The 72089-nt window shown below is 33.9% G+C and overlaps 2 protein-coding genes and 2 long non-coding RNA genes across 6 annotated transcripts in view; 3 read left to right on the top strand and 1 right to left on the bottom strand.

Moving 5' to 3' along the window:
• Positions 1-27100: 27100 nt before the first annotated feature.
• LOC131631313 (uncharacterized) lies at positions 27101-27655 on the bottom strand. The gene has a single exon (XM_058902108.1). It carries the CDS (start codon positions 27653-27655, stop codon positions 27101-27103), a length of 555 nt encoding a protein of 184 aa, XP_058758091.1.
• An 18867-nt stretch (positions 27656-46522) lies between these two features.
• LOC131631309 (uncharacterized) lies at positions 46523-48583 on the top strand. Its single transcript, XR_009292647.1, has 2 exons — positions 46523-47733; positions 48417-48583. It is a non-coding gene; the product is annotated as an uncharacterized LOC131631309 (long non-coding RNA).
• Positions 48584-52476: 3893 nt separating this feature from the next.
• Positions 52477-58119, top strand: LOC131631314 (uncharacterized). 3 transcript variants are annotated; one of them, XR_009292652.1, is made up of 8 exons: positions 52477-52845; positions 53010-53083; positions 53176-53302; positions 53497-53979; positions 54974-55022; positions 56161-56222; positions 57434-57686; positions 58016-58119. It is a non-coding gene; the product is annotated as an uncharacterized LOC131631314 (long non-coding RNA). The 3 variants fall into 3 exon arrangements; XR_009292653.1 differs by adding an exon at positions 55105-55175 and having other exon boundaries at positions 57434-58118; XR_009292651.1 differs by having other exon boundaries at positions 57434-58118.
• A 10622-nt stretch (positions 58120-68741) lies between these two features.
• The window catches only part of LOC131631315 (vacuolar protein sorting-associated protein 35A-like), a 9832-nt gene continuing 6484 nt past the window's right edge, over positions 68742-72089 (top strand). The window contains exons 1-8 of the mRNA XM_058902109.1: positions 68742-69035; positions 69173-69269; positions 69394-69517; positions 69690-69875; positions 70325-70412; positions 70611-70667; positions 70778-70867; positions 70970-71092. Of these exons, the coding sequence (XP_058758092.1) occupies positions 68943-69035; positions 69173-69269; positions 69394-69517; positions 69690-69875; positions 70325-70412; positions 70611-70667; positions 70778-70867; positions 70970-71092 (858 nt within the window). The 5' untranslated portion in view covers positions 68742-68942. The remainder of the gene's footprint in view (positions 69036-69172; positions 69270-69393; positions 69518-69689; positions 69876-70324; positions 70413-70610; positions 70668-70777; positions 70868-70969; positions 71093-72089) is intronic.

Here is a 72089-nt window from a genome sequence, read left to right on the forward strand (position 1 = left end):
TCTGAGGAGATAATCGTGTCTTCATCGTTCGTGATGATAGAATTAGATCTGAGGAGATAATCGTGTCTTCATCGTTCGTGATGATAGAATTAGATTCTCTTGTCGTGTCAGCACCGTTCGTAGTGACTGAATTAGACTGGGAAGGCCAGTGATCGTGTCCACACCGTTCGTGATGATAGACTTAGACCTCTGAAATTTGATCGTGTCAGTACCGTTCGTAGTATCTGAATTAGATCTTCTGTCGTGTCAGTACCGTTCGTAGTAGCTGAATTAGACTGAGAAGGTCAGTGACCGTGTCTACACCGTTCGTGATGATAGAATTAGATCTCTGAGAGTTGACCGTGTCAGTACCGTTCGTAGTAACCGAATTAGATCTTTTGTCGTGTCAGTACTGTTCGTAGTAGCTGAATTAGACTTTGAAAGTGATCGTGTCATTACCGTTCGTGGTAAATGAATTAGATCTTTGAGCGTTGATCGTGTCAGTACCATTCGTAGTAGCTGAATTAGATCTTGGAAAGTTGGAGATTTCGTTCATTTGTCGGTACCTGTATTCTGAAAAAGGTAAGGTTAATCTTTATGCAATGTCATGATGCATGGGTTATGTAATGAATCCCTCAAAATAAATGAGAGCTTTTGCATGTTATGTATGAGTTCATTACGAGGTAATGTATGCAGTGTATGAACATGTTTATGACATATGATATGTGAATATGATTTATGTTGTCTTTGATTAAGAAAGTAGATCTTTATGTCCTTGTAATTGTACTGTCTGATCTTGTCTTGAAGATGCTCAGCTGGGAATTTATGATTTCTGCTTGGAGATGATCAGTGACTTGATGTTCCCTGATTGGTGATAAAGATATTGATAAATCATGTTGGAGGAGAGCGACAGTGTTGAAGATGTAAACTCTGTTGGGCAGTCATGTCTCTATCGGGAGCGTTTGAAGATATCTTCTTAATGATTACTCTGTGGGGATATGATCTTGTGAACCCGGCTTTGTGGGGAGACATGGGTGAAAGTTGCCCCCAGTATTATAGTAACTACTACTTGATTTAGGACACGTCACTTAAAATGTCAAACTGGACTTGTATAGATTTGCCCCCAGTTAGCAGGAACTTTGGAAAGATTCGCCTTGCGAGGCCTTTATAAGATGTGCACTTTAGGAGACATGCCCCTAGTAATCATATGCCCAATATGCCCAATATGATGTCCTATGTTGGTTGAGAAGTAGCTTCAGATTTTCTTGGATGCGTGCCCCTGATTATTTTGGCATCCTTGAGAGGTTCTCGGAATCTTGACTTGATTGCCCCAGATTGTTTGGGCAAATAGTTTGAAACCCACCTGAGGTGTATGCTTTTGATTGTTTGGCTTTTGAGAGATTCTTATAATCTTGACTGGATTGCCCCAGATTGATTGGGCGAAGCATGCCATGCCCCTTGTATACGTAGGATACATTGCTTCTTGGCGTAATCTTGTCTGTCGGGATAACTTTCAGTCATTAGTTGTACCCTGTGCAAGTTCTTTCTGATGCTAACATTCGAAATTATGTAGCAGAATATGTCTAATAATGAATTCATGAGATGCAATGCATACGTCTGTCTTGAATTTTTGAAAAACCTTTAAAACATGAGATGCAAAAACACGACACTTGTAAAAAAAATGATATTTGTAATAATGTTTGTAAGAATGAAATACCGACTCCTCATTTTTGGTAAACCTTAAGGAGTCAGGATACCCTCTTTTTTTTGGTGACAGTATGCTTTCGAACTAACCATGCTTCAATTAGGACTTTCAAGGGTTGTAACGTGGCTTGGTTCACGGTTTAAGAAACAAAGGATAATGGCTCAAAATTTGATTGTACCCACCCCTCTTCGTGATGATCTTCATTCCTAAGCTCAGTTAATTTCAACTTATGCATTCAGGTTCCAAGAGACTTTTAGATTTGTACCTTTGATGATGATGATGGTTCACCAGTAAAGAGAACCTTTGAGATGACAGCCACTTCTTCCTTTTGGTAGTCACCATATTGTGTTGTTCAGGGATTTATTGACTTCTCTGTTTTCATCTTTTTGATATCCCTAGCTTTTGCCTGAACTGTTTATTTTTGAGATTACAGTCAGCGGGATGCCTTGATTTTTGCCTAAGTCTTCTTTTTGATTTTTGACTTAGCAGGCTTTTCTTTGTATATATGTTTTTTCCATTTTTTTTTTGAAAGATATTGACTGCCTTGTTTGATGATTGATGAACCGTCGTTGTCTTTTGATTGACATTTCCGACACTTCTTTGATGTGTGCGGCTGAGCGTTTGTGATTGAAACCTTTGTTGAAAGATGTACTGAGTGATTCTCTTAAAATAGAATGCACAGCCAAAATAACTGAGTACTACCCTGCCCCAGGTTAAAAATGCGGGTGTTTCGTACAAAAAGAAACTTCTACTCCTTAGGCTCAAAGGGGTTGACGAGGGATTACCATCCTTATATCTCCACTGTTTAGGAATTGAAACAATGCCTGTACATCGTCAGCATAGTCCGTTCAAAAGCATATTGTATGAGGTTGTGGTATCATTTTCGTCATCCTCCCTCAAAAGGTATACAACTTTAGCAGGAGTTGAGTATCACAAAAACATATGCAGAATAAAGACATAATTTAAAATGAGTGATAACGAAATAATTTATTCAAGACAAATATATGCAATGCACTGATGATGATTATTAAAACAAATAATGTCTATCATAATTTGAATGTTTAAACAAACAGAATAGAAATTGCAAATGAAAGTAAATTTAATGATCTAAAGTTCATCCACTATGACATTAATCATTCTTGTCGTGATTGTGCCTGGGAGCAGGGATCACTATAGGAGTCTAGGGATGAGGGAATTCAATTTCACCAGCATCGATCATGTCTTGAATCTTGTTCTTCAATGGCCAACAATCATTTGTATCATGTCCAGGGCTATTGGAGTGGTATGCGCACCTCGCATTGGGCTTATAGCTGGGAGCGGAAGTGTTGGGCTTTACAGGAGGACCCCTCACAGTGATCAAGTTTGCTTTCACCAAATGTTGTAATGCCTGAGCCAGTGACATGTTGATCTTCGTGAACTGACGCCTAGGTGCCCCTGACTTGCATCTTTGTTGTGGAACTGGTGTAGAGATCAGAATTGTCCCTACAGATTGGTTGGGTTCATTGTGACCTTTCTGATTGTTCCCAGCATTAGCCACATGAGATTCCTCGGGTGAATTGAAATCAATCATCTTATCATCAATGAGGTCTTGGATTTTATTCTTCAGTAGCCAACAATCGTTAGTGTCATGTCCGATGCTGTCGGAGTGGTAAGCACATCTTGCATTAGGATTATACTGATGAGACGAAATGTTAGGATTCCGAGGAGGATCCCTCAAAGTCATTAGCCCTTTCCTCAGCATCTGTTGCAACGCTTCAGCCGAAGTCATGTTGATCTTTGTGAATTGTCTTTTAGGCGCGTTATGCTTATGTTGTGGTTGTGATGCTGATGTGGAGATTAGAGCTTCCCCAACTTGTTGTTTACACAGGGTATTAGCCATGTAAGGCCCCCCAGTTGAATTGAAGTCAATGATCTTGTTGTCAATTAAGTCTTGGATCTTATGCTTCAATGGTCCACAATCCTCTGTGTCATGGCCAGGGCTATTCGAATGATAAGCACATCTCGCATGGTACTTATACCCAGGAGCAGGATTTGTAGGGATTGAATATGAAGGTAATAAGGTTATCAAGTTCTGGTTGAGCAGTTGTTGCAGAACTTGAGACATCGGCATGTGCAACGGAGTGAATGATCGCTTAGGTTTGGATTTCCATTTATCTTGCACACCTTGCTCCCTTTGTTGGTCCTTCTCCTTCTCGGATAGAAGTGCCTTTAATTCTTCTTGCCCCTTGGCTAAGTGAAAGATTATTTTCTGGAACTGGTTATTCTGAGCCTGAAGATTTTTGACAGATTGTTCGAGATTCATCTTTCTTACTGAAATAAACAGCAACAAAGATGAGGCATTTGATTTTATGAAACCTGTGATGCGATGTTTATGAATGATATGATTATGCATATGCAATGTTTTCAAGGACCTTAAAATTTAAATTCACTTTAAACAAGAAAGAAAGAACAAGCTTTGTTAATAATAATAATAATAATTAGATTGTACTTTAGTTTATGGTTCTTTGCCATTTTGGCTTACAAAAGTAAATGTGTAAACAACTAGGAATAATAATAACAATAAACTAGAATTTCTTCAAGCTTCCCATGGACGCTTCTTCTTTGATTCGATAAAGTTGTTGACGTTCTGTTCTGCTTGAAGTAGCCTTGTGAGTTCTAACACTTGTTTCTCTTTGGCGCGGAATTGAGCCTCAAAAGTATCCCTTTCTTCTTTCAATTGAACCCATGACTTTTGTAATTCTTCTAGATCAGTGGGCATGTCTGGATGGAGAACAACCAAAGGAACCTTTTCTTCACATTCAGGTTCAACAATCACAGGTCTAACATAAGGATATGGCATGACAAAACGTTGAGCGCGAGTGCGTACCCATCTAAGATAAGGTTCCGAGGGAAGGGAGTTCTTTTGCCCCCAACTTTTGCTATCCACCCTGTATACCTTGTTCCAAGCGCGTATGAACTCTTGGCGTTGATTACGAACATCTTCTTCATAATTGAAAACAACCCCTTCAATGAGCAAGTGATGAGGACCATCCCTTCGAGCATAACCAAATTGTCGTAAAGCTAATGAAGGATTGTAGGTGATTCCTCCTCTAATGCCAAGGAGAGGCACATTAGGGAATTTCCCACAATGATCGATGATAGTGACGTACTCTTGAGACATAACATGCCAACGGATATCTGAGTGAGAAAGTGACATGATTCTTCGAGACCATTGCATCTTTTGATCGTTTCTGACTACTGAGCGTGGAAGGTGCGAAATAAACCACCTAGCCAGCAGGGGTGTGCAACACATAAGAGTCCCTCGCTTCTTCATGACACGAGAGTGAAGGGAATGTAGAATGTCTCCAAGTAGCGTAGGCACGGGGTTGTGAGTCAGAAAAATCTTGATTGCATGCACATCAATGAATTGATCAGGATTAGGAAACAAAACCAAACTATATATTAATAAAGCCAAAACATCTTCAAAAGCATGGTAGCTCATGGCCTTCAGAAATTGTCGAGCTTTTCCAAATAAGAATTTGGCTGAGAGACCTTCTACTCCATTCTTGGTGTCCCAGTTGGAGGCGATGTCTGATCTCTTTAGGTGAAGTGCAGCAGCAATAGTCTCGAGTTTCGGAGTGCTTTCCAATCCAGTAAAGGGCAGATGCTTAGATATAGGTACACCAAGTAAGTTTGAGAACTCCTCCAAAGTAGGTACCAACTGATAATCCGGAAAAGTGAAGCAATGATGTTCGGGATCAAAGAATTGGCATAAGACTCTCATCATATCTTCTTCAAATTGAGAGGTGACCAGTCGAAGAAGATAACCATGTCTTTCAGCAAACTTAGAGTCTCCAGGGACTTCTAAGGCGAGCTCCTTAAGCTCAGAAGGTATCCCTACAAAGTTGAGTCGTACATAATCTCTGGTAGAGAAAGCCATGTCCTACAAAACAGTGTAAATATAAATTTCTCGGTCCTTGAAATTTGTTAGTGGTTATGATATGTCATGATGTTATGATGTTATGATGCCAAGTAGATAACAAACACAAACAAGTCACACAATTGCCTTAAGGGTAAGCTTGCATGAAGTTCATAGGTATATACCCTTCTTCCTTTCGTTTAGTTGGTTCAACCTGTCCTAAAAAGTAACCAGGTTCTATGGTGCTCATATCCCTGATCTTTCTCGTGGGCATTGTCTCAACATAGCACTCAATCGGCCAGCCAAAAACATCCCTTGAGTCTTATCTCAATGAGTGTAGCATCGAGTATCAACCGACTTTAGTCAGGAATCCAAAGCCAGCCATCTCGCTACTTCTTATAAGCCAGAGTCAAGTTCGACTAAGGTTCTAAGGGCGAATTAGTGCTCATGACACCACGCGGTAGCCAAATGTCTCCTCGATCAAATTCAAGGGCCATCAGGACAAACCAAAGTGTCACACTAACGGTGGCCACCAGTTCAACCATAACGATACATGTCGTACAGTCTCCCTGATCTCATGCCACATACCTAAGGTACTCAGATCCGGGTTAGGATCTTTCACACAACAGAATACCCAAAACAGCCCTGCAAAGATAAAGCAAGCAAAACAAACAATAGAAAACATTTAAGTGAATCCTAAACTTTTAAGGTAACCCCTCTTAATCGAAATAAATCCCCAGCAGAGTCGCCAGTTCTGTAATACGGTGAACTGACTTTTTATCAATCGAAATGTCGCGGTAAGCAAGAGTCGCCACCGACTTTTATTTTATCCAAACAAATTCGGAAAGGCAAAAAGAAACAGAAAAAAAACCTTTTTTAAAGAAATCTAAGTTCGGGGGGTAATTTATGCAAAGGGAAGGTGTAAGGCACCCTTTGCATCCATGGTTTTCCATGGGCTCTTAATTGCTTTGCTTGCTCGTTTGTTTAGAAAAAGTAGATGAAAGAGATAGGGACTTTAGCTTGTGAATAAGCGTTGCCCTTTTGAAAAATTATGAGAAAGAATATAATAAAAAAGGTTTGAGCATTGCAAGGCAATTAGGGGCAATTACCTTAAACTCAGATGATAGGTCTCTTTTTGCCTTTCAGAATGAAAGGGTCTATCCTTGCCATAAGAGGGCAGGAAGCCTTTCGTTTGGAGGTTGAAGGGTCATCGAAGCATCCTTTGCCATAAGACTGTCCCATGCCATAGAAGGGCAGGTAGTCTAAGGCAAGGATCAGAATAAGCCATTTCGTAGGCAGCCAGAAGATACCTCAGCCTTTTCGTAGGCAACATCCGAGGGTCTAGGTCATTTGTGTATCGAAGGCAGCATCATTAGGGTCGTGACCTTTTTATCGAGGCAACATGGCTGAGGTATCCTCGAATTCGAGGGACGTGGCTTATTCTGCAAAACACAAAAGGCAACAGGCAACAAGGCAACAGGCAACAAGGCAACAGAGAGGGTTACCCAAAAGCGTGCGTGTGTGCACCAATCACGTGATTATGTTCAGTTATGTTATCTTATAAAATTACGTGATGCTAATTCAATTAACAAGTTGCACTCCCTATAATTACTAACCACACAATAATATAACAATAATAATGGGGAAGGGAAATTGTAACCAGCGGAGGAGAGGGGAATTGAAACCAGCGGGATATAAAAATAAAAGGCAAAAGGTTTAACACAAGTAATAATTTGTGAATAGGGTTTAGGGTTACCAATACTCGTAGCTTTGGCAGTTGACAAACCCTGAAAATTGGAAAAGAAAGAATAAACAGAGGGGTGAGCGCATTATCGGTTCGGAGGCAAATGAGGTTAACCTTAATAAAATAAAAGATAAATAAATTAATAATGAATGATAAATAATACTTAGCTTTGATTTGGATCTGATCTGATATGGTTGGTTAGAGTCGGAGGAAACTTCGGGGTAACCCTGGAAAGACAAGGCAGAAAGAGAGGGAGTGAATGTATGCACAGTTCAGAAATATAAGGACAAACCCTAAAATTGAAAAGGAAACAGAATAGACATCGAATAAATAAAACACTTAGCTTTTGTATTTTGATCGGGCGTGTTATCGGAGTGAACCATGTTGATAACCCTGAAAAGGCACAAAAGAAATATTCAGTGTATTATCAATCCTGGTTAAGATTCAAATGGAATATAATGGTAAATCGATTTAATTAATTATTGGTCTTGCGACCCAATTAATTAAATCGAGGCAAAAGACTAAATTGAGTAAAAAATAATTTTTTTGGAATTTTTTGGAATTAAAATAAAATAATTGTTATTTTTTAGTGCTTTAAAGATAAATTAAATAAATTAAATGAATATATAAATAACTACATTTATAAATAAATAAATAAGTATGTAAAATAAATAAAAAAAGTTCTTAAAACAAATAAATAATTTACTATTATTAATAAGAGGAAAAAAAAAAGATATTGAAATTAATATATATAAGTATAAATAAAAATCAAAACTAGGTTATGTAATTAAAAATAAAAAAAAATTAAAGAATTCTTAGCTTTTGATTCTGTGTGTCTCACGCGCGTAGTCTATGGTGAGGTCGCGGCTCTGCGCGCGTAGGATCCACCTGGGCAATGATCTGATGGCGGAGGAAGGAGCGGACATCATACGCGTGTGACCATGCGATGCACCGAATCAAAAAGATGGAAAGAAACAAAAACGCGCGCTCCAGGTTTTGAATCTGGCCAATAGCAACGCGCCACGCCTTCATCCCCTTCCTTGGAAATTTGCAGAAAAGATTATACAGCGCTTTTTCTTGAAGCGCTATAATATGCCTTCACGCTTTTACACCTGTTAAAACGAACAGCATCCAAAACACAACAAAAATATTTCGCGATCACACCATTGTGATCGTCCAGATGCGACGAGTCCACTGGTGATTAAGATTAACCCCAATTTTTCTTAAAATAAGAAACCCTAATTCGGAAACTTAAACCCTAATAATGGTAGAACTCATATAACAGGGTAATAACATAATTAAATTTCCAGGATTGATCAGAGAGTCAATACAAACATGAATATATCATTAAAATCCAGTTATGATGCGTGTATCAATAGGATCGAAGTGGTTTGAGAAGTGCACAAACCGTGACGATATGGCGGTGATTCAAGTGCTTCTGGCTATGGAAACCAATGTGTTCACGTCCAGAAAACTTCAAGGAATAGAATCGAATCCTTCTCTTGGCTTGAATCGAGCTCGTACCTGAAAATTGAAGTTGCACTTTTCTTGGATTTTCTTGGCTCGGGTTTGATGCTCTTTGGCTGCAGAAAATTGTTCCCCTAGCATTTGGCTCTGCTCAGTACTTATAAGAGACTAATTTTAGGTCAATAAAACCAAAAGAAATCTTGTTGAATCTTTGATTTGCAATTTTGGAAAATATGATTGAAATATGTTTCTAAATATGATTCAAATCCCATCTTTTTCTACCAATTAACCCTTGCACGAATTTTGTATGATTATTGGATATTATTGGTGATTGAATTGATTGAAAAATATAATTGAACCAAATCTTTTCAAATTTCTTTGATTTATTTGATTTAAATCATATTTTAATAAATAAAAAACCAATAAAAAATCAAATAATCATCAAAATTTCGTGGCATTGGTTTTGGATCTTCTAGATGACTTGGGAAGCAAGATTGAATCAAAAGATTTTGGGCCCACTTGCAAAAAATCCAAATTCTTCCACATTTTTCCCTCCAAAATAGCCCAACTTTGACAAAGCCTATCTCTCTCATTTTTTGAGGTATGGAAGTGTTATAAGACTTTTTAGAAACCTTAGAGAGTCCTCTAACCATTGTCTTTGGTCTCACATGAAAATCTTTTTCCATTCTTATTTTATGTCCTTTTGAAAAACATGTCTTTTTGTTGACTTTTGAAAAGGACCTATAATGTATGAAGCCATATCTCTTAAACCATTGACCTATGGGCTTTGATTCTTGGACCATTAGATAGAGGAATGAATTCCCTTCAAAATGAGCTTTGGTGGGAATTTTTCTGATGAAGTATGAATATTTGGTGAATTTTCAAAGTTTGGTTGACTTTTTCAGTTCGTGCCCAAAATAGCAACTCTTGACTTTTGACTTCTCTGATCTTTCCTTGCATCATCATGATCAACCCTTGATCAAATGATGATTTTAGGGTTATGAGAATGTTGTTGACCAAATATCTTGAGCTTTGACTGTATAATGACTGTTTTGCCCTTGGGAGTCGACTGTTGACCTAATCAGGATTTGAGGGACTAAATTTGCTCTGTTTGACTTGAAACTTTATATGGAGATACTTTGGGATGTTAGTGACCCTATGGAACCACCTTGAGCCATTGATTCAATGATTTTCCTCTGAATTATTCAATCCCTAGTTTAGAACTTCTGTGTGGGAGACTGTGTTTTGGAGCTTTGTCTTTTGATTTGGTTTTGTGTATGAAAAATAGCATGGGCAAATTTTGGGGTATGACAACACGCCTTACCAAAAACAAGTCGATAAGGAGACATCCCAATGGGTGTCTTGAAAGCTGTCCTTTGAGCCCAAAGTGCGTCTTCTAGACGGCGGCTCCAGTCTTTCCTGTTTGGCTGCACCATTTTCTCTAAAACCTGTTTGATCTCCCTGTTGGAGATCTCAGCTTGCCCATTAGTCTGTGGGTGATATGCAGTAGAGACTCTGTGTACAACTCCATACTTTCGGAGTAAGGCTTCCATGGTGCGGTTACAGAAATGAGTGCCTTGGTCACTTATGATAGCTCGCGGTATTCCAAACCTGCAAAAGATATTAGACCTGACAAACTCTGCAACAACTTTAGAATCATTAGTCCTAGTGGGGATAGCTTCCACCCACTTTGAAACATAGTCAACAGCAAGCAAAATGTAAAGGAAACCAAATGATACAGGAAAGGGACCAATGAAATCGATCCCCCATACATCAAATACCTCACAGAAAAGCATAGGATGTTGAGGCATTTCACTCTTGCGAGTGATGTTGGTACCTGCTATCTGGCACTCTTTACAAGTGCGATAAATCTCAAAAGCGTCCTTAAAAATAGTTGGCCAATAGAAGCCTGAATCAAGGACCTTTCTTGCAGTCCTTTGAGGACCGAAATGTCCGCCGACTTGAGATGCATGAGAAAATTTTAAAATAGATTCAATCTCATTATCGGGGACACATCTCCTGATTACCTGATCACTACCAAACTTCCATAGATATGGATCATCCCAAACATAATATTTGGCATCACTTTTGAGTTTGTGAACCTGTGATCTAGATGCACCTGTATGAAAAACACCAGCAACAAGAAAATTAACAATGTCAGCAAACCAAGGCGTAATCCCATGCAAAAGAAACAACTGCTCATCAGGAAAATCATCCTTAATAGGAAAAGGATCTTCATCTCTCTCTATCCTGCTCAAGTGGTCACCCACTAAGTTCTCAGCTCCACTTTTGTCTTTAATCTCAACATTAAACTCTTGGAGCAGCAACATCCACCGAATCAATCTCGGTTTTGCATCCGGCTTCTTCAGCAAGTACTTTAAAGCTGCATGGTCAGTAAAAACAACAACCTTGGAACCTAGCAAATAAGATCTGAATTTGTCAAGAGCAAAAACAATAGCTAGCAGTTCTTTTTCAGTGGTAGTGTAATTAGACTGTGCAGAATCTAAAGTCCTAGAAGCATAGTAAATAACATGGGCAGCCTTGTCAACCCTTTGTGCAAGGACAGCCCCAACAGCATAATTCGAAGCATCACACATAAGCTCAAAAGGAAGTGTCCAGTCAGGGGGCTGAATGATGGGAGCGGAGGTCAATGCTTTCTTCAAGAAGTCAAACGCTTGTTTGCATTTGTCATCAAACTCGAAAGTGACGTCATTCTTCAACAAGTTCGACAGCGGAAGAGCTATCTTGCTGAAATCCTTGATGAAACGCCTGTAAAAACCTGCATGACCAAGAAAAGAACGAATCTCGCGAATGCAAGAAGGGTAAGGCATTGTAGAAATCACATCAATCTTAGCAGGGTCAACAGAAATTCCTTTTTCAGAAATAATGTGACCAAGAACAATTCCCTGCTCAACCATAAAATGACACTTTTCATAATTCAACACAAGGTTAGTCTCGATGCATCTTTCTAAAATCAAGTTTAAACTGTTCAAGCATGCATCAAAAGAAGAACCATAAACAGTAAAGTCATCCATAAACACTTCCATGCAATTTTCAATAAAATCAGAGAAAATACTCATCATGCATCGTTGGAAAGTGCCAGGAGCATTGCAAAGGCCAAAAGGCATCTTTCTGTAAGCAAATGTACCGAATGGGCACGTGAAAGTGGTCTTTTCTTGATCTTCAGGTGCAATATGAATCTGAAAGTAACCTGAAAAACCATCAAGAAAACAATAATGTGATTTACCAGCTAGCCGTTCAAGCATCTGGTCAATGAACGGCAAAGGAAAGTGATCCTTTCTAGTAGCCTGGTTCAGTCTCCTGTAATCAATACAAACTCTCCAGCTGTTCTGGACTCTAGTGGGAACAAGTTCATTCTTTTCATTTTTAACCACTGTGAGTCCAGATTTCTTAGGTACAACCTGCACTGGACTTACCCACTTACTGTCAGAGATAGGATAAATGATACCTGCTTGCAAGAGTTTGGTTACCTCTTTCTTTACAACATCAAGAATCAAAGGATTAAGCCTCCTTTGGGGCTGCCTTACTGTTTTCGCTCCATCCTCAAGTAAAATCCTGTGCATACACATCGAAGGACTAATACCTGGAAGGTCGGCTAATGTCCACCCGATTGCTTTCTTGTGCCTCTTCAATACCTGCAAAAGTCTGTCTTCTTGATTTAAATCAAGGTTAGAAGAGATAATAACAGGAAGTTTTTCATTATGCTCCAAGTAAGCATATTTCAGGTTCCCAGGGAGCTCTTTTAGCTCTAAGGACGGGGGCTGAATGATGGATGGAAGGCTTGGGGCAGCCGGGATGTCAAGAGCATCGACAGCAAAAACAACCTCATCGGTAACAACTTCACCTGTTGGAAATGTATCAGGCTGCAAGGAAGCATCAATCTCAGCACAAAGGACACAAACGTTAGTGTCAGTGCAGTCAGGACATGAATAATCATCATCAAAATCAGAGAGAGATGGAAAATCAAATGCAAATAATTCAGAATAACTCTCATCAACTAGTTCAGAAATCAACTCAATGTTAAAAACCGAATGCTCCTCCACAGGGTGTTTCATGGCATCGAAGATATTAAATTTTGCGACGATGTCACCAAATTCCATGGACATGGTTCCATCATCAACATCAACTTTTGTCTTCGCCGTTTTCATGAACGGTCTGCCTAAGATGATGGGAGCTCTGCTTGACTTAGTTTCTCCTTCCATGTCCAGAATGTAAAAATCTGCAGGAAAAATTAAATCGTTAACTTGAACGAGGACGTCTTCCACTATGCCGGTGGGACGTGCATTGCTCCTGTTCGCCAGTTGAACGATTAAACCTGTATGCTGCATGGGACCAAGGCAAAGGTTATTATAAATAGAAGTAGGCATAACATTAATGCCCGCTCCTAAATCAAGCAAACAGTTATCAAATTTCTTATCCCCGATGGTACAAGGAATAGTAAAAGTTCCCGGGTCCTTGCACTTTTGTGGCAAGACCTGAGAGATGGCCGAAACACTTTGTTCGGGCTGAATGAAAGCAGATATGCTTCTTCCCAAGTTGACTCTGTCACTTCCTTTTACTTTTCTCTTGTTTGTACACAAATCCTTCAGAAACTTTGCATACCTTGGAACTTGCTTAATCACATCAAGAAGCGGAATATTTACCGCTACTTTTCTGAACATATCCAGAATTTCTTTTTCTTTGTCTCCTTCCTCAATTATTTTATTTTTTAGAACTCTATGCGGAAAAGGAACTGGTGGCACATACTCCTTTTCTTTATTTTTTTCAGTTCCGACCACAACAGAAGAAGGAGAAGAAAGCTCAGTTGGAGGAGGTTCAGAAGAAGAAAGTTCAGAAGTTACCTCAATGATTTTTTTATTTTTTTCAGGGGCTGGTTCTGTAACCTTTCCGGATCTCAAAGAAATAGCGCTCACATTAGCATTACCATTCGGATTGACAACAGTTTGTGCTGGAAGTTGGTTCGAACCTTGAGCTTGCATATTATTTATTTGAGTAGCAAGTTGTCCCATCTGTGTGGTCAAGGTCTGAATGCTAGTGTCGGTTCTTTGTTGAAACTGAAGGTTGTTCACGGCCATTTGCTTAACAAGATCTTCCAAGGATGGTCGGGAAGTAGTAGCTGGAGGGGTGTGATGTGGCTGGGGTAATGGAACGGTGAGCTGTTGTTGGGAAGGCTGCTGATTTCCATATCGGAGGTTGGGATGATTCCTCCAATTGGGGTGATATTTGTTGGTAGACAAGTCAGGGGTGTTGTTGTACCTGTTCTGGTTGTAAAGGTTGGCTGCATAAGCTTGAGGCAGCTCGGTAACAGTATCATCTTTCAGAAGAGGACAAGTATCAGTGGGGTGATCATGAGCTGTAAAAATGCCACATACAATTGCTGTTTGAGGTTTCGCAACTGCAAGTTGTTTAACTAAAGCGGTCAGCTCATCAAGTCTGGTTTCTAAAGCTCTGTTCGAGGAACCTTGAATTTGATGTACACCCTTGGTCTGGACAGAATTGGTTCGAGTGGTGAACTGCTGGGAATTTAAGGACATATTTTCAATGAGGGCCCTGGCAGCAGCTGGAGTTTTGTCAACAAGTGCTCCACCACTAGCAGCATCAAGAATGTTTCTATCCATAGGCAACAACCCCTCATAAAAGTACTGAATAAGAAGTTGCTCGGTAATCTGGTGTTGAGGACAGCTTGAAACTAACTTCTTGAACCTATCCCAATATTCAGCCAATGACTCGTTATCTTGTCTAATGCCACATATTTCTTTTCGGATTGAAGCAGCTCTAGAGGCAGGAAAGTATCGCTCCAAGAACACTCTCTTCAGAGCATTCCAGCTTGTGATTGAATTTGGTTCGAGATCATATATCCAGTCCTTCGCTGCACCCTGCAAAGAAAAAGGAAAAGCACGAAGTTTGATATGATCTTCAGTGATCCCTTCAGGCTTCAATGGTGTAGAGCACACCACCTGGAATTCCTTCAAATGTTTGTGTGGATCCTCACCTGCAAGACCATTAAACTTTGGCAACAAGTGTATTAAACCCGATTTTAATTCAAAAGGAACAGCAACAACATCATATTCAATACACAAGTCATTATAATTAACATCAGGGGCTGCAAGTTGCCTTAGAGTTCTATTTTCAGCCATTTCAAAAGCAAATTCAGAATCAGAATCAAACAAATTATGCAAATAGTCAGACTCAGAATCAGACTCAGCTATGGTCGGTGAAGGTGAACTATTGCTAGCCTGGCCTGCTCTACGAAGTGTGTGCAAGGTTCTCTCTACCTCAGGATCAAAAGCAACAAGTTCAGGACAGGAAGACCTAGTAGCCAGGACTAGTGCACAGCAATGCAGCAACAATCGTGAAAATACCAACTATGTCCCTAAAACAACACAATGAAGCAAATCGATTAAAAATAATTCAAAAAAATAAACTGACACCAAAAATAATCTAATGACGTAAAAATAAAATGTTGATATTTTTTTCGGAATTTTTCGACTCTATGAAAACAGAAAATAAATCATTAAAAATAGAAAAACGATGAATTTGGCGATTTTGGGGTCGAATTCCCTTACTCTTCTAGAGTAAGGGAGTATTGATCGCACGATTTTTCTACTTCCAGTAGGCAAAAACAGTTTACAATCGAATACAATTTTTTGCAAAAACTGATTTTTTTTTTCCGACTCTAAACGCGGACTGACCAAAACCGTGAGGAAACTACGGCCTAAACGCACAAACACTAAATCTAAGACTCTAAAATCAGTTAATATTCACAAGAATCCCCGGCAACGGCGCCAATTTGATCCGCTGTCGCTCGCGGGTCAAAACGAGTAGTTTTCAAAACGTAGTATAGCGACAATGGCTCGAGTCGTATCGCAAGGATTCTTGGTATTGTTAACTAAAAGCAAATTCGAAATTAGGGGGAGGTTTGGTTTAAGGTTCGATTTAACAAAAAGAGCAAATAAGTGATTTTGAAAAGTGATTATAAAATAAGCTGTTCTACTGTTCGGGTTCACCACTTATCATCGGTAATTATAAATCTAATCCCCAAGCGAATTCTATCCCCTATTCGATTACAGCAACAATAAACAAGCGAGATTGATACTATACGGTTTATATTCCTATTATCCGAATTAAGCAAACGGATTCAGCACTCATGAATTAAGCAAACATGAATTGACATACGCGAGTTAACGATAAAGCAACGTTAAATCACGAAACAGATCAAGAAACATAAACTGATCGAATTTAATCAATAATATTATGTATGAATCGAATTAAGCATGCAACACATATATAAGATTATTGAAAGGGAAAAGAATTGGGATTAAATTATAAAACCTCAAAGATTCGGTGGAACATGAACAGTAGATCAACGATAGGATTAGTTCGCCATAGGATTCGTCAAAAGCTTGCCAAAATTCGTGAATGGAAGATGATCCGTACAGTAACTCGGCTGCTACCCTAAGGGGAAAGTGTACGACCCGTTTTACAATCCAACTGGATCAAACATACGACCCAGGCCCAAAACTAATTGACCCGAAACTGAAATAAAACTAGTGCTGCAACTTCAACGAATATTCTGGCCCTTCTACAGTCCGATTCTGACTTTGACTCCAACATAGGAATTGTAGCTCTTTCTCTTAGCTTTCCGGCGATTATTAGAACGCCTCAATCGGACTCCTGGAACTCCAGATATGATCGTTTCCGTGCAGACTGTTAATGCTGAAAAATTAATACGAAAAACAAATAAGTGCAAAAATAAAATAAAATATAAAAACATATTAAAACATAAAAATAAATAAAACAAACCAAAGAAATGCTTGAGTACAAACATGGAAGAACGTGCATTAAAATGCACTGATCAGTCGACCTGGGAGTGTGGGTAGGTCGACCTAACAGTGACCTTGTCAGTTTTGCTGAGTTTGCTCTGGTTTTGAGTCGGCCTAGGGCTTTGCTTGGTCGACCTAACAGATGCAATACCATTTTCTGAGTGATTTGAGCTTCATAATCTTCCATTGTCTTGAGTCATTCATTTATGCTTTTGTATTTGGTTGCTTGTGATATTTGCCATGAATCAAAAACTCATTTGTGAGTGTATGCTTGTTCTTAAAAACTCCCCCTTTTTGATGATGGCAAACATTTGATTAAATGATGAAAGCTCCCCCGGTCTTGTATGCGTAAGCTCCCCCGTACTAAGCTCCCCCGTACTCTCAACTCATCTCCCCCTTTGACAACATCAAAAGAAACCAGGAGAACAGTAGAAGAGAATAACAAAATAATCTAAACAAAACAATGTCTTACATAACACAATAGTAAAGAAATAGAGCATAATATCCAAACATATTTAAAGGTACAAACCAAGCTTAAGTTCAAGTAATAAAAGACATAATAACATGACAGAAATGAGATGCAATGCAATGAAATGAACTAATGCAATGCTTGCTAACGTTTGCCCAAACATGTTAGATGTATGCTTATTCTACTATTTTTATGTCCAAACATGATATGTTATGAGTAATGATGAACAACATATACATGTAAATGAGATAGGTGGAGAAGCATATAAGAAGTCACTATAAACATATTAATTGATAGCATATTATAGCATCAATGATATTTTTGGAAGTGAACAACAAACACGTTACCACTTTCTCAATTATAGGTATCTCGTCATCATTTCGTAGAATGAAGTATATTCCTCTAGTCAATGTGGAATGATACTTGATGTGATGATGAACTACCTTCATACTGAGAGAGATGTTAGCTTGAGCATAATCAATATATATAAAGTAAAGGAATAAAATTAAGAAAACAAACGCATTTAGCTCAAATTAGAGATATCTAATATCCCTAATTCCCTATGAATGTTGAAGAACTGCTCCGTTGCAAGAGGTTTGGTGAAGATGTCAGCTAGTTGCTTCTTGCTCTTCAAGTTTATGGCACTTGTGTTGTCGCACATGATAGGTATACGATCAAGCTTAATACCAAAGTCAAGAAGTTGTTGCTTGAGCCATAATATCTGCGCACAGCAGCTTCCAGCAGCTATATATTCTGCCTCAGCAGTAGATAATGCAACTGATACTTGTTTCTTGCTATGCCAACTTATCAATGAATTTGAGAATAGATGACATGTTCCACTGGTGCTCTTTCTATCGGATTTGCAGCCAGCAAAATCTGAGTCGGAGAATCCTACCAAATAACACTCATTTCCCTTCGGATACCATAGGCCATATGTAGGAGTTCCATGTGAATACAAGATCACACTCACAAAGATGTTTTTGATTCATGGCAAACTCAACAAGCATACAAGCAACAAGGTACAAGCAGAAGAACTCAAAGAAAATCAAGCTTTGGTCACTCATAACAGAGCAGGTCGACCTACTATGCATACAGGTCGACTCAACACAAGCAAAATAAGAGGAACTCAGAAAATCAGCAGTCAGGTCGACCTACTCCTAACACAGGTCGACCTAAAATGAAGAAATTTACATATCATTCTGCTAGGTCGACCTACACAACAACTAGGTCGACCTAATCTGAGAAAATATCCCCAAAACGCATCTGAAGTGGATTCTGGTCGACCTACTTCTTTGACAGGTCGACCTAACTGGGAACAAATGACATCCAAAGGATATGCAGCTCTGTTAGGTCGACCCAGCCCTAAATTAGGTCGACCTATCTGATCAAAACTGACATCCAAAGGATATGCAGCTCTGTTAGGTCGACTCAGCCCTAAATTAGGTCGACCTATCTGATCAAAACTGTCAACATTTCTGGTTATCTCTGCATCAACAGAAAAGCTCTCATATATATTGTCCAAGGTTCAATTATTGAAAACAACACCAACGACTGAAAGATACACAAAGGCTTCTCATCTTCGTTCTTCGTCATCTCCAACACAATTACACATAATCATTCTTGCGTTGAGGGTTAGTGATCGAGTTCGATAACGTCCATGGAACGGAATTGAAGATTCCTAGTGGGTGAAGATTTGTGGGGTTTTTGGTGAATAAAATCCGAGGGTTTTGTCCTCCAAGATAGGTGTTTCTTGGGGGTTTTTATCAAGAGGTTTCATCGAGGATCCATCTGAGTGTGAAGATTGAAGAACAAGGGTTCAAGGCAATTCAAGACACTGCAGAAAAGGGATCAAGTGAAGCTCTTGGATCACCTTGATCTGACTCAAGATTAAGGCGGAAGAAGATTCAAAGGATCGACAAATTCGGTTTATTGTTTATCGCTTTGTTTTCTTCTTTATATATACTACTTTCAACATTAATGGAAGATTTCCCAATTTCAATTTGGAATTGGGGGAAGACGTAGTCGTAGCGAGGACGATCGACGAACTGCCTGAACAAATATCGTGTTCTTGTCGCTTTTATCTTTTCATTTACGTTCTGTTCATATTTGGTCATAATTGCAAAATTGATTAACGATTCAAGTGTTAAAATTGTGAATTAAAGTTCTGCATAAACATCATAATTCACCACATCTTGAATCATCATCAATTTGAACACTATCACCAAGTGTTTGTCTTTTTGCTTATTCCATTATTACTGCATTGCAAATCAAAGTTTGTCAATTTAGAAGTTAATTGATTCTCAGCTGTGAAACGTATTGATTCGATAACATATCACTTCATCGTTAATCTCAATTATCTTGTGGTTTTGTCACATATACGACCCTTGCAATAACGGTCCGGAATAGACGCAAGTCAATTCAGAACCGCTTTCGCTTTAGTTCGAAATAATTCCGAAAAACTCTGTGAGATCTATTCACCCCCCCTCTAGATCCTCAGGCCAGCGTCTAACATTCCACGTAGATATCGCAGAATTCTTTTGACAGCTTTTAAGTGAGATTCCTTTGGACAAGATTGATATCTTTCTCATCTTTGTCTAGGTTAGTATTTATTGCCATAGGTGTGTCAATCTCCTTCGCTTCACTCATTCTAAATCTTTTGAGCAGCTCCATGAGACTCATCTCAAATTCACTCTGCATAAGCTTAGAAAATTCTTTGACAAGTTTTGCATTAGTCGACCCAAATATAATATCATCCATTTGGAATAGTTTGAAGTCTTTTGAACAAGCATAGGCAAGTAAGAGGCGAATAGCTTCGAGACGTGCTACAGGAGCGTATGTCTCTTCATAATCAATACCTTCCTATTGATTGTAACCTTGAGCAACTAATCTAGCTTTGTTTCTAGTGATAACTCCGTTTTCATCAAGTTTGTTACGAAAAACCCATCTAGTACCGATTACTTGATGATCTCCCGGATGAGATACAAAGTCCCAAACATCATTCCGTTTAAATTGGTTTAATTCTTCTTGCATGGCCATTAGCCAACGCTCATCAAGTAATGCGTCCTTCACGTTTTTCGGTTCAACTTGTGAAACAAAAGCAAAATGATGACAAAAGTTACTTATCTTGGAGCGTGTTGTCACGCCCTTTGAGATGTTCCCTATTATGTTGTCGATTGGATGATCTTTTACATTTGTCCAGGCCTTAGGAAGTTCTTCATTGTTTGAGATGCTATCTTTTTCAACACTATCATGAGACTCATCTTTCTCTTTCTTAGCATCTTCCTTTGCAACACTTTCACTTTCGTCTTCCTTATCTTTGACAATTTATTCAGTGGATGGGCCTGCACTATCAAAAGATATACCTTTCTCGACACATTTTGCATAAGATTCATCAAAAAGAACACATGAACTGACTCTTCAACAATAAGTAGAAACTGAATTGATAGAACCTATATGCCTATATGCCTTACTAGATTGAGAGTAAAAAAAATTATGCCTTCTTCCAAGTTTTAGCATATAAATGTGGTTTACCCATGTGCCATTAAACATGATCTCTCTTTTCTTAATATGTTCTATTGTGCAGCCAAAATTTGTAAAAGTTACTTTGAAGTCTTTGTCGTACAATTGACTAATACTTAGGAGATTATGTTTAAGACCTTCTACTTAGTAACACATCAGTTATAGTTGTGGTAGACGGGTTACCTACACTTCTTTTACCAAGTATAGCTCCCCGATTGTTGTCTCCATAGGTGACATACCCCTTTTTCTTTGCGTGGAACTTCAACAAAGAGTGATATGTCTCCCGTCATGTGTCTTGAATATCCGCTATCAAGGAACCACAACCTTTCGACAATGTCAAGACATTTTTCCTGCAAAATTAATTTATAGTGGAAGGTCCCCAATCTTCATTGGGTCCTGGGTGGTGAGTACATAAACTGTTGCATTTAGGCAACCATTGAAATACTCCTTTAGGAACTAAAATCCTCCTAAATTTGCACTTTTCAATGGTATGTCCCTTTTTGCAACAATAGTGACAGGTAATATGATGAGAATATGCTGTTTTGCTAGTTGATACTTTTGGTACAAAAGTGTATTTACTATATAAAGGAGTATACGATCTTTTGAACTTATTCGGATCAACCGCAAACGTCATTTTTGGTTGTAGAGCCTTATCTAATTTGGCCTTTAGGTCTCTCACTTCTTTTTGCCAAATATGACATGTCTCACAACCAAACCATGATGTAGGATCTTCCTCAATTTTATCCTTTTGAATATCTAGCATAAATTGTTTCAAAGCTTCCATGTCCTTTTCGGTCTTCTCAACTTTTGATTCAAGATATGAAAAAAATTTCTTATTTGAGGCCAAAAGTTTAAAAGCTTCAATTGCATCTCTATGTAGTTCTTCTAGTTTACCAAAGAGAGTGGTGATGTCTAAGGTGTTTAGATCATTTGCTTCCTTTATTGCTGTAACCTTGGGTTGCCATTCCCTGTTCAAACATCTTAAGATTTTGTTAGTAGCAACTGCATTGGAAACAGGTCTATCAAGAGAATTTAAACGATTTTTCAAGTGAACGAATCTCTTCTGCATGTTTTCGATGGATTCACCATCTTCCATGTGGAAGAGTTCGAATTCTTGAGTTAGCGTATTGATTCTAGCTAGTTTGACATCATCTGTTCCCTCGTGGGCAACTTGCAATGTGTCCCACATAGCTTTAGCGGATCTACAATGGGAAACGCGATAGTATTCATCAACTCCTAGAGCTGAGATTAGAATGTTTCTCGCTTTCCAATCGTATCCATATCTCTTTTCATCTTCGGCATCCCAAGTATTTTCTGGTTTTGGAACAACTGCACCAGCTGCATTTGTCATGGTGATCTGAAAGGGACCATTGACAATAGCTGTCCAGATGTTCCTATCAATTGCATTGATGTGGACACACATACAATCCTTCCAATAGCCATAGTTTTCACCGTAGAAAACTGGAGCTCTATTGTGAGCCCCTTTAGGTCCGGAAGCCATCTTTCCAATAAGTGTTTCACGTAGCACGGAATAAACCAGAGCTCTTGATGCCACTTGTTAGACGCTGGCCTAAGGATCTAGAGGGGGGTGAATAGATCTCACAGAGTTTTTCGGAGTTAATTGAACTTTAAGCGAAAGCGGTTCTGAATCGACTCGCGTCTATTCCGGACCACTATTGAAACGATTGTATATGTGTTAAAACCACTAAACAGCTTGAGATAAACGATAAGAGAATACCCTATAGAATCAATATGTCGCTCTAATGAAAATCGATTAACTTCTTATATGATGAACGATGTTTGCAATGCAGTAATAGTGAAAGAAGCAAAAACACAAACACTTGGTGATAATGATCAAATTGATAGTAATTCAATGTGTGATGAATTGTGATGTTTATGCAAGTTCTTAATTCACAATTTTAACACTCGAATCGTTGATCAATTTGCAATTATAACCAAATATGAACAGAACTTAAATGAAAAGATAAAAGCGACAAGAACACGATATTTGTTCAGGCAGTTCGTCGATCGTCCTCGCTACGACTACGTCTGCCCCCAATTCCAAACTGAAATTGGGAAATCTTCCATTAATGTTGAAAGCAGTTTATACAAAGAAGAAAACAAAGCGATAAACAATAAACCAAATTTGTCGATCCTTTGAATCTTCTTCCCCCTTAATCTTGAGTCAGATTAAGGTCTTCCAAGAGCTTCACTTTGATCCCTTTCTGCATTGTCTTGAATTGCTCGAACACTTGTTCTTCAATCTTCACACTCAGCTGGATCCTTGATGAAGCTTCTTGATAAAAACCCCAAAAATTCACCTATCTTGGAGGACAAAACCCTCCGATTTTATTCACCAAAAACCCCACAAATCTTCACCCACTAGGAATCTTCAATTCCGTTCCCTGGACGTTATCGAACTCGATCACTAACCCTCAACACAAGAATGATTATGTGTAATTGTGTTGGAGATGATGAAGAACGAAGATGAGAAGCCTTTGTGTATCTTTCAGTTGTTGGTGTTCATGAATAATTAACATGGAATGATATATATAGTTGCTGGTATGTTGGAGCAGAGAAAACACATAATTTGGGAAGTTTTCAGCAAGTAGGTTGACCTACTTTAGTGCTTAGGTCGACCTAACAGAAGCAGAGTTGAAATTGTCCCAGTTAGGTTGACCTGTTAGGTTGGCCTAAAATCTGTTAGGTTGACCTGCTGAAGGTTTAGGTCGACCTAAAGTCAGTTATGTTGACCTGTTGAAGGTTTAGGTCGACCTAAAGTCAGTTGTTTCTAGTTAGGTCGACCTGTTGAAGGTTTAGGTCGACCTAAAGTCAGTTGAAATGCATTTTTGTGACTTTTCTTCAGTTTAGGTCGACCCAGGAGTGTGGGTAGGTCGACCTAACAGTGACATGTGTAAATCCCTTCAGTTTAGGTCGACCTGGGAGTGTGGGTAGGTCGACCTAACAGTGACCTTGTCAGTTTTGCTGAGTTTGCTCTGGTTTTGAGTCGACCTAGGGCTTTGCTTGGTCGACCTAACAGATGCAATACCATTTTCTGAGTGATTTGAGCTTCATAATCTTCCATTGTCTTGAGTCATTCATTTATGCTTTTGTATTTGGTTGCTTGTGATGTTTGCCATGAATCAAAAACTCATTTGTGAGTGTATGCTTGTTCTTACAAATTCTTATCTTCCCAACTCAAAAAGTTGGGTAAGGTTACCTCCTTTGTAAAATGCTTTGAAAACAACAAATATTTATAGTATTTTAATAAATAATTAAATGTGTTAAATGAGATGGAATCATGTGATTGGTTGGAGGTACACTACCCAACTTTTTGTGATGTGTAGAGAAGTTGTCCCCCTTGTCTATACATATTATATAAATATTACTTATGATTAGGTATTATATACTAGTGATGTATTTGTGTATTTTATAATAGATAATATATCCTAGTGAGGTATGTGTTGTATTTTAGAAGCTAGTGGGGCATGTTCCCCAATGTATTATTAATAGAATAGTCTCTGCCTAAAAGAATTCGTTTATTTATAGACTATTAAACTAACTTAGGCTACAAGCTAACTTAAGCAATTAGACTAAATAAATTGGCTCAATTCAACATGCTAATAAACCTAGCATTAACAATATCTGCATGCTATAATATAATTCGACAACAACATACACGACTTCTACATCATTATGTGAACAGACTTCAACAACATGCTCAATCTCTTTCGAATTAAGAAATTATCTCTTTCGAAATACTAGAGTTTGATCCAAAATGTCACAATACTCAAACAATAAAGTGTGGTCTATATTTCATTCATCTCAATTTCATTGTGTTTCGCTCTTCATCGGTCACTATGATTTGGTAAAATTGGTATTTAAGGTAAAATACCTTTTCTGGTCTCGTATGTTAACCTCAGGGTTCATTTTAGTCCCTTAACTTCAAAAAGTTTCATATTTATCCCTTAACTCTTTAAAACGTATCATGTTGGTCATTTTCGTATAATTAACGGCGGAAAAAGTCAAAAATTGATCGCTAAATCACTCACTTATATGATAAAAATGACTTAAATTGTATTGATTTGATAGTTTATGTACATAGTTGATTTATATTTGAACTAATCTTTGAAATTTGCATGTAATATTTAATTTAGTTCTTATGTCATTAATATTGAATGAAGGAATAAAAATTAAATATTCTACACATTACAAAGACTAAATCCAATATTAAACATCCAAGAGCACTTGGATTAGATGATAAGGATCTCTTCCGATTTAAATAGATGAATTGGGTCCGAATTCAGTTATAGAAATGCAATAATTTTAACACTCTTGATGCAGAGTTTTATCGCTTATTTTGATCATCTCTGACTCAATGGATTAGTCTATATAATTGCACGTAGAGGATATCGATTCTTAGTGACGAGCTTTGGCGCCTAAATTCTTACCGACAAAAGAAATTATAGTCTCTGCAGTTACGCTCAGAGAAATTATAGTCAACTACAACAGTTTTGTTTCCAACAACACTATATGTCTAAGATATTTATTCCATCCACCACTCCACATAAAAAGATTATGTTATGAAGTGGTTGACTCGTCTCTAAAATTTTGTCTCATCCCCACACTTCTAATGAATGTGGGCTTAGAGGTTGGATAACAATTTCATAATAAACAAGATTGAATTCTTTCCATTTAAAATCACCACATCAAACACTTAATTTATATATTATACAGTTTTATGGTCGAATTCTAAACATGATCAAGTGTGTAAGTTCATATTGCTCTATCAATTTTGGGGCATCATATAGAAAAAGAAATGAAAAATATGTGGGTAGAATGTGTGAGTGGGTCCTATACATGCATAAATTCAACTTTGTCGCAAAATTAAAGCAATCTTAACTCAAACATCATATGTCAAATAATTATCATCAATTAAGATAGGGGCTTTTATCACTCATATACGTGAAAAATTCAATTACACAACCTGATAAAAAAGGCGTGGATAACAAAGAGTATGACAATCAAATAAATCTATGGTAATGAGGAGACTTCATACAACGAACTTGCACAATGATCATTAGTCATGCGAAATTTATTCCAAAAACTATAGTAGAAATACATACGCTAGAAACTCATACTACAAATTGATAATTTAGATTGATGGAACTAATCTATAATATAAAAAAAAATTAGATGTTCTGGAAATCTCTCATATGTCCTTTCTTTTTATTCTGCCACCTCGTCAAATTGAGGGTAATTTGTGTCCAAAATTTATTTTTTCCAACCAATGATGTCACTTTGTTTAAAAAATTAAAAAATTCATATTTAATTCTTCTTATTTTAAAAATTATAAAATTTAGTAAATAAATATTTAACAGTATTCTAAACATGTATGAAAAAAATTATTCAAAAATTTAAAAATTCAAGGGTAATTAAACAATTTTAAAAATTTTAAAAAATAACATGGATTAAAACCGCATGTATAAAAATTTTGTAAGGATTAAAATACATCATTTCTTTAATAGGTACTCAAAATAAAATTTGAAATATTTATAATTACTAAAACATATTTAACCTTTAAAGTAAAAATGAGAATGACTCTCTGATTACCATATTTAGCAGTATTTTGAACCATATCCATCAATGAGTAGTAAATATTAAGATAGACAAACTTTGTGGGTAGAATGTGTGAGTGGGTCCTATACATGCATAAATTAAACTTTGTCACAAAATCAAAGCAACCTTAACTCAAACATCATATGTCAAACTAGTAACAAATCTGTGCGTTTGCACGGGTTCTGGTGCGGAACGCGCATTTGTTTCAGATGTATATTTTTAATAGAAAAATGTCTGATACCCGTGAAAAAATAATAATTAAATGTATAGAAAAATGTCTGGTACCCGTGAAAAAATAATAATTAAATGTATAGAAAAATGTCTGGTACCCGTGAAAAAAATAATAATTAAATGTATAGAAAAATGTCTGGTACCCGTGAAAAAATAATAATTAAAAGTATAGAAAAATGTCTGGTACTCGTGAAAAAATAATAATTGAATGTATAGAAAAATATCTGGTACCGGTGAAAAAAAACTATTTTAATCAATAACTTCATGTTCCCATTAATGTTCAATATTTTGTTCAATAATTTGACAATCCCATTAGTATTCAATATTTTGAACAGTCACATCACTGTTATAATTATTTTAATTTGGTGTTATAAAAAATAAAAATTATTATCTTAGTAAAATACTATTTTCAACATCGAAATTTGAAATTTAATAAAACAATTATGTAATATTTGTATGTGGGAGTCATTTAATTGTTCAACTGTGCAGAAAACACTTTTTTTTTGAAAGAAGTGATATATTATTAACAACTCACAAATCAAATAATACAAAAACAAGCCCAAAACAGGCCCATACCTAATTATAGTAATAGTTGGGCCGTATAATCTCTAAGTTTCCTATAGGCTCAACTCTTGTAAACTATGGCATCTATAATGATATTTACATGGTCTATACTATTTGAATGATTAAAAATGACATTATTCCTCCTATTCCATAACACATAAAGAGTTTCAGCAAACGCCATTTTAAGGAGCTGTGCTTTGCTGCCCTTCCTCGATGTTTCATGCATTATCCACTGTAATTCTTCATGCCAAGGCAGGGGACGATGATCATAACTCAGCCACTGCAGAACTTGTTTCCAAATATCATAGTTGGAGGGACATTCAGAGAAGAGGTGAGCTCGACTCTCTTCACAGTTCCTGCACAGGTCACATTTGGCATCAGTTAGCAAATTAAATCTAACCAATCTATCCTTAGTAGCTTGTTTTCCATGACATATAAGCCAAGCAATGAATTGAGCACGAGGCCTAGCTTTGTTCTTATAGAACAGATATCTCCAGTCCACAGTATCTATCCTTTTATTAAGCACATTGTACAACATTGTCATATTAAATCTGTTGGATGCAAGCAACCGATTCCACTCCACCTGCATTTGCAGAACAATACCTCTCATCTCCATTATCCTTTTGAAGATCCATGAACAACTTGTAGATACTTGCACAGTCATAATATCGTCCCCTTTCAAATAATACATGTGAATCCACTTAACCCACAAGTTGTCAGATTTCTTACATAGATTTCAAAGGCACTTCATTATAGTGATCACATTCCAAGTAGCAAGGTTGATAATCCCCTGCCCTCCTTGAATTTTAGGCCTGCAAACTATATTCCAGGCTACAAGACTTTTCCTGCTAGCATCAACCTTACCAGTCCACACAAAGGTCCTACAAAGAGAATCAATTTTTGCAATCACAGATTTGGGGAGGGGCAGGCACTGCATCCAATACTGAGTGATTGCAAGAATCACACTCTTAACAAGCATGACTCTACCTGAGTAACTCAATAATTTAACTGTCCAGTGCTTTAGTCTTTGCAGAATTTTATCAATCAAGGGCAGATAATGACTAACACTCAGTCTTCTACTAACAATAGGCACACCTAGGTACTTCATAGGCAATTGCCCCTCATTAAAACCTGTGGCATGGCTTAGCATCACCTTAGTATCTCTATCCATCCCTCCACAATATATCTTGCACTTATTAGGATTAATGATAAGGCCAATAGAAGCAGAGAAATTATGCACCATATTCATCAAGACCTGAACAGATTGGATGTCTCCCCTGCAAAACAAAAGTATATCATCTGCAAATGTCAGATTGGTAATGCTAGCCCTCTTACATTTTGAATGATACTTGAAACCTGGATCTCCAATCTTTTTCCTTAACAATTTGTCAAAGTATTCCATCATGAGTACAAACAGCAGAGGTGATATTGGATCACCCTGCCTCAAGTCTCTCCTTGCCTGCATTTGCTCAGTGTAATGACCATTTATATTGAATTCATAAAATACATTGGTTACATCAACCATGATCCAATTGCAGAACTCCTTGGGCATACCAATCTCATGAAGAACCTGCTCCATAACTTGCCATTCCACCATATCATAAGCTTTTTGAAGGTCCAGCTATAGCATACACCTTGGAATCCATCCCTTTCTAGTATAGCCCCTCAGCAACTCAAAAGCCATGAGTATGTGATTGTGTACCACCTGTCCAGGAATGAAAGCAGCTTGGTTAGCTCCTACAATATTAGGTAAAATTTTCCCCAACCTCTGTGTCATTATCTTGGAGATAATTTTGTAAAAGGTAGAGCACCCAGCAATATGCCTATAATCCTTTACTGATTTGGCCTCATTGGACTTAGGGATTAAGGTCACTCCAGTTCTTGTAAAATCCCTTAGAATCCTCCCATGGTTGAAGAATTCTTGAACAGCAGCCACAACATCATCCTGAATGATATTCCAACAAGCCTTGAAAAACTTGCCTCCATATCCATCCATACCAGGTGACTTTTGATCCCCTATGCCTTTGAGAGCCTGCTCAATCTCAGCTTTTGTCACCTGTTTGATCAGGAACATACTCTGGTCCCTATTGATTTGAGCTCCGTTCCTCATAGCATCAATATCAATATGGTTAGTGTTTCTATTTGCTTGCCCCATAAGACTTCTGTAAAGAGTAATGAATTCCTCCTCTATATCCTTCTGAGATTTCAAAAGTGTACCATCATCTTTCTGCAGAAATTGGATATTCTTAGAGTTGTTCCTGGCTCTGACATATGCCTGGAAGAATGCATTGTTCTCATCTCCCATCCTAAGACAATTTATTTTTGACCTCTGCATCATACTCTGCTCTTTCATACCATTCCACTTCACAAGATCTTCAGTATACACTTTAATCTTTTGAATGTTATCCCTACTCATAGGCTGAGACTTGAGATCTTCATAGGCCATATTAAGATTCTGTCTAGTATCCTTAATCCTCTGTTGAAGATCAGACATCTGCTTATTCAACTTCCTAAGCTCAGGTTGAAGCCTCATGAGCTTATGCCAAAGGATCTCCATGGGCCTCCCATATGCCTGCTTGTTCCAGCTCTGCCTCACACAGTCTGTGAATCCCTCATAATCCACCCAGTTGTTATTAAATCTGAAACCCTTTTTAGGGTTGGCCACATTTGGTTTGCTCAAATAGAGAAGAGCATGGTCAGATATATGGGGAGACAAAACATTCAAAATACATTCCTGATTGTCCTAGAACCACTCAATGTTTGCCACAAGTCTATCAATCCGTGAGTATATAGGATTTCCACTCTGTTTATTCGACCATGTAAACTGATCCCCTTTGCTCTCGATCTCACACAGCCCTGTTTCATTCAGCATATTAATAAAGTCAATATATTCATATTCCACAATCATCTTCCCTCCAACTCTATCATTGGCAGATGCTACATTATTATGGTCCCCAACAGCACACCAAGGTCCTGCATGAGTCCTATGGATCTCTTTCAAGTCTTTCCAAAGCTTCTTCCTATGATCCAGTTGATTCAAAGCATAAATTGCAGTCAGCCAATATTTAAACTCACCTCTTAGGTCATATACACCACAGTGAATATACTGACTGGAGCTGCAGACACATCTAAGATCCACTTTATTGTTATCCCATTGAATCCATATACGACCATTAGCATGATGATGATAGTTATCAATATAGGCACCTCTCAACTTCAGTTTTTCCCTGATACTACTAGCTTTATTCTTTTTAACCCTTGTCTCAATAAGGATAATGATATCAGTCTGGAAATTCAGGAGATGGGAGCTAATCTCCCTGATCTTCCCAGCTTTATTTAGCCCCCGTATATTCCATGAAATTAGCATGGCCCCCTATCCGCAGCCACTAGGTGATCATTCCAAACCCCTAGAGCTTCAAAACCATTTAAACAATCAACCATAGGAGGAGTTTTAGGGAACAAAACAGTCTTACCTCTATCCCTTCCTGATTTATGGACTGTGGTCCATGTCTCCCCTTTTGTAGCATCACTACTCTCAGCCTAGTTAGCTAAAGGGGTTACAGCTCTCTCTGATCCTTCATTATGCTTAGTATCTACTTCTGTCGTGGCCTTCTTGGTTTCTTCCTCTGCTTCAGTAGTTGTAGTCTTCAGTGGTTTTGGCCTCCATATTTTTGGCTTAGGCTTTTCTCCACATGTATGACCAACCTGCAGGTATTTTTCACAGTATTTGGGGCGCCATTCGTATTCAACAGGTTGCTTCCTTTTCAATCCAGTGCTGTCTTTGATGGTGATCTCATCCGGTAGCTTCTTTTTAATATCCACCTCCACCAATATGCGGGCATAGGACACTCTGAGTTTGTGGGTAGTACACTCATCCGTAACTAACGGAGTTCCCAAAGCACTCCCTATCTTGTTCAGGCTAGCTGCACCCCATAGTTGCAGGGGGTGTAAAGGCAGTTTGATCCAGATTGGAAGTGTGCGAAGAAGATCTTTATTTAGGTTGAATTCAGGGCTCCACTCCTTGATCAACACCAGCATTCCACGTATAGAATAAGGTCCCTTCATCAGCACTAGATCCATATCCTCTGATTTCTTGAATCGAAGTATGAAATACCCCTCGTTATGGTAATACAGATCAGGAAGATGAACAAAGTTCCATACCTTCTGCATAAAGTTCTTTATCGCGTGCAAGCTCAGATCTGCTTCCATAACATACAGAATTAGGGCATTCTCCCAGAACCGCAATTCAGATGCGATATCTTCATCACTAATTTCCACCTCGATTTCACCTTCTGTCATAGTAGGAGCAACATACTCCATTGATCTACCTTTCTCTGGATTCCGCTTGTCGCTAATTACATCCACCCATAGCTTCCGTGGCTCATCCTTCCTCGCTGGTGGAGGTAGGGTTGCGCCCTTGGGTATCTCCTTGTGTTCCACCATGGTAATCACCGGTACGGTTTCCGCAATGTTCGCTGAACTTTGTGTGCTTTTACTCGCAGATCCTTTGTCCTGTCTCGTAGCTTTCTCTCCATCACTCTTGCCCGGTGTCGCCTCCGGCAAGTTCACCGGCGACGAAGAGCTAGACGGCGCTGCCGGCACCAAGATCTTTGGACGCCCTCGTAACCGTTTCACTCCCATGGAGAAAGATATTCCACTAATAGCATTACATGCCTATAATTTAAGAAACGCGCGAGAGATGTTATGTATGAATTTGTTTGAAAATGCTAACCTGGTATGTAAGTTCTTTATATTAAAGATTTATTAAAAAATAGAAGACCGCAAGTAGTACTTACCTGTAAAGAAAATTGGAAAAGTTACATATCCATTGGTTAATATCATTATAAATCTATATAATATAAGATAGCAACAACTGAGCAGTGTCGCAATGATAGATGTCAAAGTACTGTCTTGTCAAATCAGTATTACAGCATAGTTAGAATAAGCACATCAAATAGGATAGCATAGGGAAATGATAAAATATAAAATAATAATACCATATATATTATATTCAAGTAAATAGTATATTATCCGAATCATAATTATAACTGGGGTAGTCTCCTCAAGACTTAATCAAACATGTAACTCATGAAATACATAGTGATTCACCACTTTTGCTTCCTATATAAACCACAAAAACTTGAAATCCATTCAATTTTTCAAAATATGATTCACACAGTCAATTTAACCAAAATATTTTCATCTGTTATAATTATAAATTAATTAGAAATATAATTATATATATATATAGAATTATTTTCTTTATTTTTTAATATTCACAAATATAACTTAGTTCTCATTAATATGATATTTTCTATTTTCAAATTATTACATATTTAATATTCTTAAGATAGTTAAAGATATATTTATTCATTATTTAATAACTTTTTATTTCCTATATATAGATCATTTATAAACATGCAGGAAAAAGATGTTTTTTTTTATATAATATTTGATCAAATCTTCATTATGTTGAGAATTTTCGGTTTAATATGACCTTAATTAAATAATATTTATGATTCATGATTTTTCATATCTCTATACCACACAATATTAGGGTATTTAATTCAATTTAATTGTATCAATCTTTATTAAGTTGAGAATTTTCGGTTTAATATGACTCCTTTTAGTTTTATTATTATTATATCTTAAATTTTATTTAACACAACATTAATTTCTATCAATTAATTATCATATCGTTATTCAACATACTTTATTGTTATATCATCATTTTCTTTTTTCATATAATATTTTTCTTTCCATTCTTTTTATATTTTTCACGGGTTCTAATACGGGACACGGGTTTGTTTCAGATGTAAATGTTTTAATAGAAAAATGTCTGGTACTCGTGAAAAATTAATAAATGAATGTATAATTAATAAAAAATATTTGAATCAATAGTTAAACTTTTTAACTATGTTGAAGTTAGAATATTAAAATTGATATTTAAAAAAAAAAACTATAATTAAATAATTATTTAATTTTAAATATTTTATTTTATAATTTAAATATACTTACATATATTAATATCTAGTCATACTCTACAATTACTTTAAAAAATATCTTTACTAATTAATCATTTCGGTATTTATTACTTTAAAACATTAATTAATAAGATTATAACAATCCTAATTGCCTTGGTGGAGAAAAATATGACTTGTTCAAAAAAGTATAGATTATTGTGCTTTGATTGTTTCATATCACGGTAGAAATGAATATAATTTGAGAGGTTATGTTTGTGTCTTGGGTAAATCAAAGAAATTAACATTGTATATCTATGTTATTTTTAGTAATTTTTTATTCTTATTAATATTATAATAAAAAGATATATTGATCAAACTGTAAAGTGCATTAATTATTCTGCTATGGGAAATCACAATCACTTATTCTATTAAAAAAATCTGTCACATAGTAAAATAAGCACAATTACTATTGTGGAAAAAAAAGCCTAAAAACTCTGCATAATATCTATTCATTAAGGGCCCGTTTGGTGCGCAGGATAGGATAGAGACATGATAGGATATCAAACAGGATAAGGATATGATATGATACAAACAGGATATGACTTATCCTATCATGTGTTTGGTTCACACAGGATAAGACTTACTCTATAATTAAAAAAAACTCTATGACATCATTGAGTAAAAAAAATAATTATATTTTTTTAAAATTATTTTGTAAAATATTTTAAAATTTATAAATTCGTAGTAAAAATAATAATTTTCTATAATAAAAAAAAACTCATTAACTATTGAGTAAATAATTTCAATTTTTCTTAAAACAATCATGAATTCTAGTGTGTATATATATATATATATATATATATATATATATATATATATATATATATATATATATATATATATATATATATATATATATATATATATATATATATATATATATATATATATATATATATATATATATATATATATATATATATATATATATATATATATATATATATACAAATGACATAATTATTCTTGCAAGAACATATATTTAATTTGATAAAAAATAAAATTAATATTCATATTTTTAAAATTTTAATAATTATTTTATTTTTAAAAATTATAATTTTTTATATTTTATTAAGTTACAAAATTATCCTTATGACAATCATACATATTTTTTTAAAATTATTTATTAATATTTTTAATTTAATATCAAATTAATTTTTATTTTTATTTTGTCATATTTAATTTTTTAATTTAAATTATATTTTATAGGGGTAAATTAGTAAATCATTTTCTTATTCTATCCTGCCGGATTCTAACCCAGCTCATATTCAGGATAACAATTTGAACTAGTGAGTCAGGATAGGATAAGTTTCAGGATTAACTTATCATATCCTGTTGTGTCAGCAAACACTGGATTGAGATAGGATATGATACAAATATCATATCCTGTCTCTTATCCTGCGCACCAAACGGGCCTTAAATTTGATGGAAAAGACATATCCACTCATATAGTCATCTCATAAAGTACATCATTTCTGCACCTCTATGCTTTCTCTATTGGTACTTTATTTTCAAACTCTCATTTATTTTTCTACCCTCATCTTAATCAATAATAAATACTCCATCAATTTCTATTTACTTCTTTCTTTCTTTTTTTTCTTTAATTTTTATAACGATATTTTTCAAAAGATGTTATAAAATGATTACAAATAATAATAGTAATAAAAATCAATTAATTTTAAGTTAATATAATCTTGTAGGTTAATATATATTTATTAAAATATAACTTTTACAACACCAATTATTCTCATTAATGAAATTTTATGAAAGGTAAACCTAAGTATTTCTCCATCTTGAAATTCATTTTAGGTAAGAAAATAAACTCAATCTTTTTTTTTTGACCAAAACAAAATTAACACATTTCATTAATCAGAATATGTTCGATACAAGGAGGAGGTACATTAAAATTGCTACGCCTAGACCAAGAATTGGTCGCCTTCGCTAACGAGTGGGCAACCATATTCGCTTGGCGTTTTATAAACTTAACCTCAAAGTTTGAATAACATTGTAACAATCTCTGAATAGATAAGATAATCACACTAAATTCAGAATTACCACTATGGTTGGAGTGAATCGCCTGAACCACCCTTAAGGAATCACTTTCAAATATGACTTTATCCAGCTGGTTTTCTATAGCACCATGGATTGCCTCCTGCAGGGCCACAGCCTCTGCCTCGACAACGGGGAGAAGATTAGAATCCCAAGCAGTACCTGCTAAGATAAATCGACCACGATTATTTCTTACACACCATCCCCTATTAGTAGTACCACGGTTATGATTGAAACCCGCGTCAACATTACATTTTAACCAACCTGTATCTGGCGGAACCCAAATCAGTTGGGGCTGAGCGCTTTCCCCACTTTGTTCCCCATTTTGCGCTGAAAACCAATCTTGCCACGTGTAAAACGCTTGCTGACCCAGCTTAGAAGCCTCTTCACTTTCATTATTCCAAATAGCATTATTTCTATTATTCCAGATCACATCTAACATAACAGCAAAACGCCCTGCAGTTCGACTATCCTCATTGGTACAAATATCCAGAATAATAGATTTAACATCCTGGAAAGAGTGAAGACGGGATATAATGATATCGAACAAACCTGACAACCTCCAACAATTAGCGGTGGCTTCACATCCAAAGAAAATGTGCCAATCATCTTCCACCATATTCTCACACAACTGACAAACTAATGGGCATTGTACATGATGTTGGCTAAGCCGTAATCGTGTTGGTAAACAATCCCTACATATTCTCCACAGAAGATGTTTGACTCTAGGCTGTGCTTTAATACTCAACGGTCTCCCCCAATTCCCTTCCACCCTTCTAGTCACCTCATGCTCCTGTTTGTTTCTCCAGAGTCTATATCTTGACCGAACACTATAAACACCATGTTGTTCTTCCTTCCAAATCCATCGATCCTCTCCCACATCCTCCGATAACGGAACCTGAATAATATCCTCCGCATCTGTGTGATCAAACAAACTGCGAATCAAATGAACATCCCATAGGAACCATCAAATGATTAAGTTTAAGCTCATACACACCTTGTTTTTGAGGCCCCTTTATACAACCTTCCCCTTTACCTCGTAACCACGGTTCACTCATCACCGGGATAGTACTTCCATCTCCAATCCCCCACCTGCATCCAAGAGTTAACACATTTCTAGCTTGCCAGATGCTTCTCCAAACAAAACTAGGATTGTTACCGATAGTTGCTTCAAAAAAGGAAGTTTTTGGAAAGTACCTGGCTTTGTAGATTCTCGAAACAAGAGTCTGAGGACAATTTAACAACTTCCATCCTTGCTTTGCTACCATAGCCATGTTAAACGCTCGAAGGTCACGAAAACCCAACCCACCATCCTTTTTCGCACATGCTATTCTATCCCATGACATCCACCTGATACCCTTGTTGTTACTACCTCCACCCCACTAAAAAGCATTCAACATCCTCTCAATATCATTAATCACTCCGTCGGGGATAATAAAGATACTCATTATATAAGATGGGATAGATTGCAATACCGATTTTATCATAATTTCTTTTCCAGCTTTAGATAAAGATCTCCCTTTCCAAGAGTTAATTCTCTTCCAAATTCTATCTTTAAGAAACTCAAAAGTAGCCTTCTTGCTTCTTCCAATCATCGACGGGAGGCCTAAATAAGTACCAGTACCAAGAACATGACGCACTCCCATAATACGGGCCAGATCCTCTTGAGCTGGTCTACTTAAATTTCGACTAAAAAACACCTCCGATTTGTTTAAATTAACCTCCTGGCCTGAAGCTGCTTCATAAGTTTTTAGGACTTCCATAATATTCTTCACCTCTGATATATTAGCCCTGCAAAACAGAAAACAGTCGTCAGCAAAAAGCAGATGGGACACACTAGGTGCCCCTCTGCATATTTGTATACCATGTATATCGCTTCTAGCCACCGCTCCTTTTATGAGAGCAGAAAGTCCTTCTGAGATAAGAATAAAAAGATACGGAGACAGTGGGTCCCCTTGTCTCAATCCTCTTCCTTGTTGAATTGGTCCAACATTATCCGTATTAACTAAAATAGAATAGTTAACCGTCGTAACACACATCATAACCCATTGAATCCATCTATCAGCAAAGCCCATCCTACTAAGCATACTTCACAAAAAACCCCAATCAACTCTATCGTAAGCCTTGCTCATATCAATCTTGAGGGCCAGGTGGGCCGTATTACCCCGTGTCTTCCTTTTGATCGCATGGATAATCTCGATAGCAATCATAGCATTATCAAGGATGGACCTTCCTTCCACAAATGTTGATTGCTCCTCCGACACACTTTTAGCTAGGCACTTCTTCATTCGTTTAGCAAGGAGCTTTGAAATAATTTTATACACCACATTACAAAGAGCAATAGGACGCAGGTGTTGCATACCGAATGGATTAGCGCACTTTGGAATTAGACAGATGTTTGTATCATTGAGGGTAGGAGGAAACGAACCCCTCTCAAACCAGAACCTAACAGCCTCAAAAATGTCATCACCACAAACATGCCAAAATTTTTGATAGAAAGCTGGATTTAAGCCATCAGGACCTGGAGATTTATCCGGGTGCATACTATTGACCGCTTCAAATAATTCCTCTTTCTTAATAGGAGCGAGCAACATTTCATTATCATCACTTGAAATGGTCGGTTGTATGTACTTCAGAACCGGCTCATAGGAACTAACCGACTCAGCAAACAACTTCGTGAAATACTCTTGCGCTACCTCATAGAGACCTTCTTGGTTCCTAATCTCCTCACCTGTGTCATTCTTTAAAACATCAATCTTTTTGAACTTACGACGAGCAGTGGCGGATAAGTGGAAAAATTTCGTGTTAAGATCACCTTCTCGCAGCCAGTGCATCTTTGCACGTTGTCTCCAGTAGGTGTGCTCTTTCATAAGGGCTTTGTTATATTCAGTTTCCGCCTCGAAAAAATGCTCATTCGACTCTTGGTCATTTTGCATACGATAAAATTCCATCTTTTCTCTACAGCCATCCACAGCTTCTTTATCTTTTTTCCGCCGAATCTTATTCCATCTATCGAGTTCCGACGTACACGTCGAAATTCGATGCACCACATCATTGTTATCACCATTTCTCCAACCTGTTGAACTACCTCTTCAATCTCTTCTTTCATCAACCAACTGTTTTCAAACTTAAAACCACGGTTTCGCTGCACATCAATCTTTAGAAACTATGACATGTATGATTCCCCCTGGAAAAAAAACATGTTGATATATCAGAAACTATAATAGTAGAAGATCATGCATTTCCATGTTCAAGTAATATAAATAAAACTAACTTTATAAAATTTGGTAATGAGAAAGATGCCATATTTATCATTGAGTAAGTGCATAAATTACAAAACTAAATAAATAGAAAATATTAAAATATTTTAAAATTTTAAATAAATAGAAAAATATAAATTTTATAACTAAAAAAATTTAACTGCATAATATATGAAGACATCAAAGATGGTTAAAAGAAAGATAATTTCAAAAGAAAGAAAATATATGTCATTTCATAGGCTGTTTATTTGTATTTTTCTACAAATGAATTTTTATATAGATGGTAACTCAATATCAGTATTAAATTTATACAAAATATTCTCATTCATCAACTTCAGAAGAAAATTATAAATTTTATTATGGATTAGTAAAAAAAATATTTATGATATTATTTATAAAAAATAATCTGAAGAAGAAATTATGGATTATATAAATATTTTTGAAATTATTTATAAAAATAATCTAAAGAAGAAATTATGAATATTTAACGTACATTGTAGAATTTGTGACATTATGATGAAGTTGTGAAATATGACATAAGCGTAAATGCACATGAAGGCAAAAAGTGAGAAACATCAGTATACATAAACACCAGCCCCTAAGCATCTGTTAAAGATAAAATTGTTGGTGTTCCTCTTTAATCTTCAGATCTGAAAAAATTTACACTAGAGATCTACAAAATCCGTTCAAAAACAAAGAATCATAAAGAGAAGAAAAAAATTGGAAAATAAAGCATAAGGAAAATAAAATATACTTACCTACTAAACCTTAAACCTGAGATACTTTATGTTCTCGTTGCCGCAAAAAAATTGTCATCTAAAATCTATTCTTCTCATCCTTTATTCATTACTGAAATTTTATCAGATCCTTGTTCTTATAGCTCTTCTTTTACATCATGCTTTAATCACCACTGATGTGAACCTCTGTTCCTTTCTAATTTTCAGATCATAAAAAATCTATACAGGAGACCCACAAAATCCATTAAAAAACAAAGAATCATAAGAAGAAGAAAGATTGAAAAGTAAAACATAAAGAAAATTAAAATATACTTACTTGAACCAAACCTTAAATCTGAAATCATTTTCGTTCCGCAGCCGTGAGGATCAACCACTAAATCGTTCATCATGAGAAGTTTGGTAATAGGCTTGAGAGATGAAGGAGATGAAGGTTAGTAGAATGGGTTTGAAGTAGGTTGGGGGAGAAGGAGATGAAGGTTGAAGGAGATAGAAAGAGATATGTGATAGGAGAGATAAGATGCATTTTCAAATGAAAGGGAAAAGGAGGAAACATGCAATAGGAGACAATAAAAAAGGTAGAGTGATGTGACATTATTTTATTAAAAAATACAAAATTTTGAAATATGCATCATTAAAGAGAAAAATGTGCAGTTATGTACAAAAAAATAAGTATATACTAGTAAAGGACCCGTGCGCCCGCACAGGTCACGTAAAGTCGATATAAACAATAAATAAATATATAACGATAGTTAATAAATATATATATATATATATATATATATATATATATATATATAAGATACACAAATTAAAAATAAAAAACAATTGAAATTATAATTGTCAAATAAATATTAATTTAATCTAGTTAGAAATATATAGTTTAGTAGAAAAAATAAATAAAATAATTAAGTAGTCATCTACCCGTGCGTTCGCACACATTATACAATATAGCTATAATCTATCGTGAGTAGTCATCTACCCGTGCGTTCGCACGTATTGCACAATATTATAAATAATAAATAAATATAATATATGTGATTATATTTATTTGATTTGGTAACAGGTACCAAACTTTTTTGTCCAAATTTTGTTTATGGTCACTCATACCCTATCTTATTATAAGCATTTGAAATCTTTTTACTTATTTTAAATAAAAATTTCAATATATTTAATAGATTTATTTTTCCAAAAATATCAGTTATAGGTTAATATGTACATATAAAAAATAAAGGAAATAATTAAGCATTTATCTATCACAGTTGTAAATAAATATAATATAATGACGGTTAAAAATGTAAATAAAATATATACACATTAAGTAGCTTTGTCCCGTCAAAAAATGTATATTTGAGTAGAAAAATAAAGAAAATAATTAAGAAATCATTTACCCGTGCGTTCACACGGTTCATACAATGTCATTATAAATAGTAAATTAATATAATAGTGATGGTTAAAAATGTATATAAAATACAAAAAGAATTACAATTTTTTTATATAAGAAATTATGTATTCATCAATCATAATTGTCTCATGTTAAATGTAATTTTATAAATAGTTTCTGTCAATCGAAAAAGGTATGTTTTTCATAAGAAATCTATGTATTTATACATCATAATTGTATCATATTATTTTTGTAAAAAAAAATATATTAATAGCAATTTTTTAGTATAAATGTTAAATTTTATCATAAAAAATTGCTAACATTTTTTTGATAATGGAAGTTTATAATATCTTTTATTATACTTTAATAGTATCTTTAATTATAATTAATATATTATATATATTTTAAAAAATAACATAAAAAAATAAATAATATTTATACATAAAACTATATTTAGTATAATTATATAGTGTTATTGTTAGTAGTTTAGATTAATGAAGCAATAAATAAATATATAACGATTGTTAATAAATATATATAAAAGATACGCAAATTAAAGTGAAAAAACATTTGAAATTATAATTGTCATATAAATATTAATTTAATCTACTTAGAGTTATATACTTTAGTAAAAAAATAAAAAATAAATTAGTCATTTATCCGTGCGTTCGCATGCATCATACAATATCGTATAAATCTATCCTGAGTAGTATCTACCCGTGCGTTCGCACGGATAGCACAATGTTATAAATAATAAATAAATATAAGAAATTGTGTATTCATCAATCATAATTGTCTCATAAATGTAATTTTATAAGAAGTTTCAGCCCGTCGAAAATGTATGTTTTGCATAAGAAATTTATGTATTTATCAATCATAATTTTATCATGTTTTTTTATTATAAAAAAATAAATATTAGTAGCAATTTCTTTAGTATAAATGTTAACATTTTATCATAATTAACCCATTATAGTTAGAGAAGTAGAATAAATATTTTGTGTTGCGTTATATGCAAATTTCTCCTATTTTTTAAATTTTTACTTAGAAAATGTTAATAATTGCAGATAAATAAAGCTAAATTCGATTAATTTAAGGATTTACGTGGACCGAGTTAAACAGGGCGGTTTACCCCACATACTCAACTCAAATTATATTTAGAGAAGTTTTTTATATAAAATAAAATAAAGAAAGAAATAGTTTTATTTAATGGGAAGAAAAACCAAGAGTTAAACATTGTATGAAAAGTTTACTACACGCTAGTGACACATGCATGCTATAGGCCATCATTATTATGAATAGCCATCATTACTATAGATAATGGCTGGGTGGAATAACTTGCAATGAAAAAAGAAGAATTTATTGCAACCTATTTTCTTATGCAATTTAATTTTATCATTATTACCCAAGATTGGACAATTAAAAACGAAAGATATTAACAAATTAGACTACAAAAGGAGTATTTTGAGATAATAAATTGGGCAAAACATCATGACAGTAAATATTCAATAATTAATTCATTATCTTATAAAAAATAATAATATTGTTAAATGAATTATTTTAAAATATAAATTATGGGATAAGTCAGTTTAAGGGACCAATTCAAATGTGAAGAGATACTTTCACAAATAAGATAATTATTTTAGAATTAAGAATACGGTTTTAAAATATGCACTATTATCCCTTAATATAAACACACATAATTTTTTTTATATATTTACATGGAGATTTATTATTGATTCATTTGATTTTTTCAATTTTAAAAATAAATTGGTAGAAAAATTTAGAACATTTATTATTATTTAATCTGATTTTACACATTTTTAATGATTCAAATGATACGATTTTCAAGCATACATCTATAATATTTTCACAAACTAAATTTGTAGAGCCAAAGATGGAGAAATTTCACAGTAGAGCCAAAGACAACTACAAAAATGGAAGAACAATTAAATAATGAAATAGAAAAATAAAAATAAATAATAAGAAATTGAAAAATCAGTAAGGTATGTGATGAGATACCCTTAAATCAACAATAAGAAGAGATTGAAAAATTGAAACTCATGTAATTTGTTTGTTGTTGCAGGATCTGAGTGTTTTCTTCTTTCAAATACTCTACATCACACAGAGAAACAACAAAAATGAACAAAAAATGATGCAAAATGTAAAAACGAAATCAAGTCGTTACAAACCATGATAGAAACATACCTTATAATAAGCTTGCAAGGGATACGATTCACAGTGGTCAGAAATAAGCAATAAGACATGTTTTTTGATGGCAAAACCTAAAATCGAAAATCAAAACAATGAGGATTAGAAGCACAAACCCTGAAATCAATAGAGTGAAAGGAAAAGAGAAATAATCGCGTATAATCTGAAAGTGGTGGTTGTTGTTTGGTCCCGCGCAGCGGAGTGACAGTGTTGGCGGATGTGTGGTGGCCGTAAACAGGCGGTGGTTCAAGGGTTTGAAGGAAAAAGAGAGAGGAGTGAAAATGGAAGAAAGAAAGAAAGAAAGAAAGAAAGAAGGGTTAAGTTTTGTCTGAGAGAGAGAGAGAGGGAAAGGGAAAGAGATGAAAAATGTGTGCATTGGAATGAAGAAACGTGTAAAAATTGAAAAAGTGTTGAATTGGTTTTGCTGTAACCAAGAAGATTTGCACAATTCCAATACCTTTCCTCACGTTAGTATTAATGATGGAAAATAAAATGGACAATTGAAAGGGTATGCAATGATTAAGGAATATATATTTTTAATTAAAATATTAAAGGAGATCCAATTACCGTTGTGTCCCCGATTATCACCCTCAAATTGAAAGATTAGAGGGATATTGAAAGAATTTCATATGTATTGTACTTTATTATATTAAAAGTAGATAATAAGTATGAGAAAAGAAAAGTAGAAGAAGATGTAGAGGCAAGTGGCAGAAGCAAAATGAAAGAAAGTTGTTGAAGCTATCCACGTGGAACATTGTTAAGGCATCAGGGCATTATGGTCTTTTCCAGACCATAAAATTTTCTTATATTGTAGATAATTATCATCAATTAAGATAAGGGCTTTTATCACTCATATACGTGAAAAATTCAATTACACAACCTGATAAAAAAAGGCGTGGATAACAAAGAGTATGACAATCAAATAAATCTATAGTAATGATGAGACTTCATACAACGATCTTGCACAATGATCATTGGTCATGCAAAATTTATTCCAAAAACTATAGTAGAAATACAGACGCTAGTAACTCATACTACAAATTGATAATTTAGACGCTGGGAATCTCTCATATGCTTTTTTTTTATTCAGCCACCTCATCAAATTGAGGGTAATTTGTGTCCAAAATTTATTTTTTCCAACCAATGATGTCACTTTGTTCTATTTCAACTACATGTTTGTCCTATTTTGCCTTTGGTTGTCAAGTTTGGATCAATTGATGATGTCTTCTGATTCAATTACAATTTTCTTCTTTTCCTTAATATTATTTTTTCTTACCTTTCTTTCATTCTATACTATGCATCATACAAAATTCTACTATTGATTCAAATATTTTTATAAATGATACCTAAAAAAAAATAGTATTTGTGTACGAAAAAAAATATAAAAAAATCTATTATTGATCTATATGTTTTTATATAAAAAATAGTATTTATGATCGAAATATACAAAAAGTGCTACATTTTTTTGGGAGATATTTTAAAACCATGTTTCATTTTATATTATTAAAAAATGCTTTAATTAAGTGACTTTTTATAAATAAGATATTTTGTGATTTATAAAAAAGATTAAATTTTGTTTTATTTTTTTGATATGTGTGTCTAAAATACTAAATTCAGATTTTTAATAACCGAACTGAATAAGAATGTGCTTAACTTGCATATCCAATTAAAATGAACACCCTTTCTAGTTATTCTATCTCTTTTCTTTTAATTTCATGTATGTGTTATATATCAATCAATTCAATAGATAACTTTTCAAAAATATAATTTTTTAAATATTAAATAATAGTAACTTATAATTGTAGATTTTTAAAGTTTGTTAATAATTTTAAAGTATAATATATCTTTTAATAATTAAAATAAAGATTAAAAAACATATAATTTAGTATACCACGAGAAATAAATAAGTGAATAACTAATTATAATATTGACACATAAATATAAAGTATCATTTTATAACTTCTTTATTTTTTATAATTCATTATAAAATGTTCATATTGTAACCAAATGTTCGTCGTCAATATTTTTAAACAATTACAAGTAAAAATTAAAATTTTGGTTCTTTAAGTTGTTTTAAAATCTCTGTGAAAATTAAATATAATGTTGCTATAAAATATGTTTTTTATTAATTAATTAAATTACATCATATTATTATCGTTTAAATATATTAATAAACATATCATCATACTAAATTATAATCTTAAAAGTTCTTCCCACCAAAACTTCCCCCAAAATCTATAATAAATAATAAATAAATTAAATAAACAATTAATTAATTACAAATACCAAAATTATATTTATTATACTACTTATTTGTCTGTATTTATTACTGCCACAATTCATTAATGACTCTTATGATATTTGATGATAAGAAATAAAATAAAGTAAATTAAATAAATTGATTAGTCTTTATTGGCTAAGAATAGGAATAGATAATTGAGAGATTGAAAGCACGTTCATCCCACAACACAGCATAGGAATCATAAAATATAATAAAGCAAAAGGAGTTTTAAGGCAAGTTTGCCATTTGTCAAATTTTTAGAGTTTATGCTATTTATATATTTGCTATTTTAAGAAATGTTTCTAAACTTAACAATGCTTATAATTTTATTTAATTTTTTATTGTTTCTTTAAAAACTTACTACTAATTAATGATAAAGAGTAAAAAGAATATGGCAGGCGGTTTAACTTTCTATGTCATACAGTATTGTACAACTATTAAATGCTTCATTTGTTTCCAAGGAAACTGTTTGATTTCCCAACTCAAATCTAATGTTAACCCTACTCTCATCCTTTATATCTTTTTCTCTCTATCGATCTTCTTTCTTCTTCATCTTCCTTCTTCACTCTTCCCCCCCCCCCCCCCCCTCTCTCTCTCTCTCTCTCTTCCAACTTCTCTTCTTCCTTTTATTATCCTGAATCTAGAATTTGTGTGCCCATGTCTGTCTCAGTATTGCCTTCCCCCGTAGAAACCCTAAAATCAAAATCATGGAGTATAGGCGTGCTACTTTTCTAACAATCGTATCTTTATTATTTTGAATCTTATACCGAGTGATGTTTGTTTTTTATCTGATTCATAGGAACCATTAAATGGAAGTTGAGAGGGTTGAGGTTGGCACTGCATGTGTGTTGTATATCGAAACTGAGATTGTAATCATAAAATATAATAAAGCAAAAGGAGTTTTAAGGCAAGTTTGCCATTTGTCAAATTTTTAGAGTTTATGCTATTTATATATTTGCTATTTTAAGAAATGTTTCTAAACTTAACAATGCTTATAATTTTATTTAATTTTTTATTGTTTCTTTAAAAACTTACTACTAATTAATGATAAAGAGTAAAAAGAATATGGCAGACGGTTTAACTTTCTATATAACTTTCTATGTCATACAGTATTGTACAACTATTAAATGCTTCATTTGTTTCCAAGGAAACTGTTTGATTTCCCAACTCAAATCTAATGTTAACCCTACTCTCATCCTTTATATCTTTTTCTCTCTATCGATCTTCTTTAAAAACTTTCTATTGTTTCTTTAAAAACTTACTACTAACAATAAAAAAATTTTATTGTTTCTTTAAAAACTTACTACTAATTAATGATAAAGAGTAAAAAGAATATGGCAGACGGTTTAACTTTCTATATAACTTTCTATGTCATACAGTATTGTACAACTATTAAATGCTTCATTTGTTTCCAAGGAAACTGTTTGATTTCCCAACTCAAATCTAATGTTAACCCTACTCTCATCCTTTATATCTTTTTCTCTCTATCGATCTTCTTTCTTCTTCATCTTCCTTCTTCACTCTTCCCCCCCCCCCCCCTCTCTCTCTCTCTTCCAACTTCTCTTCTTCCTTTTATTATCCTGAATCTAGAATTTGTGTGCCCATGTCTGTCTCAGTATTGCCTTCCCCCGTAGAAACCCTAAAATCAAAATCATGGAGTATAGGCGTGCTACTTTTCTAACAATCGTATCTTTATTATTTTGAATCTTATACCGAGTGATGTTTGTTTTTTATCTGATTCATAGGAACCATTAAATGGAAGTTGAGAGGGTTGAGGTTGGCACTGCATGTGTGTTGTATATCGGAACTGAGATTGTAATCATTCATCAAACAAAATGGCCGCAACAACTCAAACTGAGCTCATTCTTCGTGTCCACTATAGAACCCAAGGATTCCATGTATCATTCATATAGTATTGTTTCTTCTCTCGGTACTATACTATACTAATCAATTACTACTAATTAATTTCTGAACAATATGGAATTTCTGTTATTCACTATGCATTCAGTCAAGGAATTACTTTTTTTATACGGCTGATTTTTATGGAACTAATGCTGCTAACGAAATTTTGGTTGGAAAGGTACTTACATACTATTTATTACCACATGTTCAACATGTTTCTGATTTAATTTATGCTGACTTGATTTTGTTGACTAAGCTTTGAGATGGTCCTGGTTTCACTGGTGTCAGCGTCAAGGGTTCGCCAGAGTATGTGCGCTCATGCTGCGAAGCTAGCTTGAAACGTCTTGGTGTTGAGTACATTGATCTCTGTTATCAACACCAAGTTGTTACACATGTGCCTATTGAGGATACAATTAATAATTCTTCCTAAATTGCATTATATGACTGATTTTACTAGATTCATTGTTAACATGTTTGTTCGGTTATAGGTTAGTGAACTTAAGAAACTGGTGGAAGTAGGAGAAGTGAAGTATATTGCCCTATCTGAAGCTAACCCGGATATGTTAAGGATAGCACATGTTGTTCATCCCATCACAACTGTACAAATAGAGTGGTCTCTTGGGACTCACGATATTGAGGACGAGATAGTTCTTTTATGCAGGTTAGTTTTAGTTCCTCTCCAAGTTTGAACCACCAACTTCTGGTTATGTTTGTGTTAAATGAGACTTTGCTTATTTATAGTTTTTGCTGATATAGAGAGCTTGGTATTGGAATTGTACCATATAGTCCTCTTGGTCATGGTTTTTTCGGTGGCAAAAGAGTTTTGGAAAATGTACCTGCAGCTAACACCTTGGTATAGCTTTTTAGCACTTTGATTAAATAAGTATTTTTGCTGCATATACCATGGAAATATTAAGAAGATGTGTGAAAATATGTAATATCATTGATTAATTTGTTGTTACTTTGTAAAATATGCATTTTGTCATATTTTCTTAACGGGATGTATTTGATACTTCGCATTTGAACCATGTCATTGGATTTGGAAGCAACTTGCTTCTACTGGTGATGATTTTGGGTGGTAATTCTTATTCCTCTCAATAGCTTCAAGTAGCCATCAATTTCAATTATGTTATAGTAAATTCTTTGTATTTACTATAACTAAATAAGATGTTTTTGAAAATTGAAATTGGGAAGTGTTGGAATCAATTTGAAATTTATCACATTCACTCAAGTGAAGATGGAATCTTAGAAATTTATGTGTTAGGGAAATTGGTCCTTCGAACAGCATTGTTATGATCGATATGAACATGACTGGCACTGCATCATGTAGATTCTAATCTCAACCGCCTGATTTCAAATTAACCAACGAGATCAAGCATTATATGGATAGTTTATTTTCTTTTGAATCTCGAACTAGCCCTATTTTGTGATTTGTATTTTAATCGTACAAACTTTGATGGATTTATGTTTTGATACAGATTTTACAAACAAGTTTCTGTTATTTGATGCATATTTTTAATTTTCACTTACTGTTAGGAAACAGGAATTGTCAAGACTAGATGTCAAGTTAGGAAATAGGAATATTGTCTTTGGTTGATAGACAATATAAGCACATGTTATTTAGATGCCAGATCTTCCTCGGCTTATAGCAAAGGTGTTGCAATTGATGAATGGGATGGGGTGACTTCACAACTTTCGGATAATCTTGAACTACTCTTTGGTTTTTCCTTTGAACTTCTCACTATAACAATGACAAATTGGAACAACCACTCTCATGAACTAAACTGCCAACAACCTCCATCAGATCCGATGATTTGTAGTTCCAAAACCGAGAAGACACTTCAACTGTGAGCACACCACAACTTCCAAACCAAAACCGTGGATCTCTGTCAAACTACAACATCAACACCGATTTGCAGCTATCACACAACATCTCTGTTTTTGGTAATAAATTCGAGTCAGATTTACCTATTTTTTGTGGTGTTGGTATTGTTAGTGTGATATCTGATTTTGAGTATTTTGTTTACTATTCATCTTGCTGGATTTTTTTTAATTTTTTGTTGAGATGATTTTGCTTTTGTAATCATAATAAAGGTATGAGTGTTGCATGATTTTGCTTTACTGATATCAAATAATTCTAAATTAATATTATATATTTAAAGATTGAATTTTTTTTGGCAACTTACAAAAATATTAAAACAAATTCTATTCTTTTTAAATTAAATTTATTTAAAATTAATATTATAATTTAGAAAGTAAAAATTAAAAAAAATTATAATAAATTAAAAGAATAAATTTAAAGAAATTAAATTTTCAAATAATAAAGACATTTTTATAAACGAACACAAATATATTAATGATACAAATATTTTTCTGTATACTACTAATAACAAAGACGAATTTTAATGTCATTATAACTTCATTTGTAAATGATAAATAATTATAAAATATTTTTTAATTTTAGAAATTTTGTCTCGTGCCTCGCACGGGTATACGCACTAGTAGACAGTATAGTGATATATTTCATCCCACAACACATCGTAGGAATACACAACACATCATAGGAATAGACAGTATAGTGATATATTTAATCCCACAACACATCGTAGGAATAGACAGTGATATATTTCATCTCACAATACATCATAGGAATAGACAATTATATTATGATATTATCATAGGAATAGACAATATAGTGATATATTATGATATAATGCATTTGTTGGATTAATAGGTTCATTTCGAGGTTCCATTGTAGTAGTGTTTGAGAATGGAACTTCCTTCTAATCAACAACTAAATGCCAAAAAAAAATCAAAAAATTATAATTTCATAAACCTCAAAATAAACAAATCAAAAAATTATAATTTTATAAACCTCAAAATGTTCTCAATGTAGTTTTAAGACAATAATCTAAAACAAATATTCCAAAAAACAATCGTAATAGATTGTTGTTACGAAACATAACATTCACACAAACATTTTCACACGAATAGATTGTGGACAAACCGCGATTTCCATAGAAGAAATAATACCGTAGATTGTGGACAAACGCAATTTTTGATAATTTTCCTACTGTCACCTCAATGATCTGAAAATACAACAAATCCAATTAAAATTATAAAATAGAAAATAGAATCCAAAATAAAAATTCGTTTGTATTCCGGACTACATTTTAGACTTAGCGATGTCCAATTAAAATAATAAGAAATAAAAACACAAATAAAAAAATTAGAAAAAACTATAATCGAGAGGTACAGTGAACCAAATCGCCAACTTTAGGAGTTTCCCAAATTGCCAACTTTAGGAGTTTCCCATTCTTCACCTTCCTTGCTTAGCCCCTTCCTTGCAAATCTCGAGTTAGAAATCAAATTTTGAGTTCTTTTTTTTTTTAAAAACTTTTTATAACGTTCTAAACATGTTTGTAAAATAATCATTCAAAAACACACATCAGTTTAACATTAGGGACTAAAACTACATGCATAATAATTTTGTAGGGACTAAAATATATCATTTTTTTAATAGGGACTAAAAATAAAATTTGAGATATTTATAAGGACCAAAATCATACTTAACCCTTAAAAAAAACTTAGGGGTGGCAAAACGGGCTCGTTCCGCGGGGAAAGCCCGTTTTCCCCGCACTTTTACGCGGGGTGGGACAAGGTTTTACGCCCCCTCTCTTTAATGTGTTTGCTCCGCCCTTTTTTTTTGCGGGCATTAGCTTTTTCATACAATTTTACTATTTTTGGGCCTAAACGGTTCAATTCCCGCGGACTTTTCCCGTTCGCCCTCACTTTTTGGCGGGACGGAGTAAGGTTTTAGACCCACACAATCAAATAAGTATGCCCCGCCTCGTCCCATTTTTGGCGGGCTTTTGTGGGGCGGACCTAAACGTAGCAGGCATGCCCGTTTGCCACCCCTAAAAAAGATAGACACAAACATTCACTTTACGACTTAAATTAGAGGTAACACATATTGCATTATTCATGGCTTGAGACACACACTTTACTAAAATTTAATTACTAAAAAGAAGCCAATGACTAATGGGAATTGGATCCTCTCCAATTTTTTCTCTCGCCTTCTCTAATGTGCAATTTTAAATGGTTGGATTAATCCAATAGATAAAACACATAAAAGAAAAAGACACCATTAACAGAGAGAAAAATTATTAGTTTTAATTTTCTTTTATTTTGTTAATATCTTATATAACTTAAAACAAAATAACGATTATCAATTTTTATTTTCTTTTATTAATCAAATGTTTTAATAATAAATATACTATAACTATTCTGATTTTTCATTATAAAATATATAATAGTAAATTATCTAATTTATTATAACAAACAATTTTTTTCAATGGATGCATTCTTTGGTTTAGTAGTTTTTTTTTTAATTAATGACTCTTTCAAATAAAAGAACGTTAAAATTTAAAATGTGATATATAATAAGTTTTATTTTTAAATTTTCATGTTGACAATGTGAAAAAAAAAATTAGTTTTATTATTTATCCACCAAAATGTATTATGTACATCATAATTATATCCACCACATCTAGAAATACACGTATTACCTGCGGAATTTGCTGCGGAAAAATTTCCGCAGGTTTTACCTGCGGAATTTCCTGGGACTTTCTTAAACAAACTAAACTTTTCTGTGGATCTAGAATTGGCAGAATATTCCGCAGGAACACCTGCGGATTTTTCTGCGGTTCATATATTTCAAATAGAAAACGAGACTATAATGCAAAATCCGCAAGTAAATCCGCAGGAATGTTTCCTGCGGATTTTGCTGCAAAATTAACTATTTTCTTAAAATAATAGTAATTTTTGTCTAATTTTTTTTAAAAATGAATCATTATATTTAACGGTTAATTATTTAATATTATTATATTAATTAATGTTTTAAAGTGAATTGTGTCATTTTTAAATTTTTTATCTTAATTTTTGACAAAATAAAAGGTATAAAAAAATTTAAAAATAAAATTAATAAAAGGTATTAAAAATTTTGAGAATGGGTATCAAATATTTTTTTATAATAATCAATTTTTAAAAAAAATTACATAAGTAACTCATATTTCAAAAATATTATCTCAATAACTCAAACATGGTTGACACTGTCAATTTTTTTTACACTGTCAATCAATGAAAACTATATATCCTGCCAACTATATATATATATATATATATATATATATATATATATATATATATATATATATATATATATATATATATATATATATATATATATATATATATATATATATATATATATGAGAAAATTGATTTAAATATTTTCTAAAAATAATAGTATTTTTTTTAAATTAATATAATTCTTCAATTTGTATTATAATAATATATTTCTTCTATTTTAGTATTTATTTTTATGGTGTTTTTTATTTAGTTTAATTTTAATTTTTAATCCTTATTTTATCTATGTTATTAATTATTTTAATTAATTTTTAATTTTAATCTTAGTTTTTAACAAAATAAATGGTATACAAATTTTGATATATATTTATTTTAGAGATTAATAGATATGTGGGGTAAGTATAAAAAAATTTCAATTGTTACATCGTATAATAAGATACATCAATTGTTCACTCTTCATCTCCACAAACCAGTTGAACGTTGAGCCTTATCGTTATTTTCAATGGCATTGTCACAATTTCGTTCTTCTCTCAAATTCGGTAACCCATTTCCAATGGCAACACTCTCTTCCTTCACCATCTCCTCCAAAATCCTTACCCCACCTAACCACCCCAAAACCTCATCTCTCAATTTCAACAACCTCTCCATTCGTACCAAAATCTGTACCCGAAACCCTATCCAAATTCGCGCGGCGGCCAAGGAAGATTTCTCTTCCAACAAAAGCGGAAGCAATGAGCAGAAGGAAACGATTATGCTTCCCGGTTGTGACTACAACCATTGACACTTACCTTCAAACTCTTGCTACTGTCTTGGGAAGGTTAGTTTTCTACTGTTGCTTCTCTTTTCGTAATTTCGAATAACGTTTGGGATTTTCTGTTAAATGGAGTTGGTTGTAGTTGAAATATACTGATACATGATGTTTTGAAATTGAGAATAGTTGCAAGTTTTTCTATTGATTATGTTTTAAATCTGAATGTTTAGTTTAGCTTTTGGAAGAAAAATGCAGAATTTGTCCTCGCTCGCAAGGTGTTCGATGAAATGTCCCAACCGAATTCGTCAGTCTTCTTCTTCCGCTCTCAACATTTTCATTTCTTGGATTATTTTTTTTTATTTGTTGAAAATTGGAATATTGTTTCTTTTGTTTCAGCTTTTGTGGCGAAGTTAGCGGTGAGAGAGGAATTTGATTTAGTTGATGTTAATGGCTCAATATACTTAATCTTGACACTAGGAATTTGATTCATTGGCCAAACGGTCAGGTTCTGAGTGGAGAACTAGTAAGAACATTGTTGGTGTCATTAGAGATTATTTCTTTCTACTTAGCACGGACATCTTTACTGACACTTGAGATTACGCTATTAAGTTTATGTTGCCGTGTCAGTGTCGATGCTTCCTAGATTTCTTCATTTATTATGTTTTTCTATGATAAAAGAAATTAAGGTTGATATCTAACTTTGGTGAATCACAGCAGGACTCACATTGCTGCACCTATCCTATTCTTTACAATGTAATATACATGGAGGTAATCCTTAAGCATAGAGATCTTAAGGAGGAGTGGGTGTGGTTGCTAGAAAGGCTGGATTATTTTCCCAACCTTCGAAATCTTACCATTATCGAGGTTTTGTACTGTCTACCAATCTCTTTTTGTTTTTACTTCATTTTTTGTTTATCTATTTTATCTTATAAAAAGTATGTGAATCACAAGACAATGGGAATGGAGACGAAATTGTGTATAATTGGAGGGAACAAACATCTACTCCGGAATGTCTTTCAACACAGCTTAGAACATGTTTGATTAAACAATTTACATACACAGAATGTGGTCTTCAATTTGCTGAATATATTTTGAGGAATTCAAAGGTATTGGACACAATGTCAATCAAGAGTGCTTCATTCATAAATGAAAATGTCAAGCACCAAATGTTAATGATATTAGCTTCGGAGGAATTCAAAGGTATAGTTCTCATATGTGTCTATACACTTGTTATATTTTGTTTTAAAGACATTGCCATTGTTTCACTTTGACTCATTTAGATATTTAAATATATTCACTTTTATGTAATTAATTGATGCTAGATTCTTTCAAATTTTAAATTTCTAAGCATATTGATGATTGTGTTATACTTAGGTTATAAAAATATAGATACAATGTTGGTCATTAGACAGTGATGGATAAGTTTATATCCCTAAATCAACCAGCTTTTCTTATGGGAAGGTTGCTGGTTGAGGGAGTGATGGGTGTCACTGAAGTGGTCGACATGGCCAAGAGAACTAAGAGAGCTTGTCTCATTCTTAAGGTGGATTTTGACAAAGTGTATGGTTCAGTTAGTTGGAATTTTCTAATTTTCTGCATTATATGCTTATTAGATTTGGGTTTAGTTAGATGTGGAGTTAAGACTATTCTTAGAGGGTTCGAGGTGGCCTTTGGCTCCGAGTTCATTTCTCATATCTTTGTTACTTGTCAGTTACCTTTTTTTTCTTCTTTTGTTTCTGTTTTGTTATTGATTTAGCCTTGTGTTACCACTGCATATTGCAAGCAAAATTAAGTTTCTTCAATGGCTGCCAGCAAGCATATACCAGATGATATTGTCTTCATCATTCTATCAAAACTTCCTATTAAATCTTTGAAACGATTTGGATGCGTTCGTAAATCATGGTCTCTCTTGATTAAAAATACTAGTTTCATGAACATGTTCCGCGATAATTTTTTATGTAACTTGCATTGTTGTTCTTATTATGACCAAGCATCTCTCTTAATGCTGGTTCATGGACATCATGATGAATTTTTCTATTCTTTTTCAAGAGAAAAATTGGAGAGTAAAATAATTTGTTAGCAGAATTCAAAAGCTCAAACTGATTTTCAACATGATATTGAGCTGTTCTTAATCCATTTACACTTACGATTCACGCGTGTACCAAAACTAACGACAAATTTATTTTCTTATCAGCCGCTTTTTCCTGGTGAGTGGTGTAGACCAACTTGTGGAAATTATCAAGGTAAGATATGTTTTAAACAACTGCAACTTGCTTGAACTTATCAATATTAAGTGATCTTGTTTCACCTTTCTGTTTTGTTTAGTGCTATTTGGTTGGATTCCATTAGCATGGAGACTTGAAAGCAAAATTCAGATTCCATTAGCTTGCAAGAGTGTATTGTTCTTTATTCCAATTATTAGTTAATTTTTATTTCCTTCTTAATTGTCAATTCATTCATTTTCAATGATAATAACTTCCTACTGTTTATGATTGAATTGAGACACATCCTAGAACTATAGGCCTATGTACAAAGCGATAACATTGTTTTAGAAAATGATGAGGGGAAAATGGTTCAAATTAAACTTCAAACGTTCTCATTATTCTCACCCATCACTCATCAGTGATTGCTTCAAGAATGATGCTGACCTCCAAATGATTAAGAATTTGAATTTTGACAAATGCATTTCAACAAAATTGATTAGTAAGATGGAGGATTGTGAATTGACAAATGCAATTCGATAGATTTTTTTAATTTTATTTAAAATTGACCTCCAAATGGAAGAATATCATCCTTTTTAAATTCTATTTTTAATCAATTTGAAATTTAGATTTTTTCAATATTTTCCGAAGAGGGTCTAACTCTTAATGTTTATTCTAATAATTGGGGATTTAGTGGTTTTTTATAGAATTTTTTTTGGTAAGTTGATTTCTAAATATTTGTTGTAGTCACGGAAAATTTCAAAACCAAAACAGTATTTATAAAAATATTATTAATTATAGTTATTGATCGACAACAAAATTTATATATTTAATTATAATTTTGATCATCGTGTTAAAACTCATTTACATAATTAACTCATTTGTTTTAAATTAAAACAATTGTTTCAACTTTGCTTTTGATACCTTAATGTGAAAAACATACAGTTAGTGCTTGTTGGATAATATAGTTCACAAGTACATGATCAATGAATATTATGACAATAAGGATAAATATGAAGTGGAGGAAGGGGCTTAATTGTTTAGTGTGATACTGATACAAAATATTGATCATAGTCTCTTTTCTTTATTTTCAACTTTAACAAGCATGGAGAATATTGATGAAGAGTGCAAGCATTACTAATGGATGTATATGTCTGACCGAATGGATGTAATTTTGCAGGAGTACGCATTACCAAAGAGGAATACTTAGAGTCAAAACAGAAAGTAGAAGAAAAGCCCAAGGTATGCTGGTTGTAGCTTGCTATATGAAAACTCTTGGCTTAATTACATTTTCCATTGTTTTTAGTCTTTATTAAATTTTAATCAAATATGGTCACATCATCCATTTTCTTTCAAATCTCTTTTTTTAATCCAAATATTTAGTGCTAGATGATGAATTTAATAAAAAACATTCATATGGAGGGAAAAAATACATTATTTAAGTTTGCTTACTATAAAACAAGGAGGCCTGGGCATACTCAATTTACAAATATGGAACCAAGTTGCTATCCTCAAATGCCTTTGGAACATCTGCTTGAAAGGAAACAACCTTTGGGTTAAATGGATCCACTCCTATTACATAAAAGGTAGGGATACTCTCAGTGACATCCAAAACAATAACTGCACCTGGATTACTAAGAACATCTTAGCTTCGAAGGAGTTGATTGGGAATCTTGGTTCACACTGGTATAACATGGAAAATGCTCAGAAATTTGCTATGATGCGCACCTATGAGCTGCTGATTGATGACAATAACAGGATAGATTGGTATTATATGATTGCACATAATTTTGCTCGACCTAGAGCTAAGGTTTTCATGTGGCTTATTTGTCAAAACCGATTGGCAACCAAGGTGAGAATGAAGAATATGGGCCTACTTCAACATTCCATGTGCCAGCTTTGCAACAAGGATGAGGAAGACCTTGATCACTTGATGTTTAAATGTCCAGCTACTGCTCATATCTGGGTGGACATGAAGAGATGGTTGAATATAGATCAGAATCAACAGGTACATCTTGAATGGCTGAAAAGAATGGCTAAAGGTAAAGGATGGAAAAACCAGATTGTCAAAGCTGCAGCCACTGAAGCATGCTATGGCATTTGGATGTACAGAAACTCCACTATATTTGATAATAAAGGATAATATAGTGATATCCATAGGGTTACTAGAAATGTTTTTGATTCCATTGTATATAGGGGTTGGAGAAAACCCAAGCTTAGAAAGCATATAGTAAATATTCTTATGTAGAGGTAGTCAATTTATGTTGTATTGACATTGAGTGATTTTGCTCATTGAAATGAATAAATTCTTTTATTTCAAAAAAAAAGATAAGAGAATAGGAGCATACATTGACTTGTTGGTACTGAGAAATTGGAAAACTAATTATTATGTATCCAGCACAAAATATGAAATGAAATGAAGAAATTCTCATGATTACCATCTCATGTGACAGATTCTCATTCCAGCTCTTCATCAAATTGACAAGGGATTTGGCTGAAGAAAGATAGGATGCAACTGGATGCAACTTTATTATATTAATTAGAAAGGCAATAAATATATAATGATAAACATGTTCCATGTATATAGTTTCATCATATTTGTTATAAAGGGATATAGACAATTCAGGTGTAATTCTGTTATATTATGCTAATCAAACTATAGTAGAAATCTGTTTGGGTGCTATAGAGAAATGAGTATTATTATTGGTCAGTGTTCTCGTTTTCTTTCTAATGGGTTGATGATGACTTTACATTGCCATGTGGAGTTTGCTCAATTTTGTATGATTCCATCTTGGAATCAGTACTAGAGTTTGTTATCAGCACATACCGATATAAGTCTTCGCAGGCACAAATTATTACTGATATTATGAGCCACTTTTTAATTGTCATGCTTTCAACATTTAAGTTTCTTGTTAGTTGGTAGTAACTATAACACTGATTGCTTTTCCTTCTCCTCAAGAATTTTGTAGTGTATGTTGAATTTACGATTTTATGATGTTGAAGTTGAAATTAACTGAACAGAGGAACCTTGGCAGCTTCAGAGAGAATCCACATTGACAGCCAAAGCATCAGGTAAAAGTACTTCCCTAGGATTGGAAGATCTTCAACCAGATAGCATGATTGAGGCATTTCAACTAGTACATTTCCTGCAGATTTAGCTGCGGATTTATCTGTGAATTATTTCCTGCGGATTTAGCTGCGGAAATACCTACGGAATTACCTGCGAAAAATATTACCCGCGAAGGTTTTAGCTGGGGACATAAAACCGCAGGAAACGTCGCAGAAATTTAGCAAAAATTCGCAGGTAATTCCGCAGGAAATACGAGTATTTCTAATAGTGCACCAAAACATAGATTTAATTAATTAAATTAGTGAAAAATAATTTTTTTTCATATACAAATTGTATGTTTTAAGTCCATCTTTAGCGATATAATTAAAAAAATTAAACAATGATGTATAGTAAATTATAATTGATTTATTATAATTATTTTTATATTCATAATATTATAAAATTTTAAATTTAATTTTTTAATTATATACATTTGTCTGATGTTTATGATACATAATTATTATTCTGATTATTCTCAACTTTTAAATTATAAAAATTTACTAGTTAATTAAATAGTATGGAATTATTTTAATTATAAACAAATAAAAAATATATAAAAGTATTTATTTGATAAAAACAATATTAAAATAAAAAAGAATAGCTTACGTGAAACAAATTATATAGGAAATGTTGTGATTTTCTTATGGTATTTTGTTTTAAGTTATATAGCATAGGAACAAAATAAAAGAAAAATAAGGCTCTGTTTGGCATGTCACTTTTTGAGCTTATGTCTTATAGCTTATAGCTTATAAGCTCATATAACAATAAAAGACCTGTTTGGTAACGGTCTTTTCATTACGAGCTTATAGCTTATTTTACTAGCTTATAGCTTATTTTTCAGACGCTATTTCAAATAGCGTTTTAGCTTATAGCTTATAGCTTATCATTTTTTCTTCCATTTTTACCCTTATTATTTTAACTAAAATCCACTTTTACCCTCTATAATTTATTTTAGTTTAAAATAAAATAATTATATATTAAATGTCCTTTATGTCATTTTAATTAATTAGTTAGTTGAACCGCTAATTTTACCAAACACTTCAATCAGCTTATCAGGTATAAGTCATTAGTCATCAGCTATAAGCTATAAGCTATCAGTCATCAGCCATCAGCCATAAGCTATCAGCTATCAGCTAGCTTATCAATCAACCGCTATTTTTACCAAACAGAGCCTAAAACTAATACTTTTTCTCTCTCTTTTTAAATGGTGTCATTGTTTTTCCTATATGTATTTTAACTGTTGGATTAATCCAACCTTTTAAAATGGCACATGAGAGAAGGCATGAGAGAAAAAATTGGAGAGGATCTGATTCCGTTGTATGTTGTATAATGTTAAATCAATAGAGTTTAATGGACTCGGATAATCGAATATAGTTTTAAATAGTGGTTTAATAAAAAGACACAAGTTTGTCATATAAGTAATTTTAAATTATTTTTCTGATTTGACATAATACACGTTGATTATTTGATTATTGATTGTTACTATTGGCGACGCACCGCTTAATTTTTTAATTTAATATATCATTTACATTTATTAAAATTAAAAGTTTAAATGTTTAAATATTTCACCATTAAAAGTACGATGTCATATAATTAAGGCAAAATATTATTTTTGGTTCCGTATGTTAATTTTGGTGTTTATATTGGTCCCTTAAGTTTAAAAAATTCCACGTGGTCTCTTACATCTTCAAAAAGTACAATTTTAGTTCTTTTTGTCATATTAGCGACTAATTTAACGATCATTTTTTTAGTTTTTCCGTCGCTAATTAGACAGAAAGGACCAACATGATACGTTTTGAAGAGTTAAGGGACAAATATGGAACTTTTTAAAGTTAAGACACCAAAATAAACGCCGAAGTTAACATACAGGACCAAAAAATGTATTTTTCCTTAAATACTAATTTTACCAAATCGTAGTGACTGATGAAGAGCGAAACATAATGGAATTGAGATGAATGAAATATAGACCACACTATTGTTTGAGTATTGTGACATTTTGGATCGAACTCTAGTATCTCGAGAGAGATAATTTCTTGGTTCGATGGAGATTGAGCATGTTGTTGAAGGTTGTTCACATGTTGATGTAGAAGTTGTGTATGCTGTAGTCGAATTGTTTTCTAGCATGCAGAAGTCGATAATGCTAGGTTTGTTAGTATGTCAAATTGAGCTTGTTTTTTTAGCCCAATTATTTAAGTTAGCTTGTAGCCTAAGTTATCTTTATATTCTATAATTCTCTCAGGTTGTTGAGAGAGGTTGATTGTTATTATTCACTACAAAGCCAATTAACTCACAACTAGACTATCATTCACCGCCCATTCCATTCGGGAACTCTCGTAGATGAATTGATTCATCTTAAGTGACTACTCGCTCATGGGTACACACTGAGGTACCTTTCACAATTGAGCATCACAACCTAAGTTATACATCACAGCCTAAGTTCATATTTCCTTACCTTTTAACCTAACTAAAGTCCTAGGTTTAAACTAATTCATAACCATATAATTCGATCAATTATTCTTCCTTTCAATTCATTTGGTTTCCATTATCTGTGGAACATTGTGTTGGGTGTGAATATGGCAATAAAAAACAATCTCGAGGGGGTGAATAAACTTAGAAACAAAACGTTGATTGATTCTTCAAATAAGAATAATCGATGGTTTTCTAGAGTTTGTGCGAGGAAGAGATATAGAGTGAAAATGTAAAATTATACTCAATAGACGATTATTAGGTAACAACCCAAATCACTCTACAAATATCGTAATGATTAGATGAGGAAACAAAATGTATGCAATTGAATCGATTGAATAAGTCACGAGATGTGGTTACACAATTTCTCAATTAAATCAAATTCTAAAAAGCACGATGTTTCGCATATTTTAATCACCACTAAAGTTCAATGACCCTAAAGCACGCTCTAGATGCTAGTGCAAGATTGTTATCTTTGGAACTAGAAAAGTACATGGATTTTGTCTTAACCATAACCCCACTATTTTATATGGTACTACAATCATCCTTTGATTATGTATAGAATGAATATTTACTAATGTTGTACGCACTCAAAGTAATTACATTAAACTTATGCATACATGATAACTAAATACTTTCATTAAACCAAGTTATGAAAATTTTGTTATGCTTTGTCAACAACCATTTTTCATTCTTCCCGGAGAATTTTTCCTATATAAGACTTTTGTGAGCGGTCAAGTAAGGTTAAACTTCACTAAGGTTATTCAATATGTACAAACATGCTTGAAGAACTACTCTTTAATCAAATGTCTTAACATTTAAACCTTAAATATCTCTACCATCACAAAGTCCATCACGACGAGACTCAGCAATTCCTATAAAGTTTGCTTTTGATAGATAGTTTGTACAAAACCCAATAGCTTATTATATGATGTACCTTTTTACAATCGAAACTTTTGGACGGTGATGATTCTTTGTATACCCTTCAAAAAATTAATGTAACACTCTACTGGATACATCCAACGTAAATAAAATGAACCATGAATTTTAATCCCCCTTACTAGATGAACAACTAAGTGAACTATAATATCAAAGAATGATGGAGATAAAAACATCTCTAATTGACACGAGATAATTTTAGCTTCGTGTTCCAAGTCATCTAAATTTCTAGGATCAATAACTTTACTATATATAACATTGAATAATAAGCACAATATGGTTATAGTTACCCTTACATTTCTTGGTAAAATATCACGAATAGTCATTAGTAGAAGTTATTGCATCGAGACATGACAATTATGAGATTTTAAGCCAACTAATTTGTGATCATTCTTTGACATAAGTTTTTTCACATATGATGAGTACCATTAGGAAACTTTGATACCCTGCAAACAATCGCAAAAACATTTTTTTTTTCTTTTTTAAAAAGAGTATGACATGCTATGGGAAAATAAGTTATATTTCCTACTTTTTATGCTAACTCTTGACGTATACCCATCACAATCATATCTCTGTGGGATTTCTTAGTATCTTTTGTCTTGTTTAATGTTAAGAAATGTTCAAATCAGACTATCACATATATTTTTCTCCACGTGCATCACATCAAGACAATGTCTTACATCAAGACTATACCAGTATGGAAGATTAAAGAATACCGACATATTTTTCCAAATATTGCTTTGTACGGGATTTTTTTTGTTTCTTTCCAAAGACAACATTAATCTATAGTTATCTTTTATAAACTCCCTTCCCGACTAAGAGATTTTGAGCGATATCAAATTCTCGCTCTCCACTAAAAGTCTTCCTCAATCTACGATATAGATGATTAGGTTTTAGAAATTTTTCAATGCCCGAGATAAGTTGTCTTTTTACCTTTTTTTTTAATTAGTGGTGACATGTACCAACTTCACATGTAGGACATACTTTAGGTCCCTTGACGATGTACTAAAAAAATTACCGTATATAGGAAAGTTGTTGATTGTGCAAAATAACATGGCACACAACTTAAAGTTATCACCTGTATACGTATCATCAACATCAACACCTTCCTCCCACAAAAGTCTTAAATCTTCAACCAATGGCATTAAATAAACATCTATATCGTTCCTGGTTGTTTTGGACCCGAAATCATCATCGATAACATCATATACTTGCGCTTCATGCCCAACCATGGAGATAGGTTGTAAATTATGAGAAGTACAAGCAATTACATATGGTTATTACTCACATTAGCAAAAGGGTTCATTCTGTCGGTGGCAGGTCCAAGCCTAAGGTTCCTTGGTTCAAGGGTAAAATCTAGAAGCAAGGAATAAATTTTATTCCATTGCACTGAATCAGCTACATGGCAAATTTTTCCATCACACACTCTTTCATCGGCATGCCATCTAGTATTCTTTGTGTCACTAACATTTGCAAACAGTCTCTTGAACCTTAGAGTTATCGGTAGGTACCACATCACCTTGACAGGAACTATTTTGCTATTTACACAATCATCGTCATCAACACCATTGTTCTTTTGCTTGTAGCGTGACTCCCCTCACCTCGAGCACTCCTTCAGGTTTTCAACGTCCCTCCTATATAAGATGCAATATTTACGACATGCATGTTTTTTGACATGGTCCAAACCCATTGGACACAATATCTTCTTGGCCTTATAAGTACGGTTCGACAACGTGTTACCTTCAGGAAGCATTTCTTTCGACAATTCAAGCAATTCAGTGAAACTTTTGTCCGTCCGCCCACCTCTTGCCTTAATATTAAATAATCTTAACACAACTGATAATCTTGTAAAACTTTTACACCCGAGATACAATGAATCTTCCATGTATCTTCGCAAAGTATCTACACATTAGCTTTCTTGAAAGCATCTATTCCAATATCATAAATCATGTCTTCTAGAGTATCATTCATAAATTCTACATCTTCATTTTCAATTGTACATGGCAAAGGTCTATTTTTCGTACCTTCACCATGCCATACCCATTTTGTGTAATTTTAAATAATTCCATTACAACCACAATGATTTAATATAACATCCCTTGGATTATAACATTTTTCACAAGGATACCAAAAAATTCCATTATTGACTGGAAGGTTTTTTCTGCGAAATCAAAAAATTGTATCACTTCATTCTCATACTCTTTACTTAATCTATTGGCTTTCACCCAACTGCAATCCATAATCACTTAAAGCTTGTGAAAATAAAATAAAAATAGTACACAACCAATAAAAATAACGACAATAATGGATAACAACAACAACAAGAATAACAACAGTAATGGACAAAAACAACAACAAGAACAACAATTATGGAGAACAGCGAGAATAGCATACCAGAGAATAATGGTGAGAGAGTTCTTTCGTTTGCTAGAGCTTCCGTTCTTCTTGGAGAATAATGGTGTTCTTTCGTTAGGGCTCAAAAAGTGAATGATGTAGACACAGAGGAAATAAAAAATAGAAAGAGTATTTATCCCGATTTTTCTAAAACTTGAGGTAACATATCCGACGTAAAATCTATAAAAAATAAATGCATCTTTTTGGTTCTAAAAAGAATAAAAATCTAGAGAGTTTTTATCTCAACTTTAAAGAAAACCGAGATAATATATCTGACAAAAAATCTATAAAAAATAAAGACGCATTTTTGGTTCAAAAAAGAATAAAAAATTAGAGAATTTTTATTTCGGTTTTAAAGGAAACTGAGGTATCATACCCGACGTAAAATCTATTAAAAATAATGCGACTTTTTGTTTCTAAATAAAACATAAAATTGCAAGATTTGGAAATCAAATCTCAAACCCTAAACATATATTTATGTCGGTTTTTGTTAAAACTGAGGTAACATAGTGTTTTTTTTAAAAAGTAAAACAAGGCGCTTCCATTACATATATCATCGGTTTTTTTATTCTTCGTGGTGAAAGCATCATCATAAAAAACGTTATGTGTTGTATTGTGTGTGTGTGTGTGTGTATATATATATATATATATATATATATATATATATATATATATATGTGACGTATCATATGAGAATGACATTTTTATGTGAGAATATGAGAATGAATCTAAACCATTAGATTTTAAAATAAATGGTGGAGATTAAATGTCAATCTTTTTTTCTCTCTCCTCCATCCGTGCCTCAATTCGAGTTACAAAAATCGAGTTATAAGAAAAACAAGGTAGGACAAAATTTGTCTCTCCCGATTCGAATAAGGTGTATTCCCTGACTCGAATCAAATATGGTTAAAGGTTTTTCTATAGTCCCTTTGTAAGTGAGTCGCACTCTTATTTTTCATAATTTACTAGAGATGCATTTTTTTGTAAAATTTACAGAAGTATATTTCTGTAATAACCCCTAGGCAGCAAGGTTTGACATTTTTAAAGAAATAGCTCGTGTAATAAGTATAATTAATGATGTAATAGGCCATTTATTTGTATTATCAGTTAAACTATACAATAATGTAATAAGATTAAAATGTCATATGTTAAAATCAATCTAGAATCTATAATACCATCAAAGTGATAAATTATAAAACACAATACTATCCAAAATCTATAATATGAATACTATAAAATACTATTAGGTATATCTGACCCCCTGTTCCTTATTTTCTTCTTGTACTTCATTTTCGTCCGTACCTCATACATAATGATATCTACAATGGCCTTCTCAGGAGTGCCTTATAGAAATTCTTCTATCTCTATACCAATTTGCACAATATCCATAATACAACGACATATAGGTAAAACATTGACGACATGATATGCCTTGGCCTCATCCTTCTCTAATATCTCCCGACGAACTATCCTAGTTGGATCTCCATGAGCATTTGGTGTCATATAAGGGTGTGACACTCTAAAATACCATTGGATGTAGTTGAATGCTATACTACATGCATGAGGAGCTAGCATACTCCGTGCTTCCTCTAGTATCAAATGTGTAGAAATCATCAAACATCCCAATAACATCTATGCATATGAATACATTAAACGTGACCCACAAGTCAACCATTTGGAGTAAAAGGTTGTGTCATCCACGAGATGCGTCTGACAATGATTGTCGTATGTTGTGTAGCATATATCATTTGTTGTATGCGATCAAGGAGCACTCTAAAAGGCACAATCGACTAATTGCATCTAAGCTGGAAAATTGCACAGGCACCTGACTGATCCTCAGAGTAGCCATCACAAAATTACCATACATGCATGGAAAGTATCGGAGGATCCATGCCTGAAATGGTTCAAATTAAATATTAGATTTTGTAATGGCGTAACACCGGTTTCAAATATATTATCGTAAACAATGTGCAACTTACTATCATCTATATGGTCTTCCACAAACAACCTTCAACTAAATTCGAGTACAGATAAACCAAACAAGCGCCCCTCAGTTGTACTCATGAATCTACTCAAAGTCAATGAAGTATCTAAGGTAAACCACATCGACATAATATGCAATTTTATGTAAATATAGATGTGCCAACTCAATACATAAAAGTACGATCTCAATGCACATGCCCTATGGTGCAAAACATGTACATCATCATCATCAAACTACATTATCGCATCTAGGTGGTCTGTATATAACAACTCCTTAAATGAAAATCTAGCATGATACTCTATGGTGTCATCCATTTCCTTTTAGACATCATATGAGTCAACTCCCAAATAAGTCACCATCATCTCTAGTGCCTCAGATCTACTGCATCTAGAGTTATATAATAATATTCCCTTTATCGAAAGATGTAGAAAGGATGACACATCATCCAATGTGATGGACATCTCACTATGCAAAGGATGAAAATATGAAGTCTCTAAGTACCATATCTCAATGAAAGCTGACCAGATACCATGGTTAATAACAACATACCATTCATGTATAAATCTTGCAACCCGTATAACTGCTCAAGCTGTTGCAGTTTCACAATCTTCCTATCATGGTTGATGCATTTTAAAGCATCACGATACTGAAAAAATACATCATCATCATCAAAAAGTTCAGATATTATAACACTTATGTTTCAAATAATAAATATAGATATATTTTACCTCACCATTAGGGGTGGGAATAGGCCAGGCCGGCCTACAGGGGCCTATAGCCTAGCCTACTTAAGGCCAGGCCAGACCAGACCTATTTGATAAAAAGGCCAGGCTTGGGCTTTTTTAAAAGCCTATTTAATAAAATAGGTCAGGCCTAGGCTATTTAAAAAGCCTATAAAGCCTTGTAGGCTGACCTATATTTTCATATATATTAAAATTAGTCTAAATAGGTTGGCCTATATATGCATATATATTAGAAAAAGTGTTAAATAGATTGGTCTATATATGCATATATATTAGAAAAAATGCTAAATAGGTCGGTCTAAATGTTCATATATATATGCGACCTATAAGGCTTCTTAAGTAATATGAATTAATTGAAAACATTAATAAGAAAGAGGCTTTTAAATAGGCTTTCAGGCCAGGCCAGACTTTTAAAAAGGCCAGGCCAGGCTGAAAAAACGAGCCTATAGTAGGCCATAGGCCAGGCTCAGGCCTTGTAAGTTTATCGTAGGCCAGGCCCAGGCCTTATAAAGCCTAGCCTAGCCTAGCCTATTCCCACCCCTACTCACCATCCCATATGTGTCTAGTAGCATGGTTTGCTTACAGAGGCATTAGTGAAGTGTAATAAGGACATCCGCTAAATTCCCCAAGAATAAAAATACCGGGAGCAGTGCATCAACATGGATCGGTGGAGCTTCCGAGGGAGCAACAAGTGACACTTGCCTCCTAGAGTATGAAGTCAGAGACATTTGAAATCTAGAAGTGGACGCTTTCGCATCAAATTTACTGGCACCTCTCTATGAACAAATGCATGCTAGGACACTCTACCGTCCCTCAGTCGTTTTTGGTTGTCAACCATTTTACATATAATTAAACCAGACAAAGCAGCAAATATCAAACTTAGATGAATTACTTTAAAAATCAAACTATGTGGACATAATAGGAAAGAACACTTCCATATTTCTGGAAAATCAAATTCAAACAAAGTACGAAAGTGCACTTCCGTATTTTCCTGAAGCTCAGAAAACACAAAAATGACTGAAAATAGAGAAAACACAAAAATGAAAGAAAATGCATGTCTCAATAAATTACTAAACTATGAGTGTAACTACCTACTTATTAATGTACCTTAAACAATCTAATGTACCTTTTTAATTTTGCATGAAGAAGAAAAGAAAAAAAAGAAGGAAATGAAAAATTTTGCCAAATGTTTAGTGGAAGCACTTGAATTGGATTAAATGAATTTGAGAAGTGATTGATAAAGCACTTGGATTGAATGTAGTAGAAAAATTTGAGGGGAATGTTCTTTTCACCCTTAGTGGTGCCTTCCACACCCTTGAAAATCCAAAAAAGCCCTTCATGCGTCTGGAGATGCATCTCCGGACTCGCCCAAAATCATACCAATCCTCTCTTTTATGAGCTTCACCCTAGTTAAAAAAATATGGTTCAGAGATGCATCTCCGTATACTGTTTGGGTGTATCCGGAGATGGATATCTGAAGTACCCCATACACTCATTTATGAGATTTTGTCATTCATGCAACTGATTTAAATAACAGCTGTATGATATTTTTGGAGATGCATCTCCAGAAATGCTCAGCGTAAAGTTTGATAAAACAATATCTTGCATGATCTTTTTCTTCATACTAAAAACACACTCCATTGTAAAACCCTTATAAAAATTCTCTCATTCTCAATGAATTTTTCAACACTAAAACATCATTCTTGTATTTCATCACTTTAAAAAATGAATGTTAAATTCGAATATGCATTTATGTATTTAAACGATCCAGAGTAGAGTATCCTAAGACACACTTCTCGTCGATCTGAAATCCAAACTAAATACTCTCATGCGATATCCATAAAATCAAAAAAATGTCAAACTCGAGTACCGTTCATCCTCGATTGATAGTGAAGAAGAAAATGTCTGATATATATTAGATTAAAAACTCGTCCAAAAATATAGTTTTGTATTTTTTTCGAAGATAATTTTTTATTTTTTATTTACAAAATGAAGGTGTGAATCTTTTAAAAATGGATGAAATGTATGCGATGTATGTCCTAAAATACATGCATATCCATATTATAAATACATTTCTTTAGTTTTTTATAAGGGTGCGTAAGCAGCACTGAGAGTGCAATAAACAAATCTTGGGTCAAATAGCAAAAAGGGAGAGATTAAGAAGAATCATACGCATATTTTTCATTTTTATTACACGTACACACCTCAAGCGGAAGTAGCACGAAGAAGAACAATAACAAGTATTTTTGGACCAACAGTTAAATAAAAGCGATCAAAGTCCAAGTAGAGAACTCAGACGGAAGAGAAAGGAAAAACCGACGGACGAAATGATGTTAGACGGAACCGAAGACGAAGAGAAGTTTCTCGCCGCCGGAATTGCCGGCCTTCAGCAGAATTCCTTCTACATGCACCGCGCATTGGTAGCTTCTCCGATAAACCCTAACCTTATTCTCCATACTTCTATTCTACCCGCGATGATCTTAATTTCAGATTCGCCTTTGAGTTTTCAATTCCCAATCGATTTAGATCCGTTTTTTCGTTTTTTGATTCGTTGCAGGACTCGAACAATCTCAGAGATGCTTTGAAATATTCGGCTCAGATGCTGTCTGAGCTTAGGACTTCCAAGCTTTCTCCTCACAAATACTATGAACTCTGTTAGTTCCGCTTTCAGATCCACTTTGATATTGCTTGTTTTTTATTGGATTTTGAAATTGATTCTGCTTTGTTACTATTTCAATTGTTTATTTGTATATTGTAATTCTCTTGGTGTTGTTTTAGACATGCGCGCTTTTGATCAATTGAGGAAGCTGGAGATGTTTTTCGAGGAAGAGACTCGTCGCGGTTGCTCCATTATTGATCTTTATGAGCTTGTGCAGCATGCAGGCAACATTTTGCCTCGCCTGTAAGCATCCTGATTGTTTTGTGGAAAATTCTCATCTTATAAACTGCTCAGATAGAAAATAATTCCTGGATGTTCAATTTTTCATGAGATAGTTTTCCAGCCGTGTGCTTTTATTCTTTCTTATTTAGTATGGTTTAGTTCTTTCTTATGAGATGTTAATTATTATGATCAGGTATCTCCTCTGTACAGTAGGATCTGTATACATCAAATCAAAGGAAGCTCCTGCTAAGGACGTTCTTAAGGATCTTGTGGAGATGTGCCGTGGCATTCAGAACCCTGTTCGTGGACTCTTTCTCAGAAGTTATCTTTCTCAAGTTAGTAAGGATAAATTGCCGGATATTGGTTCTGAGTATGAAGGGTAAGCACTATTCAAGCATTATTTGTTGCCCTTCAATCCTGTCATGGGCAGTATTGTCCTCTTTGCAGTGTCTTGATTGAGTTGTTTGAAGTTTCAATAGACAGACTAACTCAGTTGCACCCTTTGACATCCTTACTTCTTTTAGTTTTATTCGGATTGCCAGCCAAATATGAAGGCACCCAAACTAAACTATTATCTCACTCCACCTTTGCAATGTTGATCATTGATGTAAACTATTGGAGTCATTATAATATTAGAGCCCTCCTTTTTGCTTCCTTCTTTTTTTTTCCGAAGTTTTATTTTTTATTGTTTTCTCTTATCCTTGTCCATCTCTGTAATTATGCACTGATTTCTACATTTGTCTCGATGATTAGGAAGTTACATTGGTTTTTAACTGCATCAATTTAAGGTTGAGCCTGATATGTGAATGTCTATTCTGAAAACTGCAGGGATGCAGATACTGTTTCAGATGCTGTAGAGTTTGTACTCCAAAATTTCACAGAAATGAACAAACTTTGGGTGCGGATGCAACATCAGGTTGGTTGAATATTTTTGCATATTGTTAATGCTCTCATGTTTGAACATGCATGTCGTCACCATAGTTGCATGTCATGAGAGTAAAATATATCATGAGGGCATGATTTCTGGTCATGCAGGTGTAGTAATGCATGTGATAAATTCATACTCTTAGCTGACCCTGAGTTGAGGCTTGCTGTCGGGCTTTCTGGTCTGCAGGGACCTTCCCGGGAGAAGGAGAAGCGAGAAAAGGAAAGAAGTGAGCTGCGAGATCTTGTAATACCCGAAGCCTGTATCTGGTTTGCTTCACTATGATGGCATTGTATACATGATCAAATGCTTACAGAAGGCTTCTCTTGCTTTTCTTATATTCGGCACATTATTAGGTTGGAAAGAATCTCCACGTTCTCAGTCAGATAGAGGGTGTTGACCTTGATATGTACAAAGATGTTGTACTGCCTAGAGTACTGGAGCAGGTATAATTTTTTTTATTTAAATAATTATATTTCTAATTGTCAAAGACACATTTCAATTTCTAATTGTATAAATGGTTCCCTTTCCTTAATTATATTGGACAGGTTGTGAATTGCAAAGACGAGATAGCCCAATTCTACTTGATGGATTGCATAATTCAAGTCTTCCCTGATGAATATCACTTGCAGACTCTTGATGTGTTGTTGGGTGCTTACCCTCAGCTTCAGGTTAGGGAACTTGCAATCTCAAATACTACTTCTGGAGGATAGCTTGATATGTATATGTTTTTTCTTCTTCCAAAACAGTGAGATTTCATTCATCCAAGAGTGTTCCGAAGCAGCGTCAATAAAATATGAGCAACATATTTACCGAACAATCTTGAAAGTTAAAGGAAGTAAAAGAAACAACTATATATTAATTAGTAGTCAGCACACTGTATGAGTTTTCAAACTATAACACAAGTTTTCATTGGCTATAATACCTCTACAGTTAGAACCTGACGAGTGACTGCATTTGGCATCTCCAATACTTTCCTAAAAAAATGAATTTCAAGTTGAAACTTGCATTAGATGATTCTAAGTGTGTCCATCCCATAGCCACCTTGTTTGTAATTCAATTCAGTGTGCCGGGTTTGGGTATAGGGTATGCAAACCTCAAAGTATTAGCAGGAGGGAGGGGTACAACAAAATAAATGATGAAAAATATTAATTTCATCAATAAAGTTAACACTGACAAACATAATATGCTAACAACAAAAATGAAAACTCAATTCTTGTGTTAATTGAGTGTTAAATAGTTGGATTTTATGTTGTTTATTAATGATTTATACTATGATAGTTTGATTGCATTTAATAAAAGAGAAAAAGGATGGTGCACTGAAAGTGTAAATTATTTTACATTGTCAACCAATGACAACCATGTATCCCGCCAAGTCGTACCGTAAATTTTAAATTACTTCTATGATTAGACATTTTAAAATATTCTGATTGGATGTCTGTGTAATACTTCCTTACACTGACAGGGCACTATCATTAAACTCTTAATAAAAAGTGTAATTTAATCATAGGCATTAATTCCATATTTTCAAAATAAGTTCTTTTATTGTTTCCCTTATCTGATCTGTTTTCTTGACAGCTTTTACACATCTGTTATGAAAAACTGTAATTAACATTTCATAAAACAAGAGTAATTACCATTTGTTAAAAAAAGCACATTCCAACAAAA

Source organism: Vicia villosa, unplaced genomic scaffold (assembly GCF_029867415.1).
Source record: "Vicia villosa cultivar HV-30 ecotype Madison, WI unplaced genomic scaffold, Vvil1.0 ctg.000809F_1_1_3, whole genome shotgun sequence".
Classification (NCBI taxonomy): domain Eukaryota; kingdom Viridiplantae; phylum Streptophyta; class Magnoliopsida; order Fabales; family Fabaceae; genus Vicia; species Vicia villosa.

What these genes read in the sequence shown, in the direction of transcription:
- LOC131631313 (XM_058902108.1), bottom strand. Translation starts at nt 27,655, where the DNA reads ATGGAGATGAGAGGTATTGTTCTGCAAATGCAGGTGGAGTGGAATCGG.